Here is a 63,574-nt window from a genome sequence, read left to right as displayed (position 1 = left end):
TGGACTATGACCTCTCTCTGCTCTTTGGGATGTGGTGCTGAGCACAGAACCTGGCTCTGTGCAGTCCCTTGTGCGTGTGTAGACAGGAGCATTCTGGACTCTGAGGTGTGGTCCTCTTTACAGCTTGAATTGGCCCTGTGTTGCTGTAAGAGTTTCAGGAAACACATATCCTGTGTTAAGCTTTCACACAGTGCAGCCTCTCCCTCCCCAGCAGGAAGGGCCTTTCCTTGGGGGATTGCAGCCCTGAGCTGGTGTGTGGGGTACTCACTCCTGGGCAGGAGCTCCCCAGACCCAGCAAGTATCATTACTGGGCAGATGGCAGCTAGGCAGGTCTTGTTTCCTTTGGGTCAGTCCACATGGCAGGCTTGAGGTCGTGCATAGCCCCTGGGTCCAGCCAGCTCATCTTCTCTGGGCTCAAGCACAAGCTGGAGCTGCCACTGTGCTAACTACAGGTACGACGATTGAAATCCACTGCAGCGTGTTTTCCTGCATTTTCACTGGATGCCACTCATGAATGATTTCTGCCAAGGACAAGCCAGTGAGGGCGGCTCTGAGCTGACTCAGACGGTTCCAACCCTGGACAGGGCACAGTGGGGTCCAACGTCCTGCTGCCCAGAGAATGGCAGGTTCTCCAAATGCAGTGTCCTGGCTGCCTGGCCTGCTCTAGGGCAGGTGGTCTCTGGGGAGGTGGGGAAGCCCCTGCCTGCTGGCATCTCTTCCCTCCCTCCATTGTTCAGATTCTCTGTCATCCAGAAGCTGTCTGTGGAGGGCCATGGGTTTCCGGTGTGTTATGGGGCTGCAGGTGAGGTCAGCCCTCTCCAGTGCTAGAGTTGGCTTGTTCCCATCAAAGATTTGTAAGCAGAGCAAATGTCCTTTGCCCCCTGGGAACTGGCACCCTTTCCTTTATGTGTGGGACTGCATGACGCGTGTTTGGTGCTCATCTCAGATTCCTGTCATAGTGTTCCAATATCCTGGGAATTTCCTGAGCAACAGGAGTGTCTTCTGTTATCCCCGATGAACCCTCTCGATAACTCCTGAGTTTATGCCAAGGAGGTGACTCTGGCCACCAGAAAGACCAACTGGTTAGAGGACTAGAGAGTCGGAGTTTTCCGCCTCACCCACCAGCCTCTGGGAAGGGCAGGGGGTAGAGGTGAAGCGCTGTGGCGGGTTCAGAGGGTGGCGCACCCGGAGAGGGCATGGACGCTCTGCACCCTTGCACCTGCCCCTCCCATCTCTGCATCTGGCTGTTCATCTGTATCTTTATAATTTCCTTTACAGCAAACCCATAAATGTGTTTTCCTGAGTTCTGTGAGCCATCCTAGCAAATTAATGGAACCCAAGGATGGGTCTTGGGAACCCCACTTTGTAGCCAGTTGGTCAGAAGTACGGGTGGCCTGGGCTTGCGACTGGCATCTGAAGAGGGGACAGTCTTGTAGGACGGAGACTCCGCCTGTGGGATCTGATGTATCTCCAGGTGCATAAGGTCAGAACTGAACCAAATCAGAGGACCCTGAGCTGGAGTCTCCTGGAGAGCCCCGTGGGGTCACAGACATGTTGGGTGTGAGAGTGGAGTGGAGGAAGGTTTGTGACACTGTTCATGAAAGCTCACGTGGAGAGGGCTTCTGCCAGCTGACTGGGACAGAGCCCCGCCCCTCGTAATGCTCAGGTGGGCGCTCGTCTGAACGGCAGGGCAGTGGAGACTCTCTTGGTCCTAGACTAATCCATTATAAACAAATTAAAAACAAAGCTCCAGAAAAAACTCAGACTGAATTTAAATAAGACATTCCCAGGAACTTATCAGCTATGCCATCCCCAGACTCATGAAAGGCAGAAGTGATTTTACACTGCAGATCTCTACAAACAAAACACTAAAAGACTCTCATCTTTCCTGGAAGGATGCCTACGTTCCTTGAAAAATAAAAGAATATTCCATTTCATTCACCACCTTGGGTGGAATGTCCCCCCGAAACTTGGTCCCCACTGTGACTGTTAAGAGGGTGGGAAATTGTATCACAGTAATTGGAAGGTGGAGCCTTGAAGAGGTGATTGGATCGTAGGACTGTGGTGCTGAGCGGATTTATAACGGTGGTCGGGGCGTGGTTCTGAGGGCTTTAAAAGGACAGCACACGAGAGTCTCTCTCTCACGTGTTCCCTGGACTTTGGACTTCCCAGCCTCAGAAACTGCAAGCAACAAATTTCATTTTCTTTATAAACCACCCAGTTCCAGGTACTTATGTTAAAAGCAACAGAAACAGACTGATGCATTCACTTAAGCAGGGTACATTTCTTAGAAAAAGGTGAAGCGATCTGACAGCAATGTACATGCTTCACACCTATTTTTCCCTCTTGTCTGTTTCCTGATCACAAGGCATGGCTTTGGGACCCCATGCCCTCTTTGCTTCAAACTCTCTGAGAGTTTCTCTCCTTGGTGGACATCCTGTGAATTTCCACTGCCCCTTCTGGTGTTTGCATAGCTGTGGCAGGCCCCTGCAGGCTACTTCTGTGTGGGACCCAGGCCACGGAGCCTGGTCTTCACAAAGATCCATCGGCCACCCATGGTCAGCGCTTCTTAACGCCTGACTTGTGAATTGCTTTTGAAATTTTTACTGGGAGTTCAATCCTACCATTTATTCCCCAATACAGAGGGAGCTCCTCCCTGGCCCTGGGTCATCTGGGTCCTGTAGACTTCCTCAGAGCGGTGGGGATGTCTCCAGGGCTCATTCTCTGCTGGTCTCCAGGGCCCTGCCTGGGATGGGCCCGACAGGACTGTGTATGTCCTTGTCCTGCTGATCAGAGGCACAGAGAGGTGCCATCTCCCATTCTCACTCCTGCTGGGGCCTGGGCCTTGCTTGGTCCTCTGGCCACAGGGCCCTTCTCCGGCAGCTGCAGTGAGGCTCCTCAGGCTCAGCCCTCCTGCACCTGCTGTGGGGTCTGAGTCCTTCCCTGAACCCATGGCCTGCGGTGGTTCTCACCCTCGTGGACCTCGGCCCTGTCCCCGCAGCCCATGTGTGGACGTTCTGACACTTCATCCCTCCTTGCAGGAGGGCCATGGGCTGACTCCAGATGGGCCATTTCCCTGGAGGTGCCCCAGCCGCGGCTGGCCTCAGCTTCCTCAGTCACCAAAGCTGGCCGTCCGCCCAGCCCCGCAGGCTCCCCCAGATGGGAAGCACGAAGAGTGGCCGACGTCCAGATGGTCAGGTTCGCAGTTCTGTGGCGTCTCCTCCCTGTCCCTCTCCCTGATCCCTATGCTGACTGCCCTGTGTCCCATGGACACCCCAACCATGTGGGGCAGTGGACGCTGCCTCTGGACATGCGCTGAGGGTGGACACCGGTGGACAGGGATGGAGGTGTGCAGATCTGTGGCACCCGAAGCCCCAATGACAGGACCTCTGGGCATGCCTGAGGCCCAGGAGACAAAGCAGCCACGGGTCCTGGTTCTGCTTCTGACTGGCAACAATTCTGCCCAGGAAATGCCAGCAAAGCCTGTGGCTGCTCCCGGCGCACATGTCCTGGGTGGCCAAGCCCCTCCCATCTCTGCCCTTTGGCCCTCGTGTGCACTGCGTGGGTGTGTGGTTCCCCAGGCTCACCTCCCCCCACTGTCCCCTTGCTTCTCCCTGGGTGCGTGTTAAATGAGAGGCGTAAGTGACATAATAAGCCACGGGTAGTTGAAGGTGTGCAGCCGGATAGGCCTTGTGCTGCAGCACTGCGAGTGTGTCTCCTCATGCCCTCTGCAGCCCCAGGTCAGCCCTCTCTGTCCCCCAGCTGTGGGGACAGGTGGTGATGGGGAAGTGCCAGGGAGACCCGGGACGGTAGTGAGCCCAGTGACCGCGGCCAGTAGCCCTCGCACCCGGAGCTGAGAGGTGGCTGAATGCTCTCATCCAGGAGGCCTGGGCGCCGGGTTCCAGCCTCTACTGCACCCACCGAGGCCTCTAGGGGGTCAGGAGGCCTGAACTGCTCTCCACTTCCTGCAGTCTCGTGACTCCTCCAAGCACAGAAGAGAACCTCCTGGGCGTGCCATGGTCTTGTGACGAATGGCTGAGGTCCCTGGAGAGTCTCAGCCTTACTGAGTCATTCTCCACCAGGTTAAACCCGGGTGCATCTGAAGTCGGCACCGGAAAGATGGGGCTGCGTCGTTTCTTCCTCTGCTTCTGAACCAAGAACTGATGTGGCGAGAGGCGTGTCCCCGCGAGACACCATTGCCTCCTGCCATCGCCCCTTCTGCAGCCACACGGGAAGCCGGTGTGGACCAGGGCATGGCTGTGGCGGGAGCCTGACCTCCTCTCTGCGCACTCGTGGGTGTCCAGGGCACGGGGGCCGGGGGACCCCAACTGCGCCCTCCCTCGGTGGGCGTCCAGACTGTGGGCCCGAGCTCAGCAGCCGGCAGGTGCTCAGCTTGTGTCACCTGCCTGCTGCGGATGCCCAGACTGCACCCAGGACCAGAGGCCTGGCTCGTCCTCACAGACGAGGAGTAGCTCCCCAGAGCCTCCCTCGTCAGACCTCAGGCGCTCTAGGCACCAGGGCCACTTAAGCCCCACACTTCTCTTGTTAGTAGGGGCCAGAGGGGACTCACCTGTGAGAAAGGGCAGGTGGGGAACCCGCAGCAGGCTCTGCGCAGGAGGCTCCAAATCTGCAGGGTGCAGCAGCTGAGGACACTCAGGCTGGGTGGCCTTTCTGTGTCTTCAGAGGGCACCTCAGGAGCAGGGCATCTGTGGCCAGCCTTCACAGCTGCCACTGAGGTTTGCTTTTGCCTCTGGCTTTGTCCCCAATTGACAAATGAGCCCCCCACCCCTGGTGCCAGAATGCAAGCCTGGGGTGGGGTCATCCAGCTCCCACCATGAGCGTGACCGGCAGGCTCCACAGGGACCCAGAGGACATGGCTGTGAGGGGACAAGACCAGCAGGGGCTCTCATGCTGCCCCAGGCGCTGACGAAATTTCTCTGTTTGCACAAACTAGAGCCAGCCCCCCCCCACCCCATGCACTTCCCGCAGAATCCAGTCGCAGCAAGCGCCCACTGAGTGAGCTTAGCAGGAGCCCTGCCCTCCCCCAGGTGAGGTCTGCTCACCCTGCCCTGTCTTCAACAAGAATCCTGTTAGGTCTTTGTCATCTCTTAGCAATTTTCCATCTACTGACCCCTCAGTGGGGTCCTGAGTCCTCACTTGGCCCGTAGCAGCATACGGACCACGCACACGGCCCCACCGTGTCCCGAACGTGAGTGCTCACTCTAGCCAGGAGACGCACTGAGTCAGAGGCACCCACCTGGGATGTAGACAAGGAGTACTCTCTGGCCAGGGCACAGATCCCCAGTGACGGAGGTAAAAGGCATGTCCAGTGCCTGCCTGGGCCTCTGTGCGTCAGAGCCGTGTGGAGCCCTTGCCTGCTGGCCGCCTCTGTGGAGGCAGACCACCACCTGGTGGGGTCACTGTCTGGCGTTCTGTGTCCTTGGAGGACTCTCTTGGGGTACATGTGTCTGTGCTCAGGGCACTGGCCCTGCAGCTCACAGGAGGCCTGGGGAGTCGGCCATTGGGACCCCAGCCCCGTCCATCACAACTTCCTGTGGGCCCTCAGGAGCCTGCATGGTGGGGCTTGGGGCAGCGGGTCATCCTGTCACTGACCGCCACTTGTGGCCTGACGCGACTCACTGGGAGAAGAACCGTGGTGTCCAGCAGCAGCAGGGGACACTGTGCTAGGGCCTCCCAGGCCCCTCCCTGACCTGACTGCCCTCCAGAGTGGCTGAGCGCTCAAGTGGCTGCTCAGATTTGGCCCCCAGACCTCCCACCTTGGCCTCTCTGCCCTTACCCCCAGCTGGCTTGGCCCCCATGGCTCGTGTCTGGTGTCCCCCGCCTCCATCGTGGCTGGAGGTTGGTCACCCCACCCCTGTGCACAGGCTGCAGGACAGTCTTTGATCTTGTACCACAGGCGGCATTTCCATTTGAAGGTGCCTGTTCGGAAATAAGTCATGTAGTAAAGGCTCTACCGAAGCCTCTGGCTTGTGCCAACCCAGCAACATGGTGGAGGAGAGAGCAGGATGAGGCGAAGCATGGGCGCGAGCAGGCCAGAGCAGGCCCCTGGACCTTGGGCAGCAAGCAGGCCTGTGGCTCTGGGCTCAGAGCAGCGCTGGCCCTGACAGCATCCCCTGAGAAACATGGAGGCCACGTGGGGGTGGGGGGTAGGTGGCAGGGGGGTAGGTGGCAGGACCAGCTGGGCCCTGTGTGGGTGTGGAGTTGGGGCAGAAGCACCGGGAGAGCCCCTTCTCTGCAGACAGGACCCTCAGGCCCTTCCTCTGCAGGTGGGGCTCCCAGGGCCAGGCTCCCCTCAGCCAACTTCGTCTCATAGAGTCCTGGCCAGGCAGGTGGAATGTGGGGCCCGGACCCAGCCTCTTCCCCACACAACCGAGAGGGGCTCCTCAGCAGGGGTTACTCATTCGGAGACAGCCCAGAGGGATTCCTGGAGCAATCAGGGGATTGGGGAGGTGCCTTAATCTAACCAACAAGCTCCCGTGCTCCTGTGCTGGTGGATGCCATTGTGTGGTCTCAGGAGGACTGGGTGGCTTTCTCAGTGAGCACCACTGCAGAGAAGAGTAGGATGGTCTGGGGGCCAAATCTGAGCAGCCACTCGGGAGGGTGGGAGGGTCAGGAAGGGGCCTGGGAAGCCCTGGTGCAGTGAGAGGTGTGTCCCCCGCCACTGCTGGAGGCACAAGCAGCTCTGGCTTCCCCATCGTAGCATCGCTGTCAGGTGGGGACGTTGCCCTGGCGAGCTAGACACCAGCACAGAGAGGCTGGGGTGGAGGGGGCACCTCACGCTGTCCCTCTGAAGAGTGCACACACATACTCACATGCACACAACACACACAATGCACACACAACTCTCACAGGCACAGGCACACATCACATCCTCACGCACTCACGTGACTGTACACACACTCTCATGGGTGCACACACACACGTATGCACGCAGCACACCCACAGTCACGCATGTACAGTCTCACACCACATCTACCCCCCCCCCACAGGAAGGGACACAAAAAACTGGACCACAAACAGCAGGATTTGGATCTGATCTCCCATTTCATAATCCTGTGGAAGCTGATTCCATGTCAAGTGCTCCTTGATATAGCTACACTGTGAATTTTTATACCCCCAAAACCTGACATGCAAACACTGGTCCCATGTGGACTCACGAAGCTGTCAATATGAAAACACAATGAGGTGCACTATTTAAGGCTGAACGTCTTTGGTTGAATGATGAGGTGCCCTTTCTGTTCTGCTGGAGGCATTGAGGGCAGAGAGGACATGAGGGGTCTGGAGGATCCTGGGGACAGCAGCCTCACCAGGCTCCCCAGCCCTGCCACAGGCCCTCGGGCACAGAGGCAGGGGCCACACACCAAAGTGCCGCTTCCCCCTCTAAGGGCGAGACGCACACACACGGGATGCTATTAAACAGCCTCACAAAGGACGAACAATGCAAAACACTGTATTTTGTCTGCATGGTTCTGCATCTACAGCGTGCACACAGCGTCGCATCGGGTTTCTGGTTTACGTCAGCTGTGGGAGCAGGTGAAAAGGCTGGACAGTGACGGAAACAGAAACTGCCCCGCGGTCATCTGGTTACTGTCCGGTTGACCTGTAAGGACACACGAGGTTTGCGTATGTGGAGTACGCTGCAGTAAGTCACAACGCCATTGTCAAGTTTACAAGCATCTTGGGAAGTGAGGCTCCTGGTACTCAGATACTGAGTGTCAGCCCTTCGGAGAGCATGTCCCACCACAGAGGCGCAGAATGCTCCCACCGTGGAGGCGCTGGGAACACTCCCCACAGACCTCTCCTCTGAGGCGTGCGTTTGCAAGGATCTGCTCCTGGCGAACCCCTCCTACCCAGATGACAGAGCACGCTGACAGGTCACAGTGATGGCAACTGCTGATGCTGACACTGACGTCTGCAGAGTTAAACATCTGCAATAAAACCTGCTGCTCGGGGCAGCTAGAAAACACACTACTTCTGTATGTGTGCATGTGTGTACACATGTGCATCGTGGTATGTGTGTTGTGCAGTGTGTGCATGTATGTGTGCATGTGTACTTGTGTACATGTGTGTGTACTCGTGTGTGCACATGTGCCACAGACCAGGAGGGAGGGACGGAGGGAGGAATGGGCTGTGTGCAGTCTCTCTCAGGCACACACACCTCTGGACACATGGGGTACCCCCCAGAAACGGGCCACTGGCTTGCACAGAGGCTCACTGTAATCGACATCTGTCCTTTGAGTCAGGGCTTTGTGCCAGATATTCATGGAAATGCGAAAACGGAAAAGTGATTTTGTCCATGATGACCGTCCCGCCCCCGTCAGCCCCTCTTCTTTCTGGAACGGAACGTTACTGTCCCCAAGCGCCCACGCTGGAGAGGAACGCAGTCCTGCCAGTGGCTGGCTTTGGAAATCAAGTCTCCGCTAAAGAACGTTTGTGCATTTTCCAAAGGTGGGAGCCCCCGAGAGACGCAATGGGTCCCCTGAGAACCCACCGGCCACTTCCGTGTTCCCACGTGCCAACAGCATCCACCACGTTCTCAGGCCTGCGGGGTGGTGCTGCGTCCAGGCCGAGCTGAAGCGGGGACAGAGGTGGCAGAGGTGCTGAGGGGGGTCCCTAATAAAGAAGCAGGGGCGACTGAGGCAGAGACGATGTCACAGGGGCCCGCAGAGACCGCCCAGGGCGAGAACGCTGCAGACAGACCCGCTGCCGCGGCCCCTGGAACGAGACCTAAAACGCACACACGCCGAGCGCCAGGACACCCCGGACGGCGCCTCCCGCTGTCGCCCGTCGCAACCTGGCAGCTCCGTGGATGGAACCAGCTGGGGACTGAGGGTGGCTCCCCGGGCAGAATCCCGTCCTGTTTCTGGGCTGCCCTGGGGACTGGACGCTACTGAACACGGGGTGACTGTACACGGACCGCCGCGTTTGAGCTCGGGCCGAGCGCTTCCCCCTTGGGGTCTTTCACGACGGCGGGCAGTTGCGGGTGCGAACTGCGTCTGGTAAGTTCGGTGGCTCTGGCGGTCCCTCCAGGGCGCGGGCCGCCTGGCTACACGGTGGTCTCGTTCTTCCAGGGCCCTGTCCGGATGTTGCCCGTCCCGTCGGTGCCGTAGGGCCGGCCTTCTCGCGCGTCCCCCTTGAGCAGCCCGTTGGGGCCAGGGCCGCCGAAGGGCAGGGACTGTGTCCTCCGGAGCATCTCCAGGCGCGCCGGGCCGGGGGGCCGCCTCCCTGCCGGGCCGCGGGGCGCAGCCGTACAGTGCGGGCCCCGCGTCGCTGCCCTCGGGCGGGCTGGCCAGGGGGAAGGGGTCGCCCTGCGCGCAGCAGGCCAGCGTGCGCCCGGCCGGGCCCTCGGGCGAGCTGGGCGGGCTGTCGCTGCGCGAGCTGCGGGCGCTGCCGTCCGCGCTGGACGGGATGTGGCAGGCGCACTCGTGCCCGGCCGCGGCCGCGCGGTGCTGGCTGAAGAAGTGCGGGGCGGCGGCGCCCCCGAGGCGCCCGTGTGCCCGCGGCTCGTGCTGGAAGGCGGCCTCCTCGTGCACGTGCACGCGGGCCTCGTCCTCCGCCAGCGGCTCGCCGTGCACCGCGGCGCAACAGGGCGTGGCCGGCGACAGGCAGCTGAGGCGGCCCTGGGCGGCCTGCAGGTTGGTCGTCTTGCAGTGGCCGAGGCCCCGCGGCCGGCCCAGGCGCGGCGAGGTCCCCAGGCAGGCCGCGTGTCCCCGCGCGTCGCCGTTGGCGTCGAGCGCGGGCCCGGCGCCGGGCTTGGCCGTGTGGGTGCGCCCGCGGGGGCCGCGGCACGACCACCAGCACCGCCACACGTCCTCGCGCTTGGCGCAGTGGTGGATGAGCACGAACAGCCCCAGCGTCACGCAGCAGGCGCCGTACAGGCAGCTGAAGACCATGTCCAGGAAGTGGCCCTGCGACACGGCCAGCGCCCCGAAGGTCCACGTGGCCGCGAAGAGGAGCAGCGTGAAGGCGGCGGCGCGCAGCTGGGCGGCGAAGGAGTGCTCGTTCCGCAGCAGCGAGGCGGCCCGCGCGGCCTGGCCGGGGCCCCCCTCCGGCGCCGCCAGCCGCTGCCGCTCCTCCGTCCGCTGCCTGAGCTCATACCTGCGCTCCGGGTGGCGCCGCAGCTGGACGCACGTGCCGAGGAAGTAGGCGCAGGTGACCAGGGTGACGAAGGCGGCCGGCCCGTAGAAGGCGCCCAGGCTGGGCTCCCAAGCCATCCAGCAGCTGCGGGGGGTGACGCGGGTCAGTGGACGTTTGCAGAGTGAGGGCCGGGCCTGACCGGGACTCACTATCCTGTGCTCATCCGGACTCAGGACATGTTCTACAGTGGGTTAACGTTTCCCGAAGGAAACAGACGAATAAAGTAAAGAGGCCGGTGGTATCAGCCGACAGAGCCTGAACCTGGAGCCGCTTTGCCAAGCCACCCACCTGCGGCTCTGGGGTGCTGGCGTGAGACAGTCTGCAGGGGAGTTTGGGGGCTCCGGTCGATCGGCCCTGCCTGTTGGGGAGGTTGAGGGGAGCAGCGGGAAAGCGTCCTGGGTGAGCCCGGGTGGCAGGGGCGGCAGAGGCAGAGCTGGGGGTGGGGGTGGGGTCAGGTGGGACAGCAGGGGCGTGAGAGGCAGGCGGGGTGGGTGTCCTGGGGCAGAGGAAGGAGCTGGGGGCTGCCCTGGGCACAGACTGGGGTGTGTGCAGGTCTGTTCCTACTCAAGGTTGGAGTGTCCTGACTCTGATGGTGCTGCCGAATCTTATCTGTCCCCCAGGCCCTTCCGGTCTAAAGAAAACCAGGCCTACGGTGTCCAGGAAAAGAGAGTAAGGGAGGAACCGAGTCTATCAGGGAGGAGGGGGCTCTGCACCCCATGGGGACGATGGGGAGGGGCAAGGCCCCAGGGACCAGGACTCGTGTCTCCGACTCATGGGGTCCCCTCACCACGGGGCACCTTGGGATGGTCACTGGGCAGCCTCCTGGACTCCTGCTCAGGATGGGCCTCAGCTCAGTCCTGCCTCGTTTCGGGGCTATTTTAGCCTACTGTCCACGAGCAGCTATGATGCCTCTGGATGCCCGATGGGTACTCCTTTCCCTGGCTGCTCTTGGCTGGGGAGGTGACTCGGGCAGGTGTCCACCCGTCCCACCCTCCATCCTCTCATGGGAGGCTGGTACTCACTACGCCATGTCCTCGTCCTCCGTCCCATAATTCCTGATGTTTGTTGCAGCCGTGACCCCGCAGATGATGAAAGGAACCCCTCCGCTGATGAGGTAAAACCTGCCAGAGAGCAGAAGGTGCTGACTCCCCTTCGAAACGCAGCCTGGGTCCTCCGAGGACAATGCATCTTTCCTCCTCTCTATGTGTAGAGGAGAGGTGGCCCTGGGGGTCCTGGGCCAAGCAGCAGGTCAGGAATGGTTGAGCATCGACCCCCGACTGGGCACCCTGGTGCAGGCCCCTCCTCCTGCTCCACTCACTGGCAGCCAGGCCCAGCACCCACATGGGGCTCTGGTGCACCCTGTTTGCATGCTGCCACCACAATCAGAGCAGTAGGACTCTCCTGGGTGGAAGCGGGACAGGTGCTGAGGGCATGGCAGTGGGATCCAGGGAGCCAGGACCCAACCGCAGAGGACGCAGAGGGGTTGTCCTGCCAGGCACTTGTGGCTCAGTTGGGTCCCCTCTGGGAGTCTCTCTCAGAGAGGGTCTAGGTCATGCCCTCCTCCCCACAAGCTGCTGGTGTTCAGCGACTGGCCAGTGAAAGTGTTTTAAAACCTGAGTCATAGCCTCAGGGTGAGAAACTCAGGGCCATCCCAGCTCTGTGGGGGAACCCTGGAACCTCTAGCTGCCTCAACACCCAGTGCCTAGCCATCCCTGCAGCCCCACCCAGAGTGGCTAGACCTGCCGGGTGACGACAGCCTCTCTCCATGGGGCTGCCAAGGGGCTAGCTCCAGAAAATTCTGCACGAGAAGGGGCGCCATCCTCCTGGAGGTTTGCAACACCCCAAACCAATAATATAGGGCCACATCTTGCACAAGCACCATCACACAGGTCCTAGACCCATGGGTGGATATAGATAGGATGGCCCCACTTACTGTCCCTCACTGTGACCTCCAGAGAATCAGCTTCCCCCAATTCTAAATCCAAAGAAAATATCCTTTAAGGATGAAGGTGAAATAAAGACACTTTTGGATAAAAGTAAAACTAAGAGAATTTGTTATCAGCCAACCTGTACTTCTACTTCAAGAAATGCTAAATGAAGTTCTTCAGGCTGGAGGGATATTGTAGCAGAGGGAAAGAATCATCAGGAAGGAATGAAGAACACTAGAAATGCTAATTATTAGGGCAATAAAATATTTTGTTTCTTCTTGATTTCTTCAAAATACATATGACCATTTAAAGAAAGAATTTTAACACTGCTTTGTGGAGTTTACAGTATATGCAGGGTTGACATATACGGTATCTGTAGCATAAAAGATGGCAGCAGGAGAAATGGTCTTAGTTGCAAGGTTTTTAGATACATTTTACATGAAATAGTACAATTTTTCTCTAAATAGACTGTGAAAATGTTGTGGATTTTAATACCTAAAGCGACCACACACACAAAAAATAGGCAAAAAGCTCATAGATAAATTAAAATGAAATTTTAAAAAATATTAAAACAATCCAAAGAAGGAAGTAAAGGAGTAATGGAAGAACAAAAACCAAACCAAAACAACAACAAAAGAGATAAAAACAAAAAACAAAAAGTAAAATGAAGACTAAATCCAATCAAATTAAAATTCCATTACTTATTGATGGACTAAACACTCCAACTCAAAGGCAGAGATTGTCAGAATAAACAAAAATGCAAGACCCAGTTGTATGCTGTCTAGAGTGGAAGTGCTCTAACTATAAAGACACAAGTGTGTTAAAGTAAACAGACAAGAAAGCCACGTAGTGCAAACTGTGAGCCTCAGGAGACTGGAGCAGCTGCATTAATGCAGGTAAAGTAGACTCTAAGATAAGGAGTTGAACGGGCATTTCCTGTGATATCAGTGTGCATTTGTCAGGTAGACAGCACAACCACAAACATGCGTGCCTCAGAAAGGACTCAAAATATGTGAATCAAAAATTGACAAAGTTAAAAGGCAATTAAAATAGATTAAAAAATTAAAATTAAATAGACGATTCCAGAATCATAGCTGGTGATTTTAATATCTGTATTTTAGCAGTTGACAGAAAAACTAGACAAAAAATTAGTAAAGAAATAGAGGACGTGAACAATAATATTAGCCACTCTGATATAATTGCTCTTTATAGAACATCACACCTGATGGTTGCATCTCTACATTCCTTTCAAGTGCACATTGTCTATTCACTATGAATATGATGCACAACAAAACAAGTCTCAATAAATTTAAAAGGATTGAAATCTTACAGAGTATATTCTCTGACCACAATTAAATTAAATGAGAAATTAATAAGATAACTAGAAAAAACACAAATATTTGTAGATTTAACAAATAAGATAAATTCCTTGAAAAAAACCCAAATAACCAAAATTAAAACAAAGAATTAGAAAAGCTGAATGCTCTATATCTAATAAAGAAAATTAAATTCAATATCTAAAAACATGTAACAGAGATGCTCACTGGTAAGTTTGATCACACATCTAAGAGGAAATAACACCAATCTTATATAATCTCTATCAGATGAAAAGGAAGAGAGAACACCTCTTAATTTATTTTATAAGGACAGCGTAGGCCTGATACCAGAACCAGAGAAACACTAAAAAAAAAAAAGAAAAAAAAGTAAGTACGTTACCTTACAATATCCCTCATGAACACAGATACAAATTCCTGTAAAATCTGGCAACTTTATGAAAAGATCATGAGCAAGTAAGATTTACCTAAAATGCAAAGTTAGTTTGTTATTCATAAAAATTAACCAATGTTGCTCAACATCTAATCACAGTACAATTGTCTTAATAGATGTAGTGAGACCATTAGACAAAATTAAATGCATATTCATTATTAAAAATCTCAGCAAACTAGGAATAGAACGCAATTCCCACAATTTGTAAAAAGGCATCTTTGAAAAACATATAGCTAACATCATGCTTAACGTTGGACTGTTGAATGCTTCCCCTCTAATCTTGGGATCAGGACAAAAATGTCCCCTCATCAATCCTCTCACACACAATGTGGAGGTCTTTGTAACAAAGAAAACAAAGGAAATAAAGACACCAGATAAAGAAAAAGAGAGAAGTAAACATGTTTCCATGACATGACTGATTAGATGAAAGTTCTGTGGAATCTGCAAGACAACTACTAGGACTAGTAAGTGAATTTAGAAAGTATACAAAATTCATGTACAAATATCAGTTATGTATTTACACATTAGCAGGAAACACTGAAAAATAAAATAAAAATGTATTTAACAATGACATAAAAACATATTTGCAAAAACAATCCCAGGAGATTCTCTTTTTGTAAGAGCTGAAAATTGATTCTAAAATTTATATGGAAATGTAAATGACCTAGACTAGCAAACCTTCTTGGAAAACTCACATTATCTGACCTCAAGACTTACTAAAAAGCCGCAATAATACAGACAATGAGATCTTGGAGAAAGGACTGATAAACTGACAAAAGGAAAATCACAGACCCACAGTCATAGGAGAGTAGTCCGGGATAGACTTGTAGTCATACAAGGGTAGTGCAGGGCAGACCCACAGTCATACAGAGAAGGTACAGGATAGATGCATGGGTATATAGGAGTGTTCTGGGATGGACTCAGAGGTATACAGCATTACTCCAGGATAGACCCACAGCCATAAAAAAGTAGTCCAGGATAGACACACAGGCATGTAGGAGTAGTCCACAGAAGATCTACAGGCATATAGGAGTAGTTCAGGATAGACCCACAGTCATACAGCAGTAGTCCAGGATAGACCCACAAAATACAGAATTACTCCAGAGTAGAACCATAGCCACACAGATGTAATCCAGGCTAGACCCACAGGCTTACAGGAATAGTCCAGGGTTAAATCCACAGTCATATTGGAGTAGTCTAGGGTAGAACCACAAGCATAGAAAAGTAGTCCAGGATAGACCTACAGCTACACAAGAGTACATCAGGGAAGACCAACAGTCATACAGAAGTAGCCCAGGTAGATCCATAGCCATACAGGAGTAGTCCAGGATAGACCCACAGTAATAAAGGATAGACCCACAGGTTTACAGGAGTAGCTTGGGTAGACCTGAAGCCATAAACAAATAGCTCAGGGTAGACCCACAGTCATAGAGGAGTAGCCCAGGGTAGACCCATAGACATACAGAAGTAGTGCAGGGTAGACTTCCAGTCATATAGGATCAGTCCAGGATAAACCCACAGTCATACAGGAATAGTTCGGGAGAGGGTGTAGAAAGATTGTCTACCAAAAATCCCTACTGCTTGTCTCTCCCACAAAGACAGAAAAAAACAACAAATGAACAACTATATTGGACAAAAATAACTAAAGGAGAGGGCTGGAGAGCACATCAAAGAGTTACAGAAATGCTAGTGAGCACAAAAAGCCATGATAGCCACATAGAGAACAGAAGAAATGACCTGGCCGTCACCACATCATCTCCCAGCCAGGATCAGTGGGAATCAGAAGGAGCTTCTCCCTGTGGTGAAGAGGTAAGCGTGAAGACCCCAGCAGCCCCAATTAACACCTAGGACAACTCCAATCTTCACCACTGGGTACCTGGGAAGTCCTCACAGGCACAAAGCCCAGTTGAGGGAGCTGCCTAGAGTCCACATAGTTTTGCTCCCTGACACTGTCCTGCCCTCTGTGGCCCATGTGGCTACTGCTCTATGCCATCGTGGAACTGGAACTGCTGCTAATGGGTGTCTTACCCTGGGGTTAGTGACACCCTTTCATCCCAGAGGCTAAGTTGCCATTGAATTGCCCCCAAATAGCCCCCACCTGGTGGCCTGACTTCCCAACACTGAGCTGCAGGCAGCTGTTACACCCTACTGTGAGGGGCTACGCAGTAGAGAAGCCACTCCCCCTACCCCTTCTAGTTGCAGCCATGCCCCTCCTCCTCAGGCTAGAGCTGAAGCTGTGCACTTCCTCTGGGGAATCCTCAACTACCCCTCCCAGGTGTGCCTCTGCCCCACTCCCCCAGGACTGAGTCAAAACAGATCAGTGCCCCCTGGGGAACTGGTGTCTTGACAGAGAAGCCGCTTGCCTGACCTGAGCAGTTGTGCATCTCAGGGAGGAGCTGACTTTTACCTTGCATCCCAGGAAATAGAGCAGGGGCTGATCTGAGCACCCTGCCCTAGGGGTTGAGCAACTCTAGTACTTCTCTGAAGCTGGACTGTTCTCCTACAGACTGAATTCCCCAGGGAGTGAAATGAGTGCTGTACTGTTTCCTGACCCCAATGCCCAAATGAGAGCTGTGTCTCACTATTCTGGGTTCTTGTTGCCAGTGCACCTGACCTCACAGAGGCTGAAATACTTCCAAGTCTCACCACTCCAGGGGCTAGAGTCACTACTATGCAGTGCCTCACTTCCTAGGAACCAAGTGACTACTGAGACTCATTTGCTCTGGTCTCCAAATTGCAGTTGTACTCTACTCCCTGAGTCCAAACCTACAGGGCACTCCTTCTCTCTCAGAGTTGGGTCAGTGCTGTGCCCTGACCCCCAGGGTCAGAGTCACAGCTACAACCTGGCCCACTGGGACAAAGCTGCCCGGGGTACCTTAGAGTCACAGATCTTGGCACTGTGGGCAATCTATATCCAACTCTGCCAGATGGTGAACCAGCACCCAAGACCTTTGTGCCATGATAGGTTTGTGAGATACTGAGCCCAGGATCCCAGGTGCACAGCTGATCCAAGCAACTGTATCTGCAGCTGCTTGTAGGTTGGATCATATCAAATATCAAGAGGAAATGCCCTCAGTAAAGTCTCCCCATTGTGGGGAAAATGAGAATTGGAGGACCACAAAAGCCCTTGTCACCAGAGACCTTAACAACCTACAGCACCACCACTGCTGCCACAAACTTCTACAGCCTAGGGCACTGAGGCACACACAGGTATTGGAGATGTTGACCACAGTTGAAGAAGCTGCTTGGAGACTATACCACTGTATCTAAACAGAACCGGAATCACCAAACCATTCCCAGCACACTAAGACCCAACTGCAGGTGTAAGACTATAAAGCCCACTCTGTAGAGTCTGGAAGAGGTGATTGTTCCACCAGATGCACAGACGTTATTAATGCAGGGACACAAGAAACATGAAAAACAAGGAAATATGACACCACCAAAGGAACACAATAACATGCTAATGACAGACCCCAAAGAAAAGGAAATCTATGAACTTCTGGAAAAGGAATTCAAATTAATGATTTTAAGAAAACTCAATGAAATACAAGAGAATCAAGATAGACAACTCAAAAAAATCAGAAAAACAATTTATGATATGAATGAGAAATTTAACAAAGAGATAGTTATCATAAAAAAAGCAGAATCCTGCAGTTGAAGAATTCAATGAATCAAATAAAAAATACAGTAGAAAGCTTCAACAAGTAGACTAGATCAAGTAGAAGAAAGAATCTCTAAACTCAAGGGTACATCATTTGAAATTATATCTGGGGGAGAGAGAGAGAGAGAGAGAGAGAGAGAGAGAGAGAGAGAAAAGAAAAAAAATAAATAAGAATTTTAAAAAAGTGAAGAAAGCCTACAGGAATTATGAGACAGCATGAAGCATATAAATATTTGAATTATGGGTATTCCCTAAGGAGAAGAGAAAGTTAAAGGCATCAAAAACCTACTTAATGAAATAATAGCTGATGCTATGGGTTAAATGTGTCACTTAAAATTTCATATATTGGAAGTGTAATCTCTGCTGTAGCAGAGTTAAGAGGGTGGGGAATCCTCATATGGTAATTGAAAGGTGGGGCCTTGTTTTAGTCCATTTAGTATTGCTATAACAGAAATACCTAAGACTGGGTAATTTACAAAGAACGGAGATTTATTTGGCTTATGATTCTGGGACAGCTGCATCAGGTACAGGCCTCAGGCTGCTTCTACTCATGGCAGAAAGTGGCAGGCAGCCAGTGGGTACAAGCAGATCACATGGTGAGAGGAAGGAAGAGAGAGAGAGAAGGTGCCAGGGTCTTTTTAAGCAATCAGCTCTCACAGGAACTAATAGAGCGAGAACTCACCCATTAATCCCCCCTCCCCCAGGGAGAGCATTAATCCATTCATGAGGGATCTGCCCCTATGTCTCAATCAGTTTCCAACACTGCCACATTGGGGATCAAATTTCCACATGAGTTTTGGAGGGGGCAACACATCCACACTCCATCAGGCCTTTAAGAGGTGATTAGATTGTGAGGACTGTACCCTCCTGAATGGATCAATCCATTGATGGTTTAATGTGTGGTAATGGGAGTGGTTCTGATGGCTTTAAAAGGAGAGCAAGTGAGGAGGTGAGCTCTCTCTTGCTCAGCACATTTGCTATGTGACATCCTGCTTCGCTGTAGAGAGTCACCACCAAGAATGAGGCCCTCATCAGATGTGCTCCCTGGACTTTGGACTTCCCAGCCTCTGGACTGTAAGAAATGAATTTCATTTTTTTATAAGTTATCCAATTTTAGGTATTCTGTTATAAGCAACTGAAATGGACTAATATAGCTGAAAACTTCCCATGTTTTGAAAGAGAGATGAACATAGAGATCCAGAAAGCTCAATGGTCTCCAAATATATACAACCCCAAAGGTCCTCTCGAAGGAGCACTATAGTCAAAATTTCAAAAGTTAAAGACAAAGAGAATTCTAAAAACAGCAGGAGAAAAGTGCCAAGTCACATATAAGGAAATCCCCATTAAACTAACAGAAGATTTCTTAGCAGAAACCTTATAGGCCAGGAGAGAAAAGGATGATATATTCAAAATGCTGAAAGAAAAAAATTGCGAGCCATGAATTCTGTATCCAGCAAAGCTCTTCTTCAGGAGTTCTTCATGAGAAATTAAGTCTTTCACAGATAGCAAAAACTGAGGAAATTCATCACCATCAGACCAGCCTCACAAGAAATGCTCAAGGGAGTCCTGCATCTGGAAGCGAAATGATGATAACTACCATCAAGAAAACATGAAAAGGATAAAACTCACTTGTAAAGCCAGAATAGAAATGGGAAAGAGAAAGGAATCAAACCTTATCCCTACAAAAAACCCCACCAAACTGCAATGATAGAAAATAAGAGAGGGAGAAAAGAACAAAAGACATACCAAACGAGCAGAAAACAATAAACAAAGTGATATGAGTAAGTCCTCACCTATTCAGTAATCTCACATGTAAGTGGACTAAATTGTCTAATTAAAATATATAGACTGACCAAATGGATAAAAAAATAAGACCCAACTATATGTTGTCTTCAAGAAACTCACTTCACCTGTAAAAACACAATAGGCTAAAAGAGGATACATGAAAAAAAAAAAAAAAAGCCACACAAATGAAAACCAAAAGTGAGCAGGAGTAGCTAAACTTATACCAGACAATACAGACTTTAAGTCAAAACTATAAAAAGGAAAAAAAGAGTGTCATTATATAATGTTAAAGGGGTTAATTCAGCAAGAGGATATAACAATGGTAAATACATATGCATGCAACACTGGAGCACTCAGATATATAAAGCAAATATTATTAGATTTAGAAGGAGAGATAGACTTTAGTACAATAATAGTTGGGGACTTCAACACTCCACTCTCAGCATTAGATGGATCCTCTAGACAGAAAATCAGTAGAGAAATATAGGATTTGAATTGCTCTGTAGGCCAAATGGACCTTACAGACATTCACAGAACACCTCATCCAAAAGCTCCAGAATACACATTCTCTTCAGTTAAATATTCTCTAGGATCAACTATATATGTTAGACCACAAAAAAAGTCTCAGCAAAGTTTTTAAAAATTGAAATTATATCATATATCTTATCTGACTACAGTGGAATAAAACTAAAAATCAATAGTAAGAGAAACTTTTGAAATTGTACAAACACATAGAGATTAAACAACATGCTCCTGAATGACCAATGGGCAAAGAAGAAATTAAGAGGGAAATTAAAACATTTCTTGAAACAAATGAAAACAGAAATACAGCATACCAAAACCTGTGGGATATAGACAAATCGATAATAAGAGGGAAGTTTATTGCAATAAATAATTATATCAAAAAAGTAGAGGAATTTCAAATAAACAACCTAACAATGCATCTAAAGGAACTAGAAAAGCAAGAAAAAAAATCAAACTCAAAATTAGCAGAAGGAAAGAGACAATAAATATCAGAGCAGAAATAATCAAAATTGAGGCTAAGAAAAAACAATACAAAAGACTGATGAAACAAAATGTTCGTCGTTTTTTTTTTTTTTTTTTAAAATAAAGTTGACAAACCATTAGCTAGGCTAACCAGGAAAAAAATAGAAAAGACTCAGTTAAACTCAGAAGTGAAAAAGGGACATTACAAACCCACAACTAATGTCATACTGCATCAGTAAAAGCTGAAAGCTCTTTCTTTAAGAACTGCAATGAGACAAGGATGCCCACTCTCTTCACTCTTACTCAGCATAGTACTGAAAGTCCTAGTCAGAGAAATTAAGCAAGAGAAAAAAAAAGGGCATACAAGTTGGGAAGGAGGAAGTCAAATTGTCTCTGTTTGCAGATCTTATATCTAGAAAATCCTAAAAGCTTCACCAAAAACCTCTTAGAACTGATAAACAAATTCAGAAAAGTTTCAGGATACAAAATCAACATACAAAAATCAGTAGCATTTCTCTACACCAATAATGAGCAAAATGAAAATGAGATCAAGAAAGCAATTCATATACAATAGCTACAAAATAAATAAATAAAATACCTAGGAATTAATTTAACCAAGGAGGTGAAAGATCGCTACAAGGAAAACTAAAAAACACTGATGAAAGGAATTGAAGAGATTGCAAAGCAATGGAAAGACATCCCAAGTTCATGGATTGGAAGAATTAATATGTGAAAATGACTATGCTACCAAATGCAATCCCTATCAAAATACCAGTGACATTCTTCAGAGCAATAGAAGAAACAATCCTAAAATTTGTATCGAACCTCAAAAGACCCTGAATAGCCAAAGAAATCCTGAACAAAAAGAACAAAGCCGGAGGCACTACACTACCTGATTTCAAAATATAGTGGAAAGCTATAGTAACCCAAATAGCATGGTACTGGTGTAAGAACAGACAAACAGAGCAATGGAACAGAATAGAAAACCCAGAGACAAAGCCATGTATTTACAGCCAATTGATTTTTGACAAAGATGCTAAGAACATTCATTGGGGAAAGGACAGCCTCTTCAATAAATCATGCTGAGAAAACTGGATAGCCAGATGCAAAAGAATAAAATTAGACCCCTATCTCTCATCATATACAAAAATCAACACAAAATGAATTGAAGACTTAAATATAAAACTCAAAACCATGAAAATACTATAAGAAAACATAGGAGAAACACTTCAGGACATTGGGGGCGGGGGAGGCAAACACTTTATGAAGAAAACCTCAAAAGCACAGGCAACACATGTGAAAATATTACCTCAAACTAAAAAGCTTCTGCACAGCAAAGAACACATCAACAGAGTGAAGAGACAACCTGCAGAATAGGAGAAAATATTTGCAAACTACACACCTGAAAAGGGATTAATATCCAGAATATTCAAGAAACTCAACTCAATGCAAAAAACAAACAAACAAAAAACAAAACCCAAATAATCTGATAAAAAAATGGGCAAATGAACTGAATAGACATTTCTTCAAAGAAGACATACAAATGGCTAGCAGGTACATGAAGAAACACTCAACATCACTAATTACTAGGGAAGTGCAAATCAAAACCAAAATGAGAATTATCTCATTCCAATTAGAATGACTATTGTCAAAAAGACAGAAAATAACAAATGCTGCAAGTATGTGGAGAAAGGGGAACTCTTGTTGGTGGGAATGTAGACTAGTTACAGTCATTATGGAAACAATATAGAGGTTTCTTAAAAAACTAAAAGTAGAACTACCTGATAATCCAGCAAGTCCACTACTGGGTATGCAAGGGAATTTCAAAAAGTTGTATAAAAATTGTACTTAGAGATAAACATAAAAAATGCAAACTTTGTTTCTCAACATAAGCTCCATTGAGTTCACTACACTTTTGTAAGCAATGACACTAGCCATTTAGTCCATCCCTAAAGAACTGAGGGTCCTGGGAATTTACTATGTCAATGAAGTCTTTCTTACTTTATTAAAGGAAGAAAAATGGGTGCCCTTAAAGATTTTAAGAGTAGGAAACAAAAAGAAGTCAGGAAGAGCCAAATCAGGGCTGTAAAGTGAATGACTAAAGATTTCCCATCGAAACTCTTGCAAAATTGCCGTTGTTTGATGAGAGGAATGAGCGGGAGCCTTGTTGTGGTGAAGGACTCTCTGGTGAAGCTTTCCTGGGTGTTTTTCTGCTAAAGTTTTGATGAACTTTCTCCAAACACTCTCATATAAACAGATGTTCTCATTCTTTCGTCCTTCAGAAAGTCAACAAGCAAAATGCCTTGAGCATCCCCCAAAAACTGTTACCATGACCTTTGCTCTTGACCTTCCCCCTTTTGTTTTGACTGGACCACTTCCACCTCTTGGTAGCCATGGCTTTGATTGTGCTTTGTCTTCAGGATTGTACTGGCCAAGCCATGTTTCCTCTCCTGTCACAATTCTTTGAAGAAATGCTACAGGACCTTGATCCCACTTGTTTAAAATTTCTATCAAAAGCTCTTCTCCTGCCTGTGGTTGATCTGGGCACAACCATTTTGGCAACCATCAAGCAGAAAGTTTGCTCAGTGTAATTTTTCAGTCAGAACTGTGCAAGCTAAATCAATTGAAATGCCTATGGCGTTGGCTATTGTTTCTGCTGTTAACCATTGGTCCTTGTCAATTAGGGCATTAATAAGACTAATTTTTTCCTGTCAAATGGATGTGAATGGTCTGCCATTGTGGGCTTCATCTTGAACATTGTCTCGCCCCTTCTTAAAACTAGTTATCCATTTGTAAACTTCTGATTTCTTTGGGGCATTGTCCCCACAAATTTTTTGTAGCACATCATTGATTTCACCATCGTCCACCCAAGGTTCACCATAAATTTGGTGTTTGTTCTTGCTTCTATTTTAGCAAAATTCATGTTGTTCTGATAGGGGCTGTTTTCAAACTGATGTCTTATCCTTCTTAGTGCCTCAAACTAGATCCTGTTCAAACATGTGATAACAATTTACTACGAGTTTATTTTGGTGCAAAAAATTTTTGAATCCCTGTGCACTTTTTTCATAATATCCATTTTCACGGGCTTTTTGAAGTACCCTTGTATATTCAAAGGAAAGGAAATCAGTACATTGAAGAGGTAGATGTCTGCACTCTGTGTTCATTGCAGCACTATTCACAACAGCCAAGAGATGGAATCAGCCTACGCATCTGCAAACAGATGAATGGATAAAGAAAATGTGCTATATATACACAGTAAATATTTTCAGCCATAATAAAGGATGAAATCCTGCCATTTACGGCAACATGGATGAACTTGGAGGACATTACATTAAGTGAAGTGAGCCAGAAACAGAAAGAGAAATACTGTGTGTTCTCACTCATGTGGAAGCTAAGAAAGTGGATCACACAGAAGTAGAGAATGGACTGTGGTCACCAGAGGCTGCGGAGGCCAGGGGGAGGCTAGGGAGAACAGTGACAGGCTGGCTAATGGACACAAAAGTACAGCTAGACAGGAGGAATAAGCTCTAGGGTTCCACAGCACTGTAGGCTGACTACAATTAACAACAATTTATTGTATACTTTCAATTAGCTAAAAGAGAGAACTTTGTTCCCAATGCAAAGAAATGATAAACGTTTGAGGTAATAAAAAAAAATCAGTGTTTTCAGGGTTTCTGGGAAGAAGGGAGGTAGAAGGGATGACCAGGTGGAGCACAGAGGATTTTGAGGGCAGTGACACTATTCTGTATGACACTGTAATGGTGAATACATGACATTACGCATTTAGCAAAACCCATAGACCCGTACAACATAAAGAGGAAGCCCTAATGTAATGCAGAGTTAATAATAATATATCAATATCGATCATAATTGTAACAAATGCACCACCCTAATGACACATGCTAATAATTAGAGACACCGTGTGCATGCAAGGGACGAGAACTGTGTGCATTCTGCTCAATTTCTCTGCAAATCTAAAAGCGTTATAAAAATGAAGTTTATTACTTCGAAAAAAATAAAATACAAAAAAAGTAGTCCAGGACAGACCCACTGTCACACAGGAGTAGTCCAGGCTAGAACCACAGTGATACAGGAGTAGTCCAGGTTAGACCCACAGTCACACAGGAGTAGTCCAGGCTAGACCCACAGTCACACAGGAGTAGTCCAGGCTAGACCCACAGTCACACAGGAGTAGTCTGGGATAGACCCACAGTCATACTTGATTAGTCAATGGTAGGATCACAGTGGTACAGGAGGAGTCCCGGGTAGACCCACAGTCATACAAGATAGTCCAGGATAAACTCACAGTCATACAGTTGATTGATTTTCTGTGGCGGCATCTAATAATCCAAAGGGAAAGGAGATTCTCTAATCAGTGGTGGGAAGACAGAATACTCACATGGAAACTTAACTTTTAACCCACACTGCTCACGACCTGGATTTGGGATGGCTTATAGACCTACAGGTAAAAGATAAACCATAAAGGAATCAGGAGAACACAGGAAAAGTGGTCACAAGGTGGCTGCAGTCAGAGGTTTCTTCGTGGCCAACAGACAGTTAATGGCTGTGAAAAAGTGGATAGAGACGACCTCACCAATATGAGCAACTGTGCTCACCAAGGTCACTGTCAGGGAAAGAAGCAGGCAGCTGCAGACGGGAAAATATTCACGGAACCTCTTCTGAGCAGGGAGTGTATTCTGGATTTACACAAAACTGGATATATGTAACCTTTAAAAATCCAGTGAAAATGGACAGAAGATTTGAACAGCCACCTCACAAAGTAGGACATCAAATGACCAACAAGCTCATGAAAAAGTGTGGACGTTATTACCCATCAGGGAGATGCAAAGCAAAGTCCCATCACTGTGGAGATGTCACTCCACAGGCCAGAGCGGCTGTGTCAGAGAGTCCAGCGGCAGCGACCCGGCAGCGTGTGTCACAGCTGGGGCTCCCTGAGTGCGGTGGGACAGAGGCTGCTGCAGGGTGGAACCAGACACGGACTCACCTGCCACCCAGAAGCTGCAATCACAGGCATGTACCCAAGGGAAATGAGAACATGTGTCCACGGAGAGACCTGAATGAGACGTTTACAGAAGTTTTATGTACAATAGCCCAGACCAGAGACACCGGGCTCCATGCACAGCAGCACGTGGAGACAACCCGGCACGGTCACCGTCACCGCAGGCGGCACCGCTCAGCGTCAAAGCGCACGCTTCTGACACGCGCAGCCACACGGATGGACCAACAAGCGCCTGACCGGGGACCGGGGACCAGGCACCGCCAGGGGCCCTGCCTTGGGCCGGGTCCCTACCCAGGTTGGCATTTCCAGCCCCCGCCTGGACCCCCGCCTGGCCCCTCTGGACGCCCCTCCTGCGAGACCCCTCAGCCCCGTGCGTCCCTGCACACCTGGAGTCGCTCCGTCCTCCACCTGCCGTCCGTCCACGGAGGAGGCCCTCACCTGTCGGTGCAGCCCGGGCGCTCAGCACCTCCGGGGGCGGGTGGCCGGGCGAGTCTGTCTCCACAGGGGCGTGAGGGGGGCCCCGGCCCCGCGCGGCTTTCTCGGCGCTCCGAGAGCGGGCGGGCGCCCCCAGGCCAGCCCCGGAGCGCAGGAGGGAGACCGCACGGGGGACGCGGGCAGATGAGCGCACGCGGAGAGGGGCGGAGCCGCCCCCCGCAGTCCCCCGCCCTCGGCAGAGATCCGCAGGTGACCCGATCGCGAGGTCCCCTTTGACGCTCTGATGTCCTCGGCGGGTGCCGGCGCGGCTGGCGGCCGCCCTGCGCGAGAAGGCGAACCCGCGACCACCTGGGGACGCCGCGGTGGTCCCGCCGGGGCCCGTTCAGCAGCCTCTGCAGAGCTCCGCCAGCAGGGGGCGCTGCAGGCCGCCGCGGGTCTGGCCACCGTCGGGCGGTCACCGGGCGGTCACCGCGCGGTCGTGCGGACCCCGGGGCCCTGCCCGGCCCAGTGACCCTCCCGCGGCCCCGGCGCGGGCCCCTCTGCATCGGCCTCTGTTCGCCGGTGTCCGGGTGGGCTGTGGCCACCGCCTCTCCGGTGGGGGCTGAGCCCCAGCCTTGGGGGCTTCCCAGCTTCTGGAGTGTCATCTTTGTGACGTTAAACTATTTAAATCACGGAGGTTCCCGTCTTCTGGCTCTATCAGCACCACGGGTACATCCCCTGGGAAGGGCAGGGCCTGGAGGAACAGGCCCCCAGCTCGGTGCCCAGTCTCCCGGGGTCCAGGGCAGGTGCAGCGAGAGGCACGGCCGCTCGGACATCCTGAGGTCACTGGCTTCTGGGGTCAGACCAGCCCAGGTGAAAGTTTCTAGAAAGGAAGGGCAAATCTGAATCTGGTGAAACCCGAGCTGCTCCCCCTTGGAGACTGTGACCCAGATCCTAATTTGTCCAGAAGAACGGGGTGGGAGTTCAGAGAGCCGCATGGACGGAGGGGGCGCTACGAGAGGCAGCTCACCCAGGGGGAGCCCAGAGCAGCCCGGAGCACGTGGGCACTTCATCAGGGCAAAGGGACGTGTGGGGCACGGGGGCGGGGGGGTCGCATCAGTACGTGGGGCAGTGATAAATAAGCATTCATAGGCGAGACCCGGAAATTGGTCCCTGTGGGCACCTGAATAACAGCCTCCAAAAATGTCCATGTTCGAATCCCAGAACCTGTGAACATGTCACCTCACATGGCACAGGGGGCTTTGCAGATGGGAGTAAGGGACAGATCTTGAGATGGGGAGATTGTCCTAAACTAGCTGGGTGGGGCTGATGTAATCCCAGGGTCCTTGTAAGAGGTCAGAGGGGAGAGAAGATGCGGCTTCAGGAAAGAGGGAGGGAAAGACGGGGTGGAGCCCTGCCCACACCTTGACTGATTTTGGACTTCTGACCTCTAGAACGTCGGATGATGAATCTGTGTTGTTTTGAGTCACTGAGCTTGTGGTGATTTGTCACAGCAGCCGATGCCATGGGAGAACACCCAAGAGCAGACAGTGGGGTGCAGCACCGGGGACTTTCTCACAGGGAGGGGGCTCGTAAAAGATTAGTCAAACTGCCTTGGAGACAATAGTTAGCTGAAGCCGCGGGTGGGACAAGCACTCGGAGGCCAACGTGGAACTGTTAGCAGAAGGGAGAGGTTAGCTGCGGTCTGGTCACAAACCCATCTGGAACAGCGACGGAGAGCAGTGAGCGGTAGCTACAGACTATTCCAATGTGGACCTCAAAAAACACCCCCACCCCCAAACTTGGAAACACTCACGCTTGCGAAGTGCACTCTCCCACACATGCTCACACGCATGCACACCCACAAGGTGCCCACACGAAACAGCGGTTGAATCACAACAGGGGTCAGAGCACCAGCTACATGCAAACTGGGGGAAGGTGCGGAGGAGCGAGGCGGTGACCCAGGACGTGGGCCCTGCGAGGGGAGCCCCTGTGAGCCCTGAGGCCTCCTCGGAGACCGCAGCAGCGGTTGGGTGGAGGGGCCATTGGGGGTCTTGCCGTTTAAGGAAAAGGCAGGCCCAGCAGTTTGGGGAACTGAAGCAGGGAAGAGGCTCTTGGGCCTCAATTCCCGAGGATGGTGAGACCAGAGAATGATCTGGAAGCCCTTGCCGATGTGTGCACCCTGGGGCATGTCCAGGCCTCCCGAGTCATCTGGGTTGGCTTAACCAGCTGGTGTTTTCCTGCCCAGACTCCCCACCAACTGCCCTCCTGGATGTTTGAGAATGGAGGGTGACCAGGAAGGGAGCAGAGGGACAGGCCAGGGGTGGGGATGACAGCTGGCCACCAGCCGGAGAGGGCATCCTGGAGACCAAAACCTTTGCCAGCAGCTGTGGGCCCTGCCTGGCCACACCTGCAGCCACAACGGATGCTTTCTGGGGCACATCCCACGTGGCCACATGGAGCTCTTGGCCCCGCTCAGCCTCACCTCTGTAGGGCTCTGAGCTGGACGTGCCTTTGCTGACCATTCTGTGGGTGTTTGCTAGGCGGCCTGGCACATGCTCATTCTGGGCTCCTGCAGGGCATCTTCTCAGTGCCGCAGGGGTCCGGGGTCTTGTGGACCAGGACAGTATGGTGGCTCGGGGCTACACATACTCTCTCTCCCCACTTCAGACAGTTTCCCTCTGTCACTTGCAGGAGGGACCAGACGGTGTATGGGGAGATCTGATGCTGGCTCGTGCCTCCCTTTCCTGCCTTTCAACTCAGCATGGAACAAAAGCCCTTGGGACTGAGCCCTGGACCCCAGCACAGCTGCTCCCAGGGACTGGGTGTGGCAGGGATGCTCCACCCTGGGGACAGGGATGTCCCCTCTGATCCCTCTGTCCTGCTCTGGGGCTGGGGTCTGACCTGCATCTGCCCCCTAATAATCCTGGCATGGTTCATCCCACCTTGGCTGCAGGGGAGCAGCCCTCTGTGGCTGGCCAAGTCCACGCCCCAGCAGACAGAATGCAGCATGCATCACACTCAGCGAGACGCAGGGCTTTTCGCCAAGCACGCAGAGTCACCAAGCACCAAGCATGTCTTGTCACCAAGCACGTGTCTTGTCACGAGCACACAGAGTCCCGGCCATTCAGGCAATGTATCTGGTGCTTATGATTTTCAGCCCATGGCAAGCGCAAGCCTGTAGGGTTTTCTAACTTTCAACACCACAGGTCTTTCTAAGACAGCTTTAATATTCTAAATGGGCATTGGTGTGAGAATTCCCTCTTCATGTTTTCCTAGCTACAATTAGCAAGCCCTCTAGAGCTGTGCTTACAGTCTGACTTTAACACCTGTCTTCCCTGCACAGGGCCAGGCTGTCCCGATGGCATGGACTGTGCCATCCACTGTCCACCATGGAGGAAGCTGGAGCCAAGGGTAGCAGCTCAGGGTCAGGCTGTGCTGTGGATGGGATGTCCCCCCAAAAGTTCATTGAGACTTAATCCCAACTGTGACAGCATTAAGAGGGTGGGAAATGCTATTATGGTAATTGAAAGGTGGGCCTTGAAGAGGTGATTGGATTGTGGGACCATGCAGTAGTGAATGGACTGGTCAATGGATGGTTCAATGGTGGTCATGGGTGTGGTTCTGATGGCTTTAAAAGGAGAGCATGTGAGGATCTCTCTCTGCTCTGCCATCTGCCGTGTGACACCCTGCATCACCGAAGAGTCACCACCAAGAACAAGGCCCTCACCAGATGTGGACTTTGTACTTCCCAGCCTCCAAAACTGTAAGCAATAAATACTGTATTTCTTTATAAATTACCCAGTTCAAGTTATTCTACTATATGCAACAGAAACAGATTAATACAGGCTGGAAGAGAAACGACCCCTTCTGGGGGGTCAGAAGAGACAGCATGAGCCCCCAACCTTCCTCCTCCATGAACTGGTGGCCTCAGCCCCAGACGTGTGACTCAGGCCGAAGTGGCCGACAGTCAGATACTTCCCCTCAGGGCCCTAGTTCACCTTGTGGGGTAACAACCCACTCCCTGCCTGACTTGGAACTGGCCCAAGGGCTAGGTCTGATGGACAGGAGGTCACCAAAGAAAAGGACGGGCAGAAAGGGAGGCCTGAGCTCAGGCCCACTGCAGTGCAGCACAGGTGGTGTCCTGCAGGAGGTGTCGTGCCACACTGTGATGAGAGGGGATCATGTAGGTCCCCCCATTTCTGCTGAAGGTTTGAGGGTCCCCAGCCCTGCAGGCAGCTGGCAAGGTCACGAGCCCCAGAAGTTCCTCATGGAACCTCACTCTCCCTGGGTGAGAGATTCTGTAGCAAACAGGCAAACATGACCATCCTAGTTGGGCCACCGCTGGGGCCCTGCCTGCTCCCCTGAGAGAGCAAGTGCGTGGGCGGGGGTGGGAAGGAGCTCAGAGCAGGGGGAAGCTGGTGGGTAAAGGGGAGGCATGGGGGTGGGCAGGTGGGTGGGAGGAGGGTTGGGCAGGGCCAGGGAAGATACAGGACTCAGAACATGGGGGATGGAGTAGCTGTGGAGGCCAGTGATGGACAGTGAGGTTCAGGGCATGGCAGAGGCTGTAGACCATGCAGGAGCTGGGAGGTTTGGGAGGAGACTCTGAGGGCCCAGGGGCCGTGTGGATGGAGTGGACAGGCCCATGGGGAGGACATTAGACCCTGTCCTCAGCCAGCAGTGGCTAGCTCGGGCCCCCAGCCCAAGGCCACAGAGAAAAGGTGTCTGGGTCCCCACAAATGACACCACAGAGACAGGACCCTGGGGCCTTGCTGCTGGACATGGGTTCACCTGGAGCAGAAGCAAAGCCAAGCACCTCCGGCGAGCTCAGTCAGTCTCAGAAAATGACGCTGTTGAACACAGAGACCTGAGAAGTCGAGGCAAAGACACAGAAGAAGGCTGGGGAGGTGGAGAAAAGACAAAAAAGGAGGAGGAGGAGAGAAGGTCTACAGGAGAGCCACGTCTCATACAGAGGGGCTGAGAACAGGAGAGAAGGAAAGAAGGAGGGACGGAGGAGCAGAAAGAGATGTGGGAGAGCAGGGAGGACGGGGAGAGCGGGAGGAGGACGGGGAGAGCAGGGAGGACGGGGAGAGCAGGAGGAGGACGTGAAGAGCGGGAGGAGGACGGAGAGAGCAGGGTGAGGACCAGGAGAGCAGGGAGGACGGGGAGAGCGGGGGGAGGACGGGGAGAGCTGGAGGAGGACGCGGAGAGCGGGAGGAGGACGGGGAGAGCGGGACGGGGACGCGGAGAGCGGGGGGAAGACGCGGAGAGCGGGGGGAGGACGGGGAGAGCAGGGAGGAGGACGCGGAGAGCAGGGAGGAGGACGCGGAGAGCGGGGGGAGGACGGGGAGAGCGGGGAGAGGACGGGGAGAGCGGGAGGGAGGACGGGGAGAGCGGGGGGAGGACGGGGAGAGCGGGGGAGGACGGGGAGAGCGGGGGGAGGACGGGGAGAGCGGGGGGAGGACCGGGAGAGCGGGGGGAGGACACGGAGAGCGGGGGGAGGACGGGGAGAGCGGGAGGGAGGACGGGGAGAGCGGCGAGAGGACGGGGAGAGCGGGGGGAGGACGGGGAGAGCGGGGGGAGGACCGGGAGAGCGGGGGGAGGACGGGGAGAGCGGGAGGAGGACGCGGAGAGCGGGAGGAGGACGGGGAGAGCAGGGAGGAGGACGCCGAGAGCGGGGGGAGGACGGGGAGAGCGGGAGGAGGACGGGGAGAGCGGGAGGAGGACGCGGAGAGCAGGGAGGAGGACGCGGAGAGCGGGGGGAGGACGGGGAGAGCGGGGGGAGGACGGGGAGAGCGGGAGGAGGACGGGGAGAGCGGGAGGGAGGACGGGGAGAGCGGGGGGAGGACGGGGAGAGCGGGGGGAGGACGGGGAGAGCGGGGGGAGGACGCGGAGAGCGGGGGGAGGACGGGGAGAGCGGGGGGAGGACGGGGAGAGCGGGGGGAGGACCGGGAGAGCGGGGGGAGGACGGGGAGAGCGGGAGGAGGACGCGGAGAGCGGGAGGAGGACGGGGAGAGCAGGGAGGAGGACGCCGAGAGCGGGGGGAGGACGGGGAGAGCGGGAGGAGGACGGGGAGAGCGGGAGGAGGACACGGAGAGCGGGGGGAGGACGGCGAGAGCGGGAGGAGGACACGGAGAGCGGGGAGAGGACGGGGAGAGCGGGGGGAGGACGGAGAGAGCGGGAGGAGGACGGGGAGTGCGGGAGGAGGACGCGGAGAGCAGGGAGGACGGGGAGAGCGGGGGGAGGACGGGGAGAGCGGGAGGAAGACGCGGAGAGCGGGAGGAGGACGCGGAGAGCGGGAGGAGGACGCGGAGAGCGGGGGGAGCCCGAGGTTTTGGTGGATCCCGGGTTGACCGTCCTGTCCTGGGTGTTTCTCTGGGAAGGTTCTTGAGGGCACACGTGAGTCGGGGACTGTGTTGACCTCCAGCGTCCTCCACTGTGGTGTCAGGACTGCATCTGGGAATGTCCTGGGTCCGTAAGGGCAGCCGGACTGTGCCTTTCCTTGAACAAGGACGGGCAGGGACACGGCATCAGCATCTCCAACAAGAGGCCCAGGATTGGGTGGCCCCGGGTGGCTGGGGTGGGTGACCAGCCACAGACGCGGCTCCCTGGGCGGGAGCTGAGCCTGTGTGTGCCCGCCGGGCCAGCGCTCCAGTGCGTAGACGGGGTCTACACTCAGCCCTGCGGCAATTCTAGCACTGCGGTGTCTGGCGTTGGGGACGACGTCATCCTGTGGTCCCTCCTCATGTTTCCTCGATTGCTGTTCACTACAGTTTTCCCGCAGTCGCAGTATGTCCTGGCGCAGGACGAGGCCTGGCCTCTCCACTCTTCTCACGGTTTGCCAGGCCCTGCACAGCCACAGCTGCACTTTTGCAATGTCCTCAGTTTACCTGTATGCTTTGGGGGCCCAGGTGTCTGAGCTGAGTCCATCTGTGGCCTTGTGAGTTCCATTCTTTGACCAGATCCAGGGCCCAGCTTTCGCAGACTCAGAGCCTTGGCCATTTTCCTTACCCTGGAGCCTGTCCGTCCCCCACGAACGCCTGCAGTTGACCCCCTAGCCTGATCCTGCCTGCGACCTCCCCACGGAGGTTAAATAGCTTCATCCACTGGGCATCCCTGCCAAGGACGTTCACACAGCCCAGGGAGGAGGAGGTTGGGAGGGCGGCTCATGGCTGCTTGGGTGCGGTGTGGACTCAGTGTCAGGATCCATCGCTTGAAGGGCGGGGCTCACCCTTACCAGTGACAGGACAAAGCCCAGGGCACCTCTGAGGGTTGACCACTCGGCCCTTTTGGGACCCCCTCTATTGAGCCACCCCTATAATCTGAAACACACTTCCACTGAAGAAGCCCCCAGGACTGCCCAACATGCTGGTGCCACTGTCCCCCAGAGGTCGCAGCACCCAGAGCCCCTACGCCCGCGGGGGTTACTCGTCCCAGGAAAGCCAGCAGATTCCAGGTGCAGACAGGAGGCTGATAAGGCCAAGGGGGTGTGAGCAGCTGCGGACGGAGACCCAGGAGCCGCGCGGGGCCGGCCAGTGCAGGAGGATGGAGTGGGGCAGCCGGAGCTCAGGAGCCCGCTGGCACTGCGATGGGGCCCTTTATGTCCCTGAGACACAGGATGCATCTGGGAGATGCTGACTCTGGCCCAAGTAGAGTTCCTTGTGTTGATCATGACTTCTGGATTCCAAGAAATCAGACTGGCAATTTCAGCTAAGATACAAGAGCCCTTTACGTCGGCGTGCCTGAGTGCACGGCCTTGAAGCCACTACAGTTCCTCGCCAGCACACATCCTGCTCATCTGCATTTTGTAACCTCCGAGGACGGTGGGGGACAGTGTTCTATTTCTTGGAGCAAAGCTGGTGGGCCGAGGCCTTGGGCATTGAGTGGGGATGAGACCGATGTCCGTCCTGGGCACCAGACATCGCCTGCAGATGGCACCAAGATGCCTGTGTCCAGAAACGTGACTAGGATGCTTTGTGACTAATGACACCCAGTAAAACATCACAGCACCATTTGTTATGATCTGCTCGGTGACAGGTGCCATGCGGGGGCTGTGTGATCAGTTTTGCCCTAGAGAGACCTTCCATTCTAGATGGAGGTCTGTGCATAGAATGTCTGTGCCCATGTGTGGCCTCAAGAGGCCACTGTTGGACCCGGACATTGGCCTTGGGCCTCTGGCACAGCCCGCTGAGGCTCTGGAACCCTCTGCGCTCCTGCACAGGGAGCTGAACATGTGAGCACCAGGCTGGGGGTGGCTCCCTTGGAGGTGGAGAAGGGGCCATGTGTAGAAGCCCGAGGTGCCACGTGGCCTCCTCCCGGTCCTCAGCCAGTGCTGCTGATCAGCAGACAATGTGGAAGGAGTCCCCTTCCATGGCCCTTGTTCTGTCTGGCACATCTGCTCTGGGTGAAGAGACATAGTGGCTGGTGTGGGAGGGTCAGATGTGTACTGTGTCTATGGAGTCCAAAGGCCATCAGAGCATGAGGCACCGATTGGCCCAGACACGGCTCTGGGCAAGCCCCGCACCCCTCTGATCTCGGTTTCCCCATCTGTAAAGCTCAGGGCTGGGCTGAGAGACTCACTGTCAGGCCCCTCCTGGCCTGAGGTTCAAGGATCCATGCGGAGAGGTGGGCACTGGGGGAGGGGCTGCTTCATTAAGTCTCAGAGCTCGCACCACCCCCTGGGACTTTTGCCCCCACTCGAGTGTCTGTGGGTCCTCTCCTCATCCCCTCTGCCCTTTACAGCCCTCTGGCCTCACCCATGAACCGCATGCTCCACGAGCATCAGGCACTGAAGGAGGTGGGCCAGCTACGCCCCTGCCTGCTGACTGGTGCCTGTCCCCCGACTGTGGCCCCAGCTGGCTCTGAAGCAGCTTGTCCTGAGGACTGGCCCATGGGTATGAGTTCCTGCCAGCTGTTCCCAGGGCTCTGTGTGGGTTAGCTCTGGCCAGGTGCCTGGCCACGAGCATGTCCCAAGCCCAAGGCAGTCTTCAGCATTTGCCACTGTGGCCCAAGAAGGGGGTCCTGGCTGTGCCCAGAGCCTGAACAGCACTGGCACCACTGCACTGCCAGTTGGCGAGTGCAGAATGGGCATCCCTTGATGGCACGGGCCCATGGCACGCATGGGAGTGCTACTGTGAATGCCCTTCCAAATAGCAACAGCACCAGCAGACCTTAAATAATGGAGGCCACTTAGGTGCACTTTATTGGAAAGGGCAGAACAGACTGCAAAATTAGGATGTAATTACATGCAGCTAAATTGGGAATTAGCCCTCAGCATCTATAAAGTCACAGCAAGAAGTTCTATGTGCTTCCGAGGTGGCTTCCCTTCAGATGGTGGAGGAAGCAGAAAATGTGGAAAGGTTTGTCTGCTCCAAGGCCCTCCCTGAAAGTGTGCTGACGGGTGGGGCAGGCCCAGCCTACCTGAAACCCGCGTGGTTCGGCCACATTCCCATTTAACTTAACAGACGTGGAAACAGCAGCCACAGAGCGGCTGTGCTTAGGATCCCAGTGGCATGCTCGGGGCCCATGGTCATCGCCTGTCCCATAGTGCCTACCACGGTTGTGCTGTTAAACTAGAGGCATGGTAAGAGAAGTGGATTGAATAAAGGTTAAACGAGAATTCAGTGAAATAACAAATCCAGACTGAGATTTTGGCATAAAGTCCTAAGCACGTTAGTCTTGTAGACGTGGGTACCAAGCTCTCTGCTTCCGTCTGGTGGGAAAGGGGTCAGCTCGGGGTGCATTATGTCTTTTCCTTTCAATATTAATATTTCTAGCCAGTTTCTCTTTCTCTCAACGTTTCTTCTCTTTGTCTTGCCCATAGAGTTAGACATGAATGAATCCAACACGGTTCTCTTTGAGAACCCATCCCCTTTGCAGCAGAGTGGACACAGTGGGCCTTGTGTCACTCATGGGGCAGCCCCTGGCTCATAGGGTGGCCCCTGGCTCGTGGGGACCCAGCTTTTGGCATGTTCCTGGGGTGACTAATGGACAAGGGTTTTGTGAGCTGAGGCACAGAACCCTGCATTTCCAGCTGCCTGGATGGCTTGTGCAATGGCAATTCATGGTGGGCACCTGCTCTCCTGCTGGGGTCTGGGGCTTCTGTAGCTGTGGCTGGCCGAGGGGTAGAAGCACCCATGTGACCAGGCCCAGCAGGGACCCTAAGCCCTGCGTCCTGGGCCAGACTCCCTGGGTAGAAACACACATGTTGCTGCATCTTGCTGCTGGAGGAAGGGGCAGATCTGCATGGACCAGAAGGGAGAACTCTGGAGTCTGCACCTGGATCCTTCCAGACTCTGCCCCAGACACAGACTCTGCATCTCTTTCCCTCCCTGGCCTTTGTGCCTCCTTCTGCAGAGACAAACCAGACCCTTGAACACAACTATGCGTGGCAGGAGTGTGTCTAGCTTGTCACTGAGTGTGGGGCGGCCGTGGGGTGGTAAAGCCTGAGGGGCACCCAGTTCAGAATGAAGATTTAATCCTATTGCTTTCCTTCAACAATACCCAGCGCAGATTAGGCATGGAGGCTATTCATTTGAGGCTGATTTAACAAAAATTTATGGAACCCTGTCGTAGTTTTCACATTTAATGAGCAGGGGATGTGTGCTAAGCTCTGAGAATACAAAAGGGAGGGTTGCCACCTTTCTCTCTTCTAGAGGAGGACACAGGCACGTGCCCGAGTGAGACAGAGTGGGATAGAGGCCACACAACCCTGTGTGGGGATGGAGAGGAGGGCTGATGACGTCCAAGCGTCCTGGAGGACCCCCCTGCAGAGGCTGGAGCCTGGGATTCAGGCTGCAGCAAAGTTGAGAAGATGCCTGGCTGGCTGGAGCGAGGTGGGTCGTGTGGTGGCTGAGGGGCAGGAGCAGCTGCGGGGGGAGGGGGTAAGGCACCAGGGCTGGGGGCACTGACACGGTTTCCGAGGTGGATACCCAAGCAGATTTCTACATAAGGAGGGAACTATTGGAAGGGCAGGGGCTGCACTGCAGGTGCTGAGCGTGGAGCTGGAGGCCCACTGCATCTGGGCAGGCGTCAGAACAGGAAGACGGTGGTCCGGAGGTGGGGGAGCTTGGGTGTGGGAGAATGGACAGGCTTGAGAGTGGTGGGGCAGAGTCATGAGACTGGGGGCTTGACCTGAAGGTGGAGGGCTGGTGCTGGTTCCTTGGTGAATGCACTGTTGAGGGGTCTTGGGACATCTGAAGGAGGCATTGCTAGGTCTTAGGGACCTGAGGCTGAAAGTCAGGGTTAATGTGGAAGCTGGGAATGGCCCTAGCGTGACTGGGCTGGGCTCTGGCAGCAGGGTGTCATGGACAGGTGCTTGGGGGTATGTGGATGTGATGGTGGCCACCATGGTGGGTCCAGTGTGACATGCCCTCAAATCAGGGGAGGCCCCAGGGGTGGGGGTTGGGGGCAGTTGAGGAAGTGTCTCCTGTGGGCTGGAGGGGGCTGCGTCCAGCATCTGCCTGACCCCTGTCACCCGGGCAGCTCCCCTCTCGAGGCCCTCCTCTCTGGCCTCCCGGTGCCCCTCCCACCTCCCTTTTCCCTGGTGCCATCTCTCTTCCCTACAAGCCCTGCACCACCCATGTGCTGGGCCTGCCCAAGGTCGTTCCCATCCCTCTTGAGAAAGCCAGACCACCATCCTGCTGAGACCCCATGGACCCCTGGCTGAAGCTCTGGGTCTGTGCTTTCCCTAGACTCCTACTGCTAGGCGAGGGCAGTGTCTCTGCTTGCAAAGCTCACACCCATTTTCAGGGGGTGACTCCCCAGCTGGAGGCCCCGGGGCAGTACTGAGGGGTCCAGGACCTAGTCCACACTCAACTTACAGCCATGTCCACACCAGAGACACACAAAGACTGGTGGGCCTACTTTGAGGTCTGGGTGAAACTTGGCCCAGGGCCTGACCCCAAGGCATTCTCTGGGGGCAGCAGCTCCCACTGGGCACTGGGCCCCTCACTCCCACAGCCAACTCCACTCCTCACATGTGGAGAGAGCAGATGGCAGCTGGCCTGGCTGCAGCAGGTCACACAGAGGACATGTGGAATTGCCCACTCTCTCGCCAGCCCCCACGGAACCCGACCCCACCACAGAGCTACACAGCAGCCACACAGTTTTCCACACACAGGGATGGGACAGCATTTATCATCATTGTAATGAAGATCTCTCCACAGAGACGAGCCAGCTACCACCACATGCCTACTTTGATTGAGCTGGAATTTCCTTCATTCAGCTCAACCTTAAAGGTTTTAGTGCAGTTTTAGAGAGTGTGGTTTTTTATCTGTGAAAATTAAACAAAATACTCTTAAATAACCAATGGGCAAAGAAGAAATCACAGGAAAACTAGAAAATACTTTGAGATGAATGGAAAAAAAGCCCCACAACATGCCTCAGGGTGCAGCAAAAGCTGTGCTCAGAGGGAAATTTATAGCCGTGAGTGGCTACATTAAAGAAGAAAGATCTCAAATGAATAATCTGGTTTTACACCGTAAGGAACTACAAAAAAGAAGAGCAAAGTAAACCCAAAGCTAGCAGAAGAAAGGAAATAATAAGACAGGAGCAAAGATTAACATGAGAGAAAATCGATGAAACCAAAAGCTGGTTCTTTAAAAGATCAGCAAAATTGGCAAACCTGTAGCTAGACTAAGAACAAGAGGGAGACGTCTAATGTGGGACTGGAGGCTCTAGCCAGAGCAAACACACGAGAAGCAGCAAAACTCTCCTCGTGCACAGATGACATGATCATTATATGCACAGAAAATCCTAAAGAATTAATAAAACCTGACTAGATCTAATAAAGGAACTCAGCAACGCTGCAGGGCACAAGATAACACACGAAAACCAGTTGTATTTCTGTACACAAGCAATGAACCATCCGAAAAAGAAAATCAAGAAAACAATCCCATTTACAATAATGTCAAAAAGAATTAAGTATTTAGGAAAAAAATTTATCCAAGGAGGAGGTGTGAAGCTTTTGTACTGAAAACCACAAAATATTGCTAGAAGAGGTTAAAGAAAACCTAAATAAATGGAAAGACATCCTGTGCTTATGGGTTGGAAGATCTAACACTGTTAAAGTTGAAATACTTGAAGTCATCTAGATCTGGAGTGATCCCCAGGGCAGACAGGGCTGGAGTGACCCCTGGCGAGCGCTGCCCGTGACGGACATTCTTAGGGGCTAAGCACCACGGCTGTGACCTTATTCCAGCTCAGGACTTGCCACTTGATCCATGGGATTGTTTAGCCTTTGATTGATGACCTTTCCCTGGGCCATGAGTTCCACATTCCGTGTGGTCTGCTGGTCTGCAGCATTCAGGCTGGGGGTCCATCACAGATGTCCCTGACACCTGGGGAATCCATCGCGTTGCTGCTGGCCCTTCCTCATGCCCCAGCCCCTCTGCTCCCTCAGAGGCAGGCCGTGGAGCTTCCTGGGTATGGAGATTCCGTGCTGGGGAAGCCGGCATCTGTCTGTGTGGTGTTTGAGCCGGGGCACAGGACAAAGATGACCAGAACCTGGTGTGGCAGGCAGGTGTGTGGAGTGAGCAGGGAGGCCCGCCCATGCCAGTGGGGCCCAGGCCGGGCTGCAGCTTGGGCCTTTGTCTCCCAGGGTCTTCAGGAGGTGGGTGCCAGGTGTGACTCACTCCCATCAGCAGGAGCGTAGCAGCAGTGATGTGTGCTGGGTTGTAAGAAGGGACCAAGAAAAGGGAAAGCAGAGAACCAGAGCCAGTGGAGGCCGTGCGAGCTGCTCATGTCTGGCCTCCAAGCAGGACATGGAATCATGTCTGCATCTACAGCTCGCCCGGCTCATGTCTGGTCTGCAAACCCGCCTGGTGTGGGCTGCTGGCTACACCCTGTTGTCACGGAGGAGCCCCTGGCAGGCCGCTGCTTCTCCACAGGCCCAGGGGCCGTTCTCTGAGGCTGGGAAGCACACGGAGTCCCTCATCTTTACACACAGGCTCCACGTCACTGGGGGACCCATCCTGGGATCGAGGGGAGAGGAGAGCAGGTAATCGGTGATCCAGAAAGTTGCAAAATCCCTGAGCACCTAGGTGTGCGTCGACACAGAAACCACAAACCACAGCACGTGAGGAGAGGGTGGCAGTGGCTCTAGTCTCAGCAGTGAGTCCCATTCAGCCCAGAGTCCAGTCTCTGAAGGCTGGCGGCCTCCACCGACTATACTCTCCAGTCGTTGACCGAGCCCTGGCCAGAGGGCAGGTCCTGACCCCAGACTCTAACCCCCCAAACACAGCCGGGGGTCGCGGGTGTCAGTCCCCTCTCTAACCGTGTTCTCTTGTGGCGAGAGGAGTTACCCCAAGTTGACCTGGCCACACCGCCCCCAGGGCTCACGCAGAAGCCGGCTGCGGGCTTGGGCACGTCCATCCACTCGAGTGATGTGAGACTGTGTGGCTTTATTTTCCTTGAAATCCCTCTGAAATGAGCTTGGTTTTCCCCAAAGCCGAGCAGAGGTGGGTGTTGAGAGCAGGCAGACCCCAGCGCAGGCCTTCAAGGAAAGCATGGCTTCCCGAACACCGAGGGCTCCGTCGCCGGAGTTCACGCCGAGCGTCTCGGGAGCAGCTGCGTTCATCTCCCACAGGGAACATGCCGAGCGGGCTGGGGACAGAGGAGCTGGCCCAGGGCCCAGCAAGACGCGGCGGGCACAGGACAGCCCGAGGGGTTGAGCACCACGGTGGCCTGTCCCTTCCTCCCAGGAAGCTCTTTGAACTCGGGAACCAATGCCCGCGCTGCTCACGAGTTTGGGAGCAGGGCTGGGATGAAGACCAAAGACGCCCACTGTGGGGCTGATGGGAGGAGCCCCTCCTACTGGAAGCTTCTGGGTGACTCGAGCACCTCTGTGGGGGTCTGAGAAGAAGGGCTTCCAGCTGGTCTCCCTGGGGAGGCACAGGCCCAGCCCGTTCCCCCACCGGCCCCAGGCCAGGCCAGAGGGAGAAGTGGAGGGGAGCAGACAACCCCCACCCCCAAGTCTGCACCTGCAGAGAGGTATGCAGGCCACGCCCACAGCCAGCCACGGGGACAGGGCTGGGGAGGCCGAGTGACCAGGCATGGTAGTGACCCAGAGATGCTGCTGGAATCACAGCATCTTGTGGACGCCCGTCAAAGTCAGGGTCCTTCTGTACCAAAGAAAGTGGGGCCCAGCGGGGCAGGGGTTAGGTGGGTGGTGGTCTCCAGGCGGCACCAAGAGGAGCCACAAGTGAGCAGGTCCTTGGGGTCCTCTGAGTCCACCAGTCAGCACCACACCCGCTCTGCGGTGTGACCCCCTGGGCAAGCCCCGGGCCTGGCCAGCAGCATCTGCTCTAAGTGCAGCTGGAAGACGCCAGAGAGAGAGAAAAGCGCTGGAACGCGCCGCGGCTTCCACCGCACTCTTCAAAAACCCAGGCAACTCTTCAATCAATTACAGACGAGGAAATGCATTTTGAGAGTGATTTTTAAACCCAGGGGACCTCAGGAGAGGAGAGGTAATGAGTCCTGCGTTCCGGGCCCCCAGGAGCAGCAGCGGCATCTCCCCGGCCCTGGCTGCTAAGTGGCGACGTGTCTGCTCAGATCAGAAAATCAACAACGTCAGGAGGCGCTCCAGGTGGAAATTAGCTTATTTACTTAGACAGCACAGGGTGTTGCTTTATCTGCCTCAAAATGAGTTCTACTGGTGGTTTTAGCCACACCGAGGGGTTGCTCTGCAAATTCGCACAGATCGCCTGGAGGTGAGTGTCTCCCCAAACACCCGAGGAACCCCCAGGGCAGCTGCGTCTATGGAGCCTGCCTGGATGAGGTCACTCACGGTCACTCTGGAAAATTCCACAGGTGGCTCGGGGTGGGCATTCGCAGAGCCTCAGATGACCTCCAGCAGGACGGCTGGGCCAGATGCACCTCACGCAAGCTGGTGCCACACGCAAGGCCTCACTAGCCGGCCACTTTTGAACCTGGCTTTTGCTGACTCTGGTGTTGGGGATCGGCCTATGCCAGAGCCACCGAACTCCCATCAGAGTGATGGCTGTTTGGTCACAGTAGAGCCATGTTTGCATCTGAAGGAGCTTCCTGTTTCCTCAGCAGTGGGTTGTCTCCTCGTGGATGGGAGCAGCTTCTGCCACCTCCCAGACAAGCTGGTTCCACAGGAGTCCCCTGGCTTTTGGCTCTGGGTGGGAGGGAGGTGACCATAGCCATCCTGGCCCCTGGGGGTTGTTCCTGTGGCCCCAGGCATATCCATGTCCCTACCAAGTCCACTGAGAGTCCCGGCCTGAGAAAAGAGCAGGACGACCAGAGGGAGCAGGTCTACCCACCACCAGTCCCAAGAGGCCAGGCCATGGTCACCTTGAAATTAGCAACTGAGCATGTGACAGTCTTTGATGGAGTTCGCATGTGTTGTCCCCTCCAAAACTCATGTGGAAATTTGATCTCCAATGTGTCAGTGTTGGAAACTGATTGAGTCACGGGGGTGGATCCCTCATGAATGGATTAATGCTCTCCCTGGGGGAGGGGGGATTAATGAGTGAGTTCTCGCTCAACTATTTCCCGCGAGAGCTCATTGCTTAAAAAGACCCTGGCACCTTCTCTCTCTCTCTTGCTTCCTCTCGCCATGTGATCTGCTTGTACCCGCCAGCTGTCTGCCACTTTCCGCTATGAGTAGAAGCAGCCTGAGGCCCATGCCAGGCACAGCTGTCCCAGAATCGTAAGCCAAATAAACCTCTGTTCTTTATAAATTACCCAGTCTCAGGTAACTGTGTTATAGCAACACAAAAATACAGTCTTCTACCAGCTAACGAGTGGGTGTCTCAACGGCACTGAGACCATGAAGCAAAACGAAGCCGTGGCCACCCAGAGCCTCTCTGCACACATGGCCACACCAGTCCCTCTGCAGCTTGGGAGGGCACCACCCCCAGCCAGCTCCAGCCACAAATGGTGGAGCCCTGCCCTGCATCGCCCTCCCTTGGCATCCCGCCCCCAGAAAACAACCTCCCTAAGCCACCCTTGACATCCTGCCCCAGTACATGGACCCCCCTTCCCCCAGCACACGGTGCCCCCCGTCCCCAGCACATGAACCTCCTCTGACCCCAGCACAAGGGGCTCCCAGGCCCCCTTGGCATCCTGCCACCAGCACATGGCCCAGCCCCTGGTATCCCGCACCCACCCCGACCACTTGTGTGGATGAAACGTCCTCAGGCCACAAGCTGCTTGGTGAGGAAATTTGCCAAGACCTCAAAGGGGTGCCCAGGGTTGGGAACTATGGGGGACTGGGGGTGTAGGTGGGCCACACGCAAGCATGCTTGGTACCTGAGCAGGGGCTGCTTGGGGTACGGCGGGTGATCTGCGCCCGGGCACAGTGGGGCCTTCTTGGTCACCTGCTGGTAGATGTTCCTGGCGGTTACCCCGATCCACAGCAGGGTGGAGAGCGTGGAATAGTGCAGCAGGATGCCCACCTGTGGGGGAGAGCGTGGTCAGCAGGCCCCGCCTCCGCCAGGTGACCCACAGCGGACAGCTGTCTGCCCCCGGCAGCTCCCTCTGCATCTTGAAGAAACCTGCATCATGGTGAGGGGCTTACCTCTGGCTGACGTGGACACCTCACAGGGCCCCAGAGCTCTCGAGAGCTGCAGGGGCTGCCAGGACTCTGGCACTGCTTAGCTTTGCTTCCACAGAGAGAGGGGTGGGGGCTGCGGCACGCTCCTCCTGGGGTCGCTGTGGCTCAGGCATGGACCCTGTGGGCTGGAGAGATGAGCTCCTCCTGGGCCCAGCACTCCCACGCGTCCACCGAGTGAAAGAAGCATGCTGGCCCATGCGGGGGTCTCCCCAACGCTAGTGTCTGTGGCATGGCAGGTCGGGAGGAACACCGATGGGGAGGGGGCCTGGACAAGCCACTGCGCAAGACAGTGCGTCATTCCTGCGGAAACAGCACTGGAGCTGCGTCCACCATGGCACGTGCCGTGGCAGCTAGTTGTGCGTCCACACTCCTGCGCCTCCATCGGATTCCAGGAAGTGAGGTCACCCATGGAGTGGCAACCTGACATTTTGAACTGATGAGTAAAATATTGCTGTGGCTGGAAAGGACACAAGTGATCGAGGAAAGCAGAGATTCTCTGAATGAAGCCACCACCGCGCTGCTGCAATGACCGATGAGACCCAGACTTCAGGTTTTACCTGTGAGGACGCGCTCTCTGTGGGTGGGGTGGGAAGTTCAGGGTGCCTGCTGATGGCTGCGGGGCTCCCTGTGCGCCGGACAGTGGCAGACGCGTGCTCCCCTCGCCTGGACCTGGGGGACCCGTGTGCGGTCCCACGCTAGGCCTGGCCTGGCCGACGCGCTGGGAACCCCAGACAACCTCTGCATGGAAGAGGATGGAGCAGGGCAGGCAGCGTGGCAGCCAGGCCTGTGCTTGAGGGACGCCCCAGTGACACAGCTGCCATTGTCACGTGTGAGTGGAAATGCCAGGAGAGGGCAGGGAGTGCCGGGAGTGGGAGCTGGCTTTGCGCCTGGGCTGGGGGCCTAGTTCATCTGGGCTGTGTGCCTTTGGGGGTTACAAGAAGGTGGGAGCAGCAGAACCCTGTCTCCCAAACATGGGCTCATTTAGGCTGGACATGTGCAGAGGACACAGGGACGCTGCGTGGCTGTCTGGCAGTACCTGCTGCCTGGAAAAGGGGTGGCAGGCAGGCCACCCCACCCACGCTTCTGGACCCAGGGCCAGTACTGACGCACATCCATCATGTGACCTTCTGCTTTTGTTTATGATGTCACTTAGTGCTTAATGAGGCTCACGGTCATCCTCCTGTTGCCATAGCAACTGTCAGTTCCCTCCCGTGTTGAGCGCCATGGACCCTTCCTCGTGTGTCGTTTCACTGGGGCACCGTGATGCTGAGGGGTTTGGCAGGGAAGGTGGGCCCCGAGAGTCCTGCGCTTGGGTACCAGTGGGGGCTGGGGTCACCTGTCCACAGCCTGGTTTTTAACTGGCCCTGCTCAGGTCTCTCTTCTCCATCAGACAGCGGAGGGGCCTTCTGCTTGCCCCGGGGCCCTCAGCAGCAGCACAGCACACCCCTGTTCACGGCTGCAAAGCACAGGTGGAGTTAAAGAAACATTGGTGGTCACAGGACAATGCCGCCCTGAAGGCCTCAAGGACGTCCCTAGAGCTGAGCTGCCACATGCTGGCCTTTGGGTTCTTGGCCCGGCTTTGTCCTCTCCAGCTGCTCCGCAGTGCCTCCTGCAATAAGGGCTGGTTTTCTGCCTTTGTCTGCTGTCTGACCCCTTGCAGGAGACCCGGTGGGTTTGTCTCTGGTTGTGCACAGCATCACTGCATGGCCCAGCAGACCCTTGGTGCACATTTGCCAAATGAATGAATGAATGAGTGATTGAGTGATGCCCTGCCACCTGCAAATGTACATGGGAGATCAAGATGGCATCAGGAAAGGGCACAGACTTTTCTACTTCAGAACTCAGGGCCCCATGTCCTCCGATGGAGGTCCCAAGGGTTGTCACGAGGAGAGAAAGGAGCATCTCTCTCCTTAACACCATCTCCACACAGATCTCACCTCTCCCAACCCTCCCAGACCTGCCCCACCCACCACACACCTCGAGTGTCTGCCCCAGGCTGTCGCCCGTTGGCCTGTGCATGGGGACAGTTCGCAGGTTTTCTGGGGCTGTGGGCAGGGTTTACCCAAAGCCCTGTGGGGTGGGACCACCACCTGCACTTCCAGTGGGTTTGTCCCCAGCAGGGTTCCAGTGTGGAGTGCTCAGGTGGCAACGTGTGGATGTCAGAGTTAGAACGCCTTTCACTGCGTTTCTCGGGCTCCCTGGCCGGTGCCACATGCAGGACGTCAATTGGATTTCCAGGGTGCTCACTGTGGCCGTTTCTGGTTTATTGAGAGGCTGTGAACAGGGAAGTGTGTCTGACCCTCAGCTGCCACCAGGCATGTGTCGCCACTTTCTTGCAAGGGCCGTGCTGGCCCAGGACCAGGTGGAGGATGCAGCTGTCAGGGCTGGTCATGACATGCAGTCACAGACAGGACGCCTCCTCTTGCGGAGGCTGGGCCCAGGGTCCAGAGCTCTGGGGTGGCAGTACTGTGTCAAGGGCGTGGGTTCCCACTCGTGGCCCACTCCTGGCCTCACATCAGGTGATGCTGGAAAGAAGGAGCCTCCGCAGCTGTGTCCAGGCCTGTGGGCCATGCGGGGAGCTGTGCTCACAGCCCGACGCTCCCTGAAGCAGCCCTGCAGGAGCAATCTCTCACCCACCGTCACCAGGGCGAGTCTCGGCCGCTGCCGCCTATGCAGGGGACAGGTGCCTGCGGGTCCAGGTGACTAGATGGAGGCTGCTCTGTAGCCAGCAGGAGGTTCTTGCTGAGCTCATGATGGCAGAGGCAGCAAGGGGTCAGGAGGCCGTGTGGGTGCCAGAAGGGCTGCCAGGTGCGAGCCCTGACAGTGACAGAGACCACGGGGGTCTGTGAAAAGTTGCTCCTGGTCCACGGGGCTGAGCCTGGCATGCAGCAGGCTGCCCGGGGGTGGGGCTGGAACTGCACTGCAGAGGCTCGTGGCCGCCCCTCTCCCTGGCCCAAGCCACAGCTCAAAGGGGATGAGGACCAGGGCTGGTTCTGATGGAAGCGTCTCTGCCATGAGCTCTGCCAGGCACTGAGCGATTTATACTTTCTCCTCTATTAGACCAAGGTCAGGCCGGGCATAAGTGTGGGGAAGACCCGTTTCATGACTTCCCTTATTCTTTTCAATGTTCAGGGGCTTTGAAGCTCTACTTTTTCCTGAGAGGGAGCATAGTTCCTGCAGGAGCAGGACACCTACTGCAGCTGGGACAACCTGGTGACCCACAGGTGACGGAGCTTCTTCTCCTGGTCACGAGCTAAGGCTTCAGTGTTCAGAGGTTCCTCCTGAGCTCCCCCCAGTCTCTTTAGGAGAGGCAGGTTGTGTCCCTGTCCTGGGAAGAGCATGGTTTCTTGGATGATAAGTGTCTTGTTAGCATGTCACCACAAGCCTTGGGGCAAGAGGGTCCCATGAAAAATAATTTATATAATCAAATGTGGAGCAAAATAGTGGATTCATATGGAGTGAGACCATCCTACAGACACGCAGGATGCCCGCTGCTCCCTTACCAGGCACAACTGAACACATACTGGAATATTATTTCATAAGCAAGACAGTTATCACACATTTCCCCTTTGGTGGCAATGGAAACAGGAGCAGCACTCACCGCCTGGCACAGGATGGGGTACTTGGTGCGATTGATGCCGCCGGCGAACACCGTGAAGGTCAGAGCAGCGTGGAAGCAGAAATTCAGCAGCATGTGCCGGCCTTTCCGGCTGATGCGGATGGCACTGCGGGGAACAGAGATTTCTCGTTAGGAGCCAGAGTTTCAGGGAGCAGCGTGGGAACGAGCACTCTCGTCTGAAGGATGTGCTTTGTCTACATGGGATGGTGGGCCCTCAGCAGGCCAGGAGAGTCAGGGACAGACGGATGGACAGTGCTGGATCCACCCTTACTGGGTTGCCATTAGATAATTTCATGTTAAATCACCTTAGAATGCTAACACTAGGAGGGTTTTTTCAGTCTTGACCAATCTGACCACTTGGCAGATGAAGGTGCGGAGGCTGTGAGACCCTGGCCTGTCTGCGGTCGAGAAACAGAAGTCATGCTTTCTGGTTCCCAGGATGAGCTCTTCCCTCTCTGAGCAGATGTCTGAGGCCTTAGGAAGAGGCCATGGCTATGACCATGGCTCTGCACATGACCCTGCTATCACCTGGCCTGTGCCTGTCTCCATGACCATAAACATGTCTAAAGCTCTGCTCTGCTCCTGGCTGCGGCCAGGACTGACATTGATAAACTTTGACTGTGACTGTGGCCGTGACCTTCACCATGGCCCCAAGCATGCCAAAGGCTCTTCCCATGACCACAGCTGCTGTGGTCTGAATGTTTGTTTCCCCCAAATTCATATGTTGAAATCCAGCCACAATGTGATGGTGTAAGGAAGTCGGGTATTGGGCAGAGCCCTCATGATGGGATTAGTGCTCTCATGAAAGTGGCCCCTTCCACCATGTAAGGACACACCGAGAAGGTGTCATCTGTGAACCAGGAAAGAGGCCCTCAGCAGACACCAAAATCTGCCAGCACCTTGATCTTGGACTTCTCAGCTTTGGACATGCCCAAGGCTCCACATGCCCAGGCCTCTACTTATGACCTTGGCCATGCCCAGGCCTCTGCCCATGATCTTGGCCTTGAACACACCCAAGCCTCTGCCCATGGTCTTGGTCTTGGACACGCCCAAGCCTCTGCCCATGATCTTGGCCTTGGACACACCCAAGCCTCTGCCCATGATCTTGGTCTTGGACACACTCAAGCCTCTGCCCATGATCTTGGTTCTGGACACACCCAAGCCTCTGCTCATGACTATGGTTGTGGTCATGGCCTAGGCATTGCCCATGACTCTGATTATGGGCTTGACCCTGACCCTGACCCTCTTCACATTCTCCCGTGCCTCTCCACATGATGCCGACACACTGAGGTTATCCCCGCACTCCCAGACATGGATAAAAAAACAAGTTCAGAAGCAGAAAACTGACCAGACTCCCCTTTCTAGACAGAGGCACAATGGAAGGGTCTTTGAGGGTCCTGCAGTTCACTCCATCACCCCAATGAGGTGGACTTCTCAGGGCCCCTGAACTGACATTGCACCCACTTCAGGAAGAACTTATTTCACCCAGTTTGATAAGAACACGAGGCTGCTGTTGAGGAGACCCCGTGGAGGCTCAGAGTGGAAGGGCGTGGCTCCCCTGAGCACCTGTTCACCCTCTGGCTCTGTGATGGGCACCCAGGGTTGGGCAGGTTCAAGCTGGCTGGTGATGGGTGGAGCATCTTCTAGGGACTTCTTGCCATGCGAGGGGTGGTGAAACCCCATTTCACAGATGTGCATTCACAGATAAATCACCGGGTCCCAGGGCAAAATGGGGGTGCTTCCCCTGTGCCAGCCTTACCTCTGGTGCACAAGGTAGGTGATGATGGAGGTGAGGAGGCACAGCAGCATGACTGCCGTACACGCGTACACCACGGGGTGCAGGAGCTCCCCTGGGTGCTGGGGCAGAGATAGGACAGTCTTCAAATCCTGAAAAGAAAACAGGAGACCCGTGTGACCACATGGCCAGGCATCTGTGCGCGCGGCAGACGCCCAGGCTCTCCCCTGCATTCCCAGGCATTCTCTGATCTGAGCTATGATTTGCTAGGTCTCACTGGAACAGACACACTGCCAGGGCAGAGGAGCCAGGCTGGTAGCCGAGAAGGCCCTGTGCAGTGCGGGCTCCCTGCAGGCACAGCTGCAGCACCGAGGGCTCCCCATGTGAGGTTTGTCTTCACCTCCACCAGGGCTGCTCAGCTGAGGGCGTCTTTGCATGGCTCTGAGAGCCAGCTCCTAGAGGGCAGAGTCTCTGCCATGCCTGGACGCCTGCCTCCAGCCTCTTTCCATCCAAGGCCGCTGGCAGAGGGCAGAGTGCACCTCTCCTGCTGAGTGGGGGTCCGGACGGAGCCTTACAGAGAGACAGCGAAACACATCAGATTACCCCGACCCACTTCTGAACCTCACACCCATGCACTTTCTGCTTCTACAAAATTCTCCAAATCAGTCTCAGCAAGTCCTCATAGTGTTGCCTCAAGTCGATGGAGAAAAAGCAAAAGTTGTTGTGAACCAACAGACACAGGCCCCAGAACCCCACTCCCATTTCTGGATGTCACAGCCAAAGTAGAGGGCTTGAGGTCAGGGTTCAAAGGAGAACACGTCTTCCCCGTGGTAGAGTAAAACAAGGGAAGAATGTCCCTGGTTGGAAATGTTTGGGAATGTTTTAGTCTTTTTTTTCATTAGACCAGTGAGGTGAGCTCCCACCATATGGGGCACTGGGGCACAGAGAGGCAAAATCTCAAATGCAGCCCCAAGATTTACCTGCCCTGGGAGCCGCATTCCCATGATGATGGACAGAAAACACTGGAAGCAAAGGGCAACACCACACAGGTGGGGCCAGTCAGCCTGCACCAGGAGCAAAACCCCCAAACTCAGTGACTGACACTCACTGGAGAAGAGGGTCCTGGAGGACCGCAGCCCCCTCCTCGGTGTGGGCGCGTGAGGCTCACTGCCCACGGGGCAGTGAAATTGAGGGTCAGAGATCTAGCATCCACTTGACCTCTGACCCTGGGCTAGAAAAGGCAGTGCCTAGCACTGTTCTAGATGCTTCACGTGCTGCAGCTCACAGAGTCACATGAAGACCCTTCTGTAGACAGAATGGTGTCCCTCAAATTCATAGGTAGCGGCCCTAACCCTCCATGTGACTGCGTCTGGAGATGGAGCCTAGAAAGAGGTACGTGAGGTTAAACAAAGCCACAAGGGTGGGCCCTGATCCAACAGGGCTGTTGTCCTTGTAGGAAGGGGAAGAGACCCCAGGGGTGCCGACACACACAGAGAAGGCCACGTAAGGACACAGGAAGAAGGCAAGAAGGGCTGCAGGAAAACCCTGCAAACACGGGTCTTGAGCCTAAGTCCCACTTTCTGCACCTTCAGACCAACCTGCAGAATTTTGTGCAACAGCTGAGCTGACTGATATCCCTCACGGGGTGGGTACACCATCCCCACAGAACTCTATAACATAGACCCCAGAGACCCTCAGAACCCCCTGGGTGGGCACCGTTGACCCCACTCTGCAAGGCAGCAGTTGAAGTCATGCTCCCCCCCCCAGGCTTGTGCTCTGCTCCCAGGGCCCCGAGGAGACGCTGTGGTCAGGTGGGCAGGCGGGGGCTGGTGTCAGCTTTATCTGGACATGGGCTGGGGGTCTGAGGGTCCTGTGGAGGCTGCAGAAGGCTGCCCAGGAGGTCCCCTTTGCGATCTCACTGAGCTGTCCCAGCTGGGACAGAGGAAAGGCAGTGGGGGGTTGGGATCTGCAGCTGAGCTGGCCTCATCCCCCAGCCCACAGGGGTGCCCACGGCCCATGCACCTCTCCGAGCTGGGAGCGGCTCTCAGTGTGCAGTGGGTGCCCGCCTGGGCTGTCAGAGCTGCAGGAAGCAGCCAGCTGTACCTCCAGGATGGCACTACGCTCAGTAATGCAGGAAGAAGAGAAAACCCTCCTGTGCATGAAGGGCTGTGGGCAGGAGGCAGCTTCACCTGAGTCAGGGAAGCAGGAAGCCCACGAGTCCGAGAGCTCACGCTGCTCTCCCTGCTGATGCACAATCTCCTGTCAGTTTAGCTAAGATGAGGCCCTGGCCAGCAGGGAACACCTGACATGCTCAGAGGATACTCCAGGGAGCTGAGGGCCAGCCTGGCACCCAGCCACTTTCTCTGTCTGTGACCCTGCCCAGATGTGGGGGTTTCACTACTGTGCCCACAGTAGCTGGTGGAATCGCATCCCAGTGCAAAGGTGCTGAGTGACTGGGGACACTGAGGGGACTCCTCATGGTCTGACTGCTGGGGGACGTGGCTGACAATCAAAGACAGAAATAAGGCCCCTGATCCAGAATAAGCAGATGACCCAATGTGACTGAGGGAGAGGTGACTGCAGGCTGTCCACCCTGCATCCCCTGTGCTTTGGCACTGAACCTACCATGGCATGGAAGCCCAAGGGGCATGTGTGAGCATGGGCAGGATGTGACCACAACTGCCTCCACACAACATGGGCTTTGCGACTCCTGCTGCTCTCAGCGCACCTTCCTATGAAACCACAAGCTCAAGATGAATTATGTGGAGACGCCCGCCTCATGGTGTCAGAGTCACCAGGGCCTGCAGCGTCAGATGGGAAACCTGGAGATCCTGCCTGCTGCAGCCTGACTTGGAAGGCAGCCCATGCTCAGTTTGAGGCCCTGAGGGAGGGTCAGCAGTCTGAATTCCCCCAGGCCAGCCCTGGCAGCCCCTCCTGGTCTTTACTCTCTTGCCCCATAGAAGCCTCCTTCTGAGGTACAAACACCAGCATGCCATGCTGTCCGGGGTGGCACCTGCTGGCCCCTCCGTCCTGCCACAGGAGCCCTCACCTGCGAGGACAAAGGGTGGAGTGGAGAAGGGATGTCTGATGAGAGAGGGAGCGAGCCGCAGGCTGCAGCACATGCCTCCGCTCCCCAGCAGCGTGTTGAGAGCCTGCCCTTTCTTCCTGGACACTAAGCGCCAGCTGGAGACGGAGAGCCTCACGGTTCAGCCCTGGTTCCATGACGTGGTCTGCACAGATGCCCCTGAGGGTTTTGGGAAGGGACGGCTGTCCAGGAAACCCCCGCCATCACTCTCCCCCTCTGAGAAGAGCAGGGCTGGACAGACCTCGGTCTGGATTCTTCTGAGTGCCCCAAAGACCCGAAGCGTCAGGTGCCTCCTGCAACCGGGCTAGGGCCGAGTGCACAGAGGCATCAGGGGAGAAGCTGCCCAGGCCAGTTATGCAGCCTGGAGGCCACACCGCTCTGGAGCGGGGGGCTTGCTTCTCATCGGCGGGCTTGGTTTTGAGGATTCACATGCATTGAGGCAGCCAGGGGTGGCCTCCAACCCCTGCAGCAGCTTTGGGAGCCTGGGAGGCCGCGGCTCCACAGGGTGTCATCTGTACAAGGGTCAGCTTCTGTGACTGGGGATGAAATGATGTTTGGGTCAACAGTATGTTTTATAAGAAACAGGGATTCAGTTTGGTTCGGTTTCCCATTTTTTTTTCTTTCTCTAAATTACAGTCATCAACAGTGCCTTTCTACATTTTTAGAGGTGACATTTAAAATTCAAAGTAGGTAATGCAAAACAGAGATATATTTTATATCTTAAAGTTCACACATGCACAAGTTCCTCTTGGAAAAGTCCACTTTGCAAATGCTCTACGGGCAGATCACGATGATTTTGTATGTGGTCAAATAGAATTTGACTGACTTTAGCAGACAAGTTCCTCTGAGGCCATGAAATCAAAGTGCTCTCCGGACTAGACGCAGGGATGAGTGTGAATCTCATGTCACAGGAGCACAGTCCAGAGAACCCGCCAGGCCACGGGGAGGGGAAGGATAAAGGCAGCCCCCAGCCTTCCTGGCCTAGACAAAGGGCTGGCATGAGAGCTCATTCCTGTGCTTGCAGGACCACAGCAGAGATGTCACCTCTCCCCTGGGAAATGTGGCTTCCCTCTTCTCAGTCCTGACATGTGGGGGACGCATGTTCTGGTTCATTTGTATTTCCCTTTTTCTTGAGTCATGTCTTCCTTCTGCATTTGCTGTTGTTGCAGCTGGATGTATCGTTAGGTGTGTCACGCCAATCAAATGGCTCAGGATGTTAAGACAGAAGAAAGGAGGAAAGACGGGATGAAAGAGGTCAACCAGGTTATATGCCAATTGGCTGATCAAAACTTAACCCTTTTGCAAGAGTGAGACCTGGAAAAGTGACCTCCTGAAAGCCGGGGAATGCAAGCTGTCTGAAGGCACACGCCTGCCTGCGCTGGCCTCAGGCTCCGTGCGGCTGAGGGAACACACGGGTGTCCTGGGTCCTCTGGCTCTTCTGGGTCTTTTCCTGGTTCTTCTTCCTGGTTCTGCACCAATGAAGATGGATTTCATTAGAGCCTGATGTATTCCCTCATCTGACGTTTTAATGACAATTGCATCTATTTATCTGTCAACCTTTCATAAAAGTGTTCTAGGGAAAAGGCAGAAGGCAGAAGGTAAGTAATGTATTCATTTGGAACACAGATGATTCTGACCGGGCATTACATTTATATAGTTCGTTATGGTTTTCTTTTAGGAGGGTGTATGTGGGCTAGTCAAACTATGGAGAGGTTTGGGAAAAAAACATGCTGAAAATACCGTAGGGACTTTGCTTTTCCACTTGGTTTTTGCTTGCTTAAAGTTCTTAACTTAAGGCAGAGTGGTAGGTAGAATGACAAACTCTCCATTTGTGACACAAAGGGAGATTTTAGGAGTTTATAGTAATTTAGATATTGAACCAAAAGAAAAGCAACAAACCGAAAAGCACTTACTAAAGTCTGAAGTGTTTGTGAGTGTGACACACTGTCTGCGACAAGCCTGTCAGAGGAGGTGGGTCCCCGGCCACTTCCCACCTACTGGACACAGTGCCTGATGGTGACTGTGAGGTGAATTTAGAGGGGAAACAACCCCCACGCGTGGGTTTACTTACTTTGTAACAACTCAGAGCCATGAATGTCCCATAACCCATGTTCCAGTCTCTTTCTTCCCGGGGCTCACCTTGCACAGGTGGTGACTCACGGGAGTGCCTGCAAGTATTCTGTCCCCTCGCTCCCTGACTCTCCTTCCCAGGAGCCGCAGCACCAGGGCTGAGGCCGCTGCCCTCTGTCCGCTGCCCAGTCTCCTTGGGGGTTTTAATCCTATCATGTCTTTTTTAATGAGGGCGCTTATGTGTGGAAAAGGAAATAATAGCCGCAAGGGACGTTCTGAATGTGCCATGTCTTTGGGACTTGACTCCAAGCAAGGGCTGGGTCAGGTCGGGGCTCTTGGTCCATCCCAGCTCCAGGACCCCTGTAGGACATGGCAAAGGACACTTTGATGATGCCGAGGTCAGCCCTGAATTCAGAGTGAGCAGGCCCTCTGCCGAATTCTCTGTGAGAGCCCCCAACCCTGCTGCTATTGGTGGCTACAAGGTGGCTACACCGAAGCAAAGCCACTGCAAATTGGGTTATTGTGCCCCTTGCACTGTGCCTGAACATTAAAGTGAGTGAGCTCACCCTATCAGCCTGACATAAACACTCCAGTTACTGGAAGTAAGTAGCACCAGGAGGCTGCACTGCATCACACCACAGCACCACCCCAACCACAGCACACCTCAGCACACCAACCACACCACAGCACCCCAACCACACCACATCTCACCACATCACACCAACCACATCACACCAACCACACCACATCACACCAACCACACCACATCACACCAACCACATCACACCAACCACACCACATCACACCAACCACACCAAACACATCACACCAACCACACCACATCACACCAACCACACCACATCACACCAACCACATCACACCAACCACACCACATCACACCAACCACATCACACCAACCACACCACATCACACCACATCACATAACACCACATCACACCAATCACACCAACCACACCAACTACATCACATCAACCACATCACACCAACCACACCACATCACACCAACCACACCACATCACACCAACCAGACCAACCACACCAACTACATCACATCAATCACATCACACCAACCACACCACATCACACCAACCACACCACATCACACCAACCACATCACACCAACCACACCACATCACACCACATCACACCAACCACACCACATCACACCAACCACACCACATCAAACCAACCACACCGCACCACACCACATCACACCACATCACACCAACCACACCAACCACACCAAACACATCACACCAACCACACCACATCACACCAACCATATCACACCAACCACACCACATCACACCACATCACACCAATCACACCAACCACACCAACTACATCACATCAGCCACATCACACCAACCACACCACATCACACCAACCACACCACATCACACCAACCACACCAACTACATCACATCAATCACATCACACCAACCACACCACATCACACCAACCACACCACATCACACCAACCACACCACATCAAACCAACCACACCGCACCACACCGCATCACACCACATCACACCAACCACACCACATCACACCAACCACACCGCACCACACTGCATCACACCACATCACACCAACCACACCAACCACACCAACTACATCACATCAACCACATCACACCAACCACACCACATCACACCAACTACACCACATCACACCAACCACATCACACCAACCACACCACATCACACCAACCACACCACATCACACCAACCACACCACATCAAACCAACCACACCGCACCACACCGCATCACACCACATCACACCAACCACACCAACCACACCAACTACATCACATCAACCACATCACACCAACCACACCACATCACACCAACCACATCACACCAACCACACCACATCACACCAACCACACCACACCAACCACACCACATCACACCACATCACACCAACCACACCACATCAAACCAACTACACCGCACCACACCGCATCACACCACATCACACCAACCACACCAACTACATCACATCACACCACATCACACCAACCACACCACATCACACCACATCACACCAACCACACCACACCACATCGTCTCATGCTATACCATAACACACCATACTACACCACACCATGCTATACTATATCACACCACATCACAGTATACCACACCACAACAACCACATCAACCACAGCACAGCACACCATACCACACCAACCATGACAACCACAGCACCGCACAGCACACCACACCATGCTATACCACAACACCCACACCAACCACACCATACCACACTACAGCACACTATACCACATCACTTATACTAACCACACCACACCTCACTATACCACACCACCCCATACCAGACCCTATATACCATCCCATATCACACTGTACCACAGCACACCACTCCATATTGTATCCCACACCAGACCACATTGTACTATATCAAACCACACCACACTGTACTATACCACACCACACCCACCACACCAGCCACATCATACCAGCCACACCAACAACACCATACCATATACTACCACACCACACCACACTACCATCTCACACCACACCAACCAGACCACACCACACCCACTGCACCATGCCATGTCATACCACACCACACCACACTATATAGCACACCAAACTCTACTATGCCATATCATACCCTACCATATCTATCATACCAATCACATCCTTCTATCTAATTCCTGGCCCCAGGAACAGTGTTGCTAGAAAAACCAGCACTTGTGCCAAGTGAAAGGTGCCTCAGTGAAACCACCAGACTTAGACACTCTGAAGGACAGAGAGAAAGCAAAAAGGTCTGGACAGTTTTTCCTCTAATTTTGAAGACTGTCATTTTGTTCCCTTGAAGAACGATCATTCTCCAGGCTAAGTGTGAGGATCACGGATTACAGTATGCAAAATAATACGTATTTTGGTGCCTGTTTGAATTTAAATATTAATAACACCTATTGGAGAAACAACCATGTCTACGTCTGCTTTTGTTTATTAACAGCTGCAGTGAAGATGCATAGTAGGGGAGAAGGTGTCCCCAGCTTCAAATATTGGAAATGTGGCCTGCAGGATGCGGACCCTCCACGGGGGAGCAACTGGCTGTCCGGTCAGAGCACTATGAAGCAGACAAGGGGCTTGTTCAGCGAGGAGGACGAAGGTCACAGCAAGCCCACTGGACAGCAGCTCCCTGCAGTGCTGGCTCAGCCTCAGCACGGGCTGGTGGAGAGGCCACCAGAAGACCGTGACCTACGTCTTTACACCTGGAACTGAGTAGGCAGCTTGCTCCACGACAGGTGTCCAAGATGCCCGGGCAGGCACCATGCAAGTGACCAGGGCACAGCAGCAGGGCGTGAGCAGGGTTGGGACCACCCGCCCAGCTACAGCCTTCAGCCTTCCCTCCCCATGCCCCGGATCACTGGGTGGCCCTGCCCAGCTGTCTACAGCACAGACTCAGAGACACATGCACAGTAGCGCTTGCCCTGGAATTGTGCAAGTCGGGAAGGCAACTCACACACTCTCTGTCCACTTCAGAAATTCTCTCCGGTGTAAACTTCATTCGTGGAGAATAAAAACCCAGCCAACTGCTGAAATGCCACACCTTCCAGTCAAAGCTCACCCTCCAGGTTTCCATAGCCTGGATGAGCTGGAAGCCTCGACAACGAGGGATGGAACAGCCACCGGGCCGCCAGGAGCCGAGAGGAAAGAGCGGGCACTTCACGGATGGGGGCCACCCTGGCACGGTTTTGCAGAGAAGGGCCGACGGTGAATGAGGAGGCGGTGGCCAGGGCTGAGCTGGCGGTGGGCCACGCAGCGGCCACCCCACCCCGGGGCACCTCTTGATCCGCCTTTCATCTGCCAGTGACAAGTTTCCATTTTGCAAACAGGGATCTATCATTGAGGATGAAAACCACGCGAGTGGTGCCCTGAAGTGTGTGGTGCCCTCAGGGGCAACAAGCGTTGGCATCGGACGCTGGAGGAAGCTGCAGTCCCAGCCCGCGTCCTCCGGCCTGGCTGTAACCTCATCGGACGTCTCAGAGGTTAAGTGCGCTGACAGCCTCAGAGACGCAGGTGGCATTGTGAGATGATGCTGAATTTTGGCAAACAGCATCTGTCCTGTCTGGACATTTTGCACTGAGCAAGAAGAGTGTGACCGAGGGGTGCCGACAGGCCGCTCCTTACGAGGGAGACGTGGGTCCACACTGTCCTGCAGGGCATCGGCATTCCCCACACGTGCAGGGCCCTTGCTGCCCCTCAGCTGTCCCTAACCAACACACAGCGCATTGTTTACCCGGCTGTCACTCCTTCCGGAATGCAGACCGGCGGCAGCCACAGTGACAGCTTTAGGAGGAGCCCCTCGCAGGTCCTGCCTGCTGCCCCACCACTGACAGCTGCACCCCCTTCCTGGTGAGAGGCGCCCCTCCCCATCACAGTCTTGGGGGCGCAAGCCCACCCCAGCTGTTCCCACTGCCACTTCTAGATGGGCAGGGGCCGCCAGGCCGCAGGGGGAAGAGCCGAGGGCATGGGAGGGAGCCAGGCCCGCGCCAGACCCGGTTCCCACAGGGCACAGCGGCACATCCCGCAGGACGGCTATCGCCTGCACTGATGAAACGAGTGACGAGCTGTGCCCGCAGCTAATTAGCGTGATCAGCATCAAGCCAGCCAGCGAGCAGGCAGAGCCGAGCCAGGAGCCTGAGAACCTCCCCCCAGGACGGAGCACGTGCCCAGACCGCCCGTCCTCTAGCCGGCCACACTCCACCATGAACAGGGGGTGGCAGCCCTCGGCGTGGCCCAGGCGTGGCCCAGTCCCGGCCGGCAGGGCTGCCCAGAGCTGGTGGCCCCCAGGGGCCAAATACTCACCATGAGCACTGCAAAGTTGGTGAAGTGTGAGTGCCGGGTAGAGGGGTGTCACCGGCCGAGGCGGTTATGTGGCGCCCTTTTCCCCACCAGCCTCCATGGCCATCCAGAAGGTCAAAGCCTCAGACAGCAGCTGAGTTACCTCAGGGTGCCCGTGCTGGGGCGGGTGAGGGTCTCGAGGTGGAAGACATCTGCGGAGACAGCGTGTGGTCAGAGGCATGGGGTGGAGGGTCCCGCCTGCGTCTGCAGTGTGCAGCGCCCACCCGTCACAGGGAGTGGCAGGAAGCTCGCCCCTTCCCAGCTCCCCTCCACCCAGGCTAGCCTGCTGGAGTCGGCTGGCTCAGGCTCTGTCCGCGGCATGCAGAGGTTCTGGGTGACAGGTGGGGGTCCTGAGTCTCAGGGACTTTGGGCAGAATGTGCTGACGGCCAGACAGTGTCCTGCTGGGGAGCACCTGCGTCTGCATATTTTGAAAACTGGTATGCTGCCCAGCCCGGCCCGAGACCTAAACTCAGTCGCTCACCACCGCACAAAGCCAAGTACACACGTCTGTCAGCGGAAGTCAAGAGACTCAGACAAGCCGCAGATGAACCTCCCAGCCAAGGTGCGGCCAGACCAGGTGGGCAGAACCGTGCACCACCTGGACGTGGCCGGGCCTGGGGCTGGCGTCCTCCCCACACGCGGCTGTCGCCTGCACCCTTGCTGCGGGATGTCAGCTGTGGCTCTGCGCCGTCAGCGTAGCCGAAAGTTACTCAGAATCTGCTTCCCAAAGAGCAGGAGGCGCCTCGCCCCCAGGGGGGCGTTTTTGCTCTGCTGAGTGGCCGCTGCGGCCGGTGGCTCTGACCCTCGCCTCCCCAGGCAGGTCCCACTGCTGTGTCCCTGCCCTAGGGCCCACACGCCGCTCAGACCCAGAACGACGAAGCCCAACTTCTCACCTATTTCGGCAAAAGCAGCTGGACAGGCAGCAGTCCCCTCGCGCTGCCCTTCGCTGGCCAGGCGGGGCAGGTGGCCTGTGCCGGACCACGGTCTTCCATCCCGGAGGGTGGCAGGCGGTGGGCAGCGGGCTGGGGCGTGCGAGGGCACCTGTCAACAGATTGCAGAGCTGCGGCGGCGACAGGCGACAGGCGACAGGCGCTGGCGAGCAGGCGAGCACTCCGCAGCGGCGGCGCTCTGCCCGGGAGCAGTGAGTCAGGGCCGGCAGGGCGGGCGGCCACCGCGATCTCGGCGGGTGGCTCCCAGAGCCAGCGCTGCAGCTGCGCCCGCCTTCCGTGGCGACGACGCGGGCGAGAGACGGCCGGCCAGGGAGCAGCGGCTGTCACCATGGGGACTGGGGGGCGGGTGGCGCGGCGCGGTGGCCGGCTCCCTGCGGCAGGCAGGAATGGTTCTTCCCAGCCTATCCGCCCGCGGGTGGCCGCCGCCGTCACACTGCATAGCCGATTTAAAGAGACAAGAGGCCAGGTTTCGCCTTGGTCTCCAACAGCATCAGACCGCTGACATCAGAACGTCTCCCCGAGAGGAGGGCCGGAAGGCTTTATTTCATTCTTAAAGGCAATCCTTGTCTGTTGAGAGCTCCAAGAACAGAAATATGAGAAAGGAAATGGATTTTGATGCGATTTTCATAGACCTCATATTAAATTATTCTCAAATCCAAATATGCCCAAACTGAGGTGAGCCCACAATAAATCCATCCACTGTGAGTCAGCAGGGCCTGCGGCTGTGCAGAAAGCGCCAGGTGCACCCGCACCAAGGTCACAGCCCCCAAAGCCTGGGTGGCAGAAACAAGGCGGAGGGGGAGGGGGCGAGAGAGCAGGCGCTGGGCCCCTGCAGGGGGTGGGTCTCTGCCCAGGGTGAGACCCAGCAAATGAGATTGGAGAACCCCTCCTGCTCCCTCCCTCTGTACCCCTCCTTAGCCCTGACCCTCCAGCATCCCACCCAGGATCCCAACACTCCCAAGTCCTCCATCCACCCAGGATCCCAACACTACCAAGTCCTCCATCCACCCAGGATCCCAACATTCCCAAGTCCTCCATCCACCCAGGATTCCCAACACTCCCAAGTCACTCCCAAGTCCTCCATCCACCCGGGATCCCAACACTCCCAAGTCCTCCATCCACCAGGATCCCAACACTCCCAAGTCCTCTATCCACCAGGATTCCCAACATTCCCAAGTCCTCCATCCACCAGGATTCCCAACACTCCCAAGTCCTCCATCCACCCAGGATCCCAACATTCCCAAGTCCTCCATCCACCCAGGATCCCAACATTCCCAAGTCCTCCATCCACCCAGGATCCCAACATTCCCAAGTCCTCCATCCACCCAGGATCCCAACATTCCCAAGTCCTCCATCCACCCAGGATCCCAACATTCCCAAGTCCTCCATCCACCCAGGATCCCAACATTCCCAAGTCCTCCATCCACCCATGATCCCAACAGTCCTAAGTCCTCCATCCACCCAGGATCCCAACACTACCAAGTCCTCCATCCACCCAGGATCCCAACACTCCCAAGTCCTCCATCCACCCAGGATCCCAACATTCCCAAGTCCTCCATCCACCCAGGATTCCCTACACTCCCAAGTCACTCCCAAGTCCTCCATCCACCCGGGATCCCAACACTCCCAAGTCCTCCATCCACCAGGATCCCAACACTCCCAAGTCCTCTATCCACCAGGATTCCCAACATTCCCAAGTCCTCCATCCACCCAGGATCCCAACACTCCCAAGTCCTCCATCCACCAGGATTACCAACACTCCCAAGTCCTCCATCCACCCAGGATCCCAACATTCCCAAGTCCTCCATCCACCCAGGATCCCAACACTCCCAAGTCCTCCATCCACCCAGGATCCCAACACTCTCAAGTCCTCCATCCACCAGGATTCCCAACACTCCCAAGTCCTCCATCCACCAGGATTCCCAACACTCCCAAGTCCTCTATCCACCAGGATTCCCACCGTTCCCAAGTCCTCCATCCACCCAGGATCCCAACACTCCCAAGTCCTCCATCCACCAGGATTCTCAACATCCCTCTGTCCATCATCCTACCCTATATTTCCAGCTCTTCTCTGTGATATGTTGTGACAAGCCCTGAACTTCAGCTGAGGGAATCCCAAGGAGGTGATTTGTCCTTTTTTTCCTGTGGGTGTGGGTCTGAGCTAGTTGGAAACCCGTTATGTGCCCCATGCCCTGACAACCCTTCTTCCTTGGAGCTCCTCTCCTCAGGGGCTGGGAGGCAGCGCAGACCTCCCTGTTGGCTCCTGGATGGATGGTCCTAGCAAGTGGGTCAGGGAAGTGGGGTTGGATGGGCCTCCTGACCAGGACGGATGTTGCCCCCAACTCCCTCAGGAGCCCCCCGGGCTCTGGCCCTGACATCTGAGCCACCCACACCCTGCAGCTCCCTCCACAGAGAATGCTCCAGATATGGGGTGCAAAGTGACCCCAGGTCCACCTGTCTCCCTTCAGTGGGCTCTCAGACCATCACTGGGTGATGGGCACCAGGAGGGGCACAGAGGAGGGCCCGCCTGGCACAGTCCTGGCCCCCTCAGAAAGGTCACTGCTTTGTGCTCAGTGGCATGTGCTGTCCATATGACCTGGGAGGAAGCTGAATCTGTGACCACCCAGCCTCACCGTGAGTGGGCAGAGCCGGCTCTGGAGTCTCTGATGCCACAGGGGTGGCTTCCGAGGCAGACCTTACAGAGACGCTGTCGGGAGGCAGGCCCCGGGCAGCCCTGGAGAAGCCCCACCCTGTGTGGGCCCCAGGCTGCGCCCCTCAGGCTCCAAAGGAAGAGGTTATCATGCTACAGACTCCCTTGCTGTCCTGGTGGGGCTCATGGAGGGTCCCAGGCACTTTGGGGCACCCTCTGAGGGGTAAGCATTTGAGACAGACAGGATGCACACATCCCACCCTTGAACATACTGTCTGGACTCGGGGGCGCATGTGCCCCAGTCCCAGAGCCAGGGTTAACCTGGGTGAAGGATTGGGAGTCCTAGAAAGACCCAGTGTTGTGTGTGCTCAGAGCTGCACTGAGATCCTCATGAGTGGGACTCTGGCCTTGTGGGGAGCTGGGGTGCGGGCTGGGTCCCCCTTGGCTGCCCGGTGTCCATGCCTTGGAGCTGCCCAAGCGGCATTAGTATCAGACCCAGGTCTTTGGGCAGTGCAGGGCCACCATGCAGCACATGGCATCCATGCTCTCCCTGCACACAGAGCAGCACGCTGTGAGATGGGGATACCGAGGCATGAGCAATCAGGTGTCTTGCGAGTCACCAGCTGCCATCTGCTGCTGCTCTGTGTGCTGGGAGGTCCTGCCTGCCCAGACGGCCACTCTTGTGCACAACGGCTGCGGCTGGAGAGTTGGTGTCCTCTTTCGTTACACCTCGACCCTCACCTCAACAACTCAGAACCTCACTCGCAGTAGCGGGTTCCAAGCTGCCAGGCACGTGCTGCATGATGAGGGACGTGTCCTCAAGCGGCTCTGCGGGCCTCGGGGGCATCAGCTCTTCGGCGCCCCTGCCAAGAGACAGTGATGTGCATCTCTGAGCCATCTCTCCGTGTCGTTCATCAGTGGAGCCTCTGCTTTCTAGACGGCAGAGTGGACCACGGGCTGCAGTGTCACCATGGTGCCCACCGTTTCCAATTTCTGCCGAAAGGCAGGGTCTCCTGAGATGCTGCGGAAGCAGCCTGTCTGCCTCCCCCACCTCTGAACTGGCTAGAAGATGGAAACGGAAGGAAAGAACAGGAAAGGTTGGGACACTGGTAACAAAACAAAGCAAGACGAAGCCTGGAAAACCCAGTACTTCAGGCCATTTAAAATAAGTCAGTAAAGGTCGCCACTTGGGAGGATGGAATTCCCAGGCAGGGAAAAGCCGTCTTTCTGTGCCTCGGGTGCAGGCGCC

General features: G+C 54.5%; 1 protein-coding gene across 1 annotated transcript; it reads right to left on the bottom strand.

Annotated features, from left to right (window-relative positions):
• Positions 1-9,067: 9,067 nt before the first annotated feature.
• On the bottom strand, positions 9,068-51,777 carry ADGRA1 (adhesion G protein-coupled receptor A1). Its single transcript, XM_063101627.1, is given in 9 exon segments — positions 9,068-9,235; positions 9,237-10,242; positions 11,181-11,279; positions 42,998-43,143; positions 46,903-47,026; positions 48,680-48,807; positions 49,636-49,677; positions 50,678-50,844; positions 51,705-51,777. Coding segments are annotated over 9 exon segments (1,953 nt in total).
• Between the last annotated feature and the right edge of the window lie 11,797 nt (positions 51,778-63,574).

This window comes from Cynocephalus volans, chromosome 7, assembly GCF_027409185.1.
Source record: "Cynocephalus volans isolate mCynVol1 chromosome 7, mCynVol1.pri, whole genome shotgun sequence".
NCBI classification, from domain to species: domain Eukaryota; kingdom Metazoa; phylum Chordata; class Mammalia; order Dermoptera; family Cynocephalidae; genus Cynocephalus; species Cynocephalus volans.
The sequence above is the reverse complement of the archived record's forward strand: the minus strand, read 5'-3'. Positions and strand labels throughout refer to the sequence as shown.